General features: G+C 48.3%; 1 protein-coding gene across 1 annotated transcript; it reads right to left on the reverse strand.

The window, feature by feature from the left end:
- Positions 1-23,111: 23,111 nt before the first annotated feature.
- EFNB1 (ephrin B1) lies at positions 23,112-36,154 on the reverse strand. The gene is made up of 5 exons (XM_028522487.1): positions 35,230-36,154; positions 26,358-26,635; positions 25,473-25,565; positions 25,139-25,267; positions 23,112-24,995 (listed from the first exon to the last, which is right to left on the reverse strand). Exons 1-5 carry the CDS (start codon positions 35,355-35,357, stop codon positions 24,583-24,585), a joined length of 1,041 nt encoding a protein of 346 aa, XP_028378288.1. The 5' UTR covers positions 35,358-36,154; the 3' UTR covers positions 23,112-24,582.
- Positions 36,155-71,776: the final 35,622 nt, after the last annotated feature.

The following is a 71,776-nucleotide window of genomic DNA, read 5'->3' on the forward strand; positions in this document are numbered from 1 at the left end:
CAATGCCAGCAGCAGTTCTCCAGCTCTGACATTCACATGAGGGATGACTAGGAAGGGGGAAATGTAGTGGGGTGCTATAACCACCCTTCTGCTTTGCCCTGGGGCCTATGGGAACCTCCCCACATTGGACTCAGGTGACCAGGGAAAGTGTGACCCAAATCTGGTGTGAACTCTCTTCCTGCCTCCCTCACCAGATTTCCTCAAGACTCAGACCAGCACCTTGAAACACCAATCCCCATGCCTACCACCTTAACTCACACCCATATCTCAATGTGCAGGAGAGCTAAGACTAACCCTGAGATTGGAGACATTGTCAGAGATGCCACCATTAACCCCAGCTCGCTGGCCTCATGCTGCTCTCTAGGCCCACAGGCTCTGTGCCAGGACTTTTGTATAGATGAGCACCCATAGTTCATGCTCCCAAAGATCTTATAAGCAAGGTAGTTTTATTATGCCCTTCTTACAGTTGAGGAAACTGAGCTTAAAGGGATGTCATCAATTAGTTAAGGCTACCTGCAGTCACTGACCAAGGAAAAAAGTCCCCACGAGTTGTCAGCCCTAGATCTTAGCATGTATCCAGAGGCCATAATAGTCCGTGAAGCAGGATCCCATCTTAAGGTGTCCAGTGCTGGTACAAATGGGCAAATGGAAAACCTGGCAGGGAGTGACTTGGCCCAGGTCACACGATGAGTGGAAGTCTGGATCTGTGTCTCCTGGCTTCCTGGCCTGTCAAGCTGCCAAGGTAAATTGCCAGCACCAGGGCCGCCACCTGCCTGACAGGACTACAGAGGAAGCAGGACATGTGAAGTCGTGGGAAAAGACAGCCAATAATGCACAACATTCGGTGGTCTTAGAGGGCAGGGATATATCTGCTTGTTCGATGTCCTGCTCAAAGGGGTAGGTGGCCATTCCTGGCCTCTGCTCTGCTGAGACCCCACCAGGGATCTTGCAAGCCCTTCACTGCCTGCCCACTCCTGCTTGTGTCCCCTACTCTACCTCTCTTCTCTTCACCATCCTTCTCCTGATCCTCTCATGAAAAATGGATGGAGCTTTTATTAAACTGTTTTCTCTTCAAAGGAGCTTTCAATTTTTAATGCTTTGCTGAAGTGGGGGAGACAGAGTGGCCCAGACAGACTGTAGGGAGGGGCAGGGAAAAGGGCCGCCTACCCCTTTCCCACAGTTCTGATGGCCCCAATGCCCTCTTCTTTTCTCACTTGTTCTTAGCATGATCCACACTGGGCCTGTGGATGCTGGGAAGTAGGGCTTCTTCTTGAGGGAACCTCCAGTCTTCTCTCTGGGGAAGGCCTCAGAGGATCTGGGTTGCACTCCCTGAGAGAAAGGCAAGCACGAGTTGACCTATGGCCTGGTAGGGGGAGTCCTCCTCCACAACTGAGCAGCTTCCCAAGTTGGGCAAGAGGAGGGGAGGCTCTAGGCCTTCCTGAGGGTCAAGGAAAAAGGAAAAAAAAATTCTTGCCAAGAGAGTCCTTTGTCTTTGAGGTGAAAATTACTTTTTTGTGCAGGAAATAGCCCCTCCCTTTTCTCTCCACTCTGCACCTTGTCCAACTGGGTTGTGTTGAACATCTACTTACTGTGTGTCAGGCTAGCCATTTGATGTACAGATGCCCCACCGACTCATGGTACCAGGGCACTGATGGGAGGCAATAAAACAGAGTGATAAAGAGCAAAGGCTCTGGAGTCAGCTTCCCTGACATCAAATTCTGACCTCACTGTTTGCTTGCTCTGGAATGCTGAGCCTTAACCCCTCTGGGCCTCAGTTTTCCTGTGTGTCAAATGGGAATAAGAGTACCTGCCTTGTAGGCTTGCTACAAAGATGCAATAAGATTGTGCATGTCAAGTACACATACATTTCTGGCAGTTAGTAAGCCCTGGAAACATACTTAGAGTGATGGTGTAATCATCAGTGTCCACATCTCACAGATGAGGAGGCTGAGTCTTCAAGAGTTTAACGGTTGAGGTTCAAGGTCACAGGGCCGGTATATGGTGGAACCAGATTTTGAACTCTTTCTTTTTGGATCAAGTACCCAAGTTTATGCCCATATATCACACTGCCTATCAATGGGTAGAATTCTGCCCTCTTGAGCACCCTACACAGCTGGCACATAGTTGGCATTCACAAAACATGTACTGAATAATTGTTCCTGCTGTTTTAAATGTTGCTGTCTTATTCCAACCTAGTCTCAATTTACTATGTATCCCCTTAGACTAATGATTTCATTCCTCTGGTGATGAAGACTGAGCCCCCCACCACCTTCCCTGGTTCTCTTGGCGGATACAGCCAGTGTGAAAAGGGGAGGGGCAGGAGGAGTCCAGTCATTAGCTGAGACAGTAAGCCCCTCGTGAGACCAGACAGTCCAGGATGGATACCACCACAGTAACAGGTGCATGGTTTGGTTCTGAATTTAGAGTATGTGCTTTCATTGTGGGATTCATGTTTGCTGATTACAATAGTTATACATTGTGGTTGCAGGAAATTGAGAAAATACAGAAAAAAATTAAAAGAGGGAGAAATATACTTTGAATTCATAATGGCTATAGGGTTGATCGGATCTCAGTTGGCCCATATGCATCTCTTTTCTGAATTCTGAAGCCAGAGAATCTAGTTCAAGGTTGATATTATGGGGCAGGTGTGTGGAAAAGGATATAGGAGGTTCAGCTGCATTCTAGCCAACCATGGACCCACTGGTGCTCTACGCACCTTTATGGACAAAGAAATGACTTTTGTTCCAACTCATCTGGTCTGAGTCCAAGTGAAATGATGAAAACAAAGTTGGTTCTAAATGACAAACTAGACAAAAATTCACATCCTTGTCACTGGTTTTCCAGGTGTTGGTCATTTTGATGTAGCATGAGATGTTTTAGAAAATTTTTCAACAGCTTTAAGCAATTTCAGTGCATTATTCATGTTGCAGGGAGGAGTTTGTTTTTCATTCATGGGTTGTTTGTTATCTCTAATTCATTTAAACTCCATTCTTCCTGGTCAGCTGCACTTGGAGGCATCATTTCATTTTGGTGGAAGGGTCGATGCACACAGGGCCAGTAAAGTAACTACTCTGGGCCTGGAATCTACAGCATTGCCACCAAGGAGAGGGGCTCAAACCAATTCTTGAGGGACAGCCAGTGTAAGAAGCACCAAGGCTCGGACCACGTAGCCAACACTGAGGCAGCAGTACACAGGCTGCAATGAACCATACACCCTGATTCTTCCCAATGACTTCTGATGCCTCCCTCACCTCACACCCCACCCACTGTGCTGTGTGTGAGGACATTATGCCCACTGGCATTTTCCTCACCAATTCTTTCAAGCACCATTACATCAACAAAGCTCAGTCTAAGCCAGTCCCTATCCTGGAAACTGCATGGCACTTACATTCTGACAGCAAGCAGCATTCCTGATGGGAGCAAATGACTACCATGGCCCAGCTGAAAAGGTGCCAAGAAAAAGCTGCTTACACTGAAAGGGGTGCACACTGAAATTGGTGAGAATGTGGGCTAAAGATAAAGTCAGTATCACTGGCAAAAACATTCATGTGAAAACATAAATGCAAAGTACTTGAAAAGCACATTGTATTGCATTTAAAAGTTGTGTATTCATCCTAGGTTGTGCAAACTTGTGGAAGCTGGAACCAGCAGATGAAAACATTCCAGTTTCAACTTATGTGCTTTTGAAGGCAATTCACTTAGAACCCGAGGTAAGATTTCAAAGTTTAGGAAAACACTGCTGAACAATCAGAGTAGGAAGAATGAAATGAAAATGAATTCCCAAATTATCCTCCCCTAAAATAAAATGGAAAAAAAAAACAGAAAACAAGCAAACATGCTCCAAAGTTGCAACAAAATTTCCCCATATTGCCTGGAAATTACTATTACATGGGAAACCATTGACTGGAAATATTTATTTTTTGACCCATTTATAATTTCAACTAATTTGCAGTTGTCACCAATTTTGACACGTTTGTTTCTGACATACTTCCAAATCCTTGAAGATCTCACAGTCTGTCTTCCATGTGGCAGTTGTGGGCTACTGAGTAGACTTGCATCAGATAGAAGCAGAGAAAATAGTTCCTAGCTTTGTACCTTGTAATGTAGCTGCCCCAACCCATCTCTGAGCCACAGTTCTATCTCCTGTGAAATGGGAGGGAATGACCCCTCCAGGCTCCTTTCCAGGACTATTTCAAGGACCACATGAGACATGAGTGTTCAGGTAGTGTGCTCAGGAATCAGTGTGCCTGGGCTCTGCCACCTAGAAGCAGTTTACTGATCTTTTGCACACATCATTTTCCCTATCTCCAATATGGGGCCACACATTCTTCAATGGTATCTTGACACCTTACATGTAAAGTCCCTGGCATATAGTAAATGTTCAATAAATGTCCATTGTCATTATGGATGGACAAGTTCACTTTGGAGACTTGTGAGGCATTGCCATTTTAGCATCTGCCTTCCTGATCAGTGCAGGAGCAGGGGGAGGCAGGGGCTGTACCTCATCCATCTGTATATCTTTTACACAATTGAAACAGGTAATCACCCTGGCAGGAAGCTCTGAGTGCCCCCCCACCCCCTCAGTTCACCCTCTAACTGGCATGTGCTCCCAAACAACAGAAAGAGGACAGACAAATCTATAATGGCACACACTTCTGCCATGGCAACTACCCCTGCCCAAGCCTGATTCACAGTCCCTGTGGAATGTAACAGGAACAACTCAGAGCCAGGCTACATTAGCCCAGCCCTCTAGTCTCGGGTCTGCTTCTGACTTGCTGGAAGACTTTGAGCAAGGGCCTGGCCCTCTCCAGGCCTCTGTGTCCTCAATAGAAACATGGAGCTGGACTAGATCAGTGCTTCTTAGCCTTGGGAGGAATACACAGATATTCCCTTTCCAGCTCAAAAATCTCAGCAGGATCAGTCCCTGAAAAGATGTCTTTGGACAACTACAACCCCCCACCCCCAGATCTGCATGTCTTCCATCTTCAGAATTGAACACAGGCTATGAAAACATCTTCCAGTTGTGAATTATAACTGCTTTTATAAGCATAAGAAAAATTGTGTTCAGATTACCATCAAAATAAGAACATAAAAGTTCAATTCTCAAAGAACTTGTGACCCTTGAGAATATATCAGCAGGACACCTCCCCCACCTCCTGCAACACACACACACTCGAACAAATCCCAGGCTGAGAATGACCGGGCCAGATTTTTTGTCAACATGCTCTGGGCCTATACCAATTTTTTTTTTTTTTTTTTGGTTTCCTGGGTGTGTGTGGACCTTACTTTCATGAACCCAAACATCCCCCCTCTCCCTGTTCCTTCCTGTCACTTTCAGCCCCTCTGGCAGGCCAGATAGGTCCCTTACTTACCTTCCATAGCCCCCAGAGCAGGAGTGTGGTCGGAGTGAGAGATGGGCCTAGGCAGGTGTCAGCTGGAAGCCCCACCTTTCACCCTCCACTAGGGGAGGTGGTTCTATCTCCTGAGCCAACCCCAGTGGAGCTGCCATATCCAACAGAAAGAACATAGAAGGGACTCTAAGCCCAAGCCTTCTGCTGCCCCTGGGTCCACATCTAGGTGTCTTCTAGAATACAGCATTTGGGTCCCTGGAGCCACTTCTGCTTCCATGGACACCGCTCCCCTTCCTTGCCAGGTGAACTCACTTGAGGAAAATGAAACTTGTTCTACAAGTGCTACTGAAATGAGGGAGAAGGGGTGGGGTGAGGTGGGCAGAAAGCCTAGAACAACCATCCTGTCCATCCCCTCTCTTTCATATGAGGGGCAGCTGTTGGTATGGGAGCCCTGCAGCAGCCCAGGGACAGAGGTGGGAGGATCTGAGACAGGCATGGGATACTGGGGAGACTGAAGTGCTTGGCATCTGTGGGGGACTGGCTGCTGCATGACCTCACCTCCTTGGATGTCAGTTTACTCACCTAGGAAGTGGGCAGGATCCCCATTGTTGAGAGGATCGGAGGAGGCTGTGGGTGAGACAGCCCTTTGGAAACTCTAAGGCTCTGCGCCCTGAGCACGTGTGTACATGTATAAGGAAGCATGCACCCCAGCACGCTTTGAGCCCCTCCCGTCTGAAACTAATGCTTGCGCTTGAGTAGGCAACAGGATCACCTGGAGGGCTTGTTAAAACACAGGTTGCTGGGCCCCACCCCAGTCTGTGATTCAGTCAAACTAGGGTGGGGCCAAGGAATTTGCATTTCTGACAAGTTCCCAACTGATGCTGATGCTGCTGGTCCTAAGACCACAATTGGAGAACCATATGCAAAGGGGTTCACGTCTACCATGGTATGTGTGCATGTTCTTGCTAGGCATGTTGCTCTAGGTCACAGCTACTCTGAGCTACAGGCATTCCCCAGTTCCCTCAGGGGCCTGCCAGAAAGATCTCCTAGAGAGCTTGGCCTGTCCACCAGGGAGCCCCTATGCAGAGCAGAAGAGAACAATTGACAGTCAGGCAATGAGCCTTCCTAACACACATTGGGTCATATTTACATATACAACAATCAGGTACACACACAGTCATGCACACACATCTCATACCTAGTGGCTAAATACAGACTCATGAACAAAACGGCCCAAATCGGCAAGCTCTCCCACTTTCTAAAGTGTGACCTTGGACAAGTTGCTTCACCTCTCTGTGCTTCAGTTTCCTCACCAAAAAAACAGGAGTAATAACACTCCATAGGGTTATTGAGAGATTTGTTGAGATGATGGATGAAAATCTCTTAGAAGAATGCTACATGTTAGCTATTATTATAATTTTAGCAGTGGGCTTCAGGCCCCCAAAGGAAGCCTCAATAGGAAACACAACAAAATGCCACAGCAGTCATAACTATCAACAAATTTGCTTGGGTCAAAACAGCCTCCGGGCTCAATCATGACTCCCTTGGGAGGCTGGAGACCTGGCCCCCAGTGGCAGGTGTTTCTGACTCATTCGCTGTGTGCCTGCGGGTGAGTCTCTTGCCCTCCCTGGCCCTCAGCATCCCCATCTGTCCCATAGAGGCTGAGCTGATTTTTGGTCACGGCTTTCTTCCAGCTCTGACACATGGTGGGTTCATGCCCAGTGGTGCATGGCAGAGGCAACAACCACAATGCCACAGGACCAGCCCATGGCCCAGTTTCATTTTTATTGGAGCTCAGAGGAGCTGTCCCCCTCCCTGAGCAAGAGACTGTCAGCAACTGTCCCATGCCTGTCTCTTCTCACTCCCTGGGAGCAAAGAGCCTTGAGACTGCCAGGGGCCTGGGAAGGGGTGGAAGAGAGAAGATTGGTGCCCACCCCTTTGCCTTTGGGCCCTGCTGTCAGACTACAAAGTTTGTGGAGTCCATCTACTCACCATAGCCAGAAGGGAGACACAGGGAACACAGGAGGAAATGCAGGCTCCCAGAGGTGGCTTGCTGCCCAATGAGCCCAGACTTGAGCCCAAGACTGCCAGATTCTAAGTCCAGTGACCTGAGCTTTGAAAGCCCAGAGGATTCAGACACTGGAAAAGTCCCCATATAACTTCTGCTTTCTGTCTTCTTGTTTTGGCTTAAACCATCCCCTTCTCCACAAGGTTTTGAGCTAGCCCTACCTCACGATCCTGATTCTCCTTGTGCTCCATTTTATCTTTTTCTGAAGCTCTTACCACCTCCTGACATAAAATATATTTCCCTTATTGTTTATTGTGTGTCTCTGAGGCTGGAAGCTTTGTCCATACTGTGTATTGCGATATCTCCGGTGGCTACAGCAGCACCTGGCACTTAACAAGAACAACGCATATGCTAGGAGCTCAGAACAGGGCCATAAAAACTGCCTTTTAGCTCGTCTCCTTGCCTCCACCCTCTACACTGCTCTGACTAAGTGGATGACTTTCCAAAATGCCAACCTGACCAAGTCCCTCCCCTGTCTCCAACCATTCCAGGACTCCCCGTCAGCCGTGCGATGAACTGCAAACACCTTGGCCCTTTGCGATGTGGCCACCTTACCCCTTAGACTCCATCTCTTAGGCCACCTAACACATCCCATACCCTCTAGCCAGAACAAGATTACTTACAGCTTCTAAGTGTCCTGGTCTTCTCTGCCGTTGTGCCTTTGCTCACGTGGTTCTGTCTGCCCTCTAGCACTTTTGCCACCTAGCAAACTCTTAATCATCTTCTACCCTTTGCTCAACTCCTCCTCTTGGAAGCATTTCTCAATGGCATGATGACTTCAAGCATTTCCTGACTCTCACTAACCTCTTGCTCCCCACCCATGGCTACCTCTGTGCTTCCCAAACACCCTGAAGATGCCTGGGTTCCAGAATCTGTGCTGGGATCCCTTCTTTCTCAGTGAGTCAGGAGCCCCTGCAGGTGGCAAACCATTGTTCTTAGTTATCTCTACACCCCAGTGTCCAGCCAAATAGTAGCCGCACAATGGACACACGCCCGAATGAACAGAGCTTCACAAAGGCATTAATGAACAGCCTGCATATCTTGGTTTTCAAAAGCCCTAGGGGAGAATGAACATTTCCTTATGGTAGGATTGTTCGGGCTAAGACATCAAGTTCTTTTTGCCTTGGGCTAGAATTATATCACCTCGATGAGGCAACCCTAGTTATCTTATGGAAAAACCAATCGTATCTTTCATCTCACTGTCTGTCACCTATGCCTATTATATCTGCCTATATCTATTTATCTCATTTGTCATCTATATACACATATCCCCTACATACCTGCCTGTGTACCTACCTTTCATCTATCTGAGGCACACGGCAGAGTGAGGAGACAGCTCTGGACTCAGGTGACATGGGTTCCCTCCTAGATCTACTCAGCTGTGTGACCTGGCATGAGTAACTTTACCTTTCTGAACCCCATTTTTTATCTGTAAAAGAGAGATGATAATAACAGTCCCTTTCTCATGGGGTCATTGTGAGATTAAATAAGTGAATTTGTGGTAAGCACTGATAACAGTAAACATTCACTTGTGGCTCTTATAACAGTCATTTATACCACAAATTATTCATCAAAGGATCTGGGACAACTGAACAAATGCTATAAAATATAAGATGATAACATATGTACTTGAGAGAAATCAAGATAAAAAAATAATATTAGAAAAATAATAAAGCCAAAAGTAAGAACGACACACACATACATACAAAATGCCTTCTATAAAGCTCTATAGTCTTCCTGGAGCCTGAATTTGGCTCTTAGCTGCCCTGGTAGCCACATAAAAGAGGGAAACATCATCACTTATAAGCTCCACAGCAAGCACCTGTAACATAAAAATAAATCAAGTATGCAGAGAAACATGGCTTTCCCTAGTCAGAAACAAAATCACATCTTTGCCTTGACCCTTCACAGAGGAGCCTGGAAGAAGCCACCCTCCATTTTCCTCCCCAACATCCCTGCAGCTAGTGAGTACCAGGCAGACTTTTTCACAATATTCCCTCCAGCCACCTCCTACAAGGATCTGAGGCAATTCTCCAAGAATAACAATAAATAGTAATAGTCACCCTTTACTATGTGCCCAGCTTGGAATCCCCCCAGATAAACTCAGGAGGTATGCACTGTTATTATCCCCATTTTACAGGAGAGGAAACTGAGAGTCAGGTGAAATCACTAGCCCAAGGACACACAGGCAGAAAGTGGTAGGGCTACAGGCAAACCCAGGTCTTTCTGTTACCAGAACCAGACTCATAACTACGGTACTCTCCTGTCTCAGGAAAGGCTACAGTGATGCATTCCAATTATCCACATCTCTGATGAGCTCCCTTAAGCTAAGAATAATATAAGACTCCAGGAGGTAGGCTGGACAGTCTGTTCTGCAAATGGTCTGCCACAACTATCAGTTCTCGAAACTGAGCTACTAATAAGACTGAGGCATCGGGGCTTAGACATTGAGTTACCTGAAGGAAGATTCCAGAGTGTCTTAGTTGTGGGTCACTAATGCAGGGCAGAGACCCTGCTCAGCCTGGGAGCTAGGCAGAGAGAAAAGCTTAGATGGATCAAGAGGGCCTAGGTACAATTCTCACAAGGAGGCCTGGAGGGGTACCCACAGATGAGGGCAGTGTTCCCCTCAAAACAGTTCAGAACTCGCTCCAATGTGCTAAGTTCTCCTCCACGGAGCCAGGCCTGCAACCATTTGCCTGGAACACTTTCAAAGCAGGCGTTACCAATTGCCACTGTGGCCATTTAAAAACTTTCAATAAAACACCCCTAGAACATCTAATTTAGGCAATATAGCTTCCTGGTGAACCCTCCAAGATGAATTAGTTGCAAATTGCACCCCCAGGTAACTGAATGATTTGATGTGCTGTATTAAATTGTTGGAGAGAAACCAATTGAATGCTGGAGGCTGTCTGCCAACACTGATGATTTGGATTTTTGGGTAGTTGATCTTAAGGCCTGCTTTCTGACAATAATTGGGCATCAGGATCAATTGTCTGTTGCAGGTAGTCCTAGAGCATGACAATAAAACCACATCAACAGTGGAGAAAAAATACTGATCTTTCTATACTTACATGCAGGGGGTCCAGCCTCAGCATCCAGTCTGCCCAGAAGTCATATCGAGTCATTGAACTCAAGTTCTGAAGAAGTGAGGCACAAGGCGAAATACATAGGCCTCTCAAATGTTGTATCTGATTTTGTAGTAGACCAGCCTTCCCTATTAACCCTGCTTTATATCTTTTTAAAATGCAGAGTGTTTGCTAGACAAGGTCTTTCAAAGCCTTGGTCTTGAGGGCAGGGGAAGAGAGGAGTTGGGACAAATAATTCAAAAGGTCGATCTTACGGGCTGAAATGGTTAAGGACCACTGGCCAGGGCACCTCTCAGGCCCCACAAAGCTTCATTACAGTGGTATCGCCTGAACTGTCCCTCTAAGCCCCTCTCACAAAACCAACTCACATACACACAAAAACCCCACTGACTCAAGTGCTTACTTTGAACCCATAGGCTTTGGAAATGGGTTAAAAATAAACACCTGGAGAGGTGGGGTTTGTCTGTGTGCAGGGACTTTTTGCAGGGGGGAGGGGAGAGTATCATTCTAAGTGGAGGAAACTGCCTAAGCCGGGGCTTGGAAACAGGTAAGTACCCTTGGTGTTCTGGAAGCAGTCACTGAATTGTCAAGGTGATTTGTAGTGTGAGGAGGAGGGGGTTGGGACAGCCTTGAGTAACAGCTCAAGGAATTTAGAACTTATCCTATAGATACTGGGGTGTCATTGACTGTTTGCCTAGGGAGGCAAACTGGCAAAGTGGTTAAGAGGTCAAACCTCCGAGTCAAACTATGCGGGTTCAAATGCTCCCTCTGCCGGTTACTAACAATGTGAACTTTGGCGAGTTGCACAATAATGCTGTGCCTCAGTATGCTCATCTGGGAAATGGGAATGATAGCAGTAATACTTACCATAAAACTGTTGTAGTGATTCAATCAACTATCACATAGGAAGTATTAGAACAGTTCCTGTTGCAGACTAACCATCCACCTGGTGTCAGCCTTTTCCGTTAACAGGTGAACTCCCTCCCTTCCAGGCATAGTTCCAAGTGCTTTACCTCATACTCTCAGTTCATCCTCATGACCCCATGAGATAGGTCTGGTTTTATCCCCACTCTACAGAGGAGAAAGGTGAGACACAGAAAAGCTAAGCACCTCATCTGGATCTGGAGTTAAGAAGGCTAACCTACCCTGGCCAAGTACTCAGTTGGTTACAGCATTGTCCACTGGGATGTCAAGATTGTGGGTTTGATCCCCAGACAGGGCACATATAGCAATCAGCCAATGAAAGCATAAGTAAGTAGAACAAATCTCTCTTTCCCTCTCTCTCCCTCTCCCTCTCCCTCTCCCTCTCCCTCTTCCTCTCTCTCTCTCCCTCTCTCTCTTTCTCTCTCTCTCTCTCTCCACCCCCCTACAAATTGATAAATAAAAATTTTTAAAAGGCTAGCCTAGATTTATCATATAAAAGCTGAACTGGGGGCAACCTGAAGGTAGGCTAGGACTGGGGAGAGGCAGAGGCAGGCTTTGAGGAGAAGCTGTGGGGCCAGGGAAATGAGAGCAGTAGCAGGGAAAACACAGAGACAGGGGATGAGACTTGGGCCTCTGCCCTCCAGGCAGGGCTCAAGGTCTCACAGGCCTGTCTGGGCCTCTGCTAACCTTGACATAATTGTGTCCCAGCAGCTTCATGGCTCCCTAAAAAGCACAGTGGGTCTCAGATGTCACTAAGGGTCAGCCACAAGGACTGAGCAGCCCCATGTTTCAGCCAGGACTGTCCCAGCCAGGTAGATGGAGAGGATGGGAAGAGCCATGGGAGCCAGACATGATTGACTGAGTGAAAGTCTTAGTCAGTCTTCTGATCCGGGGCCCTCCATTTACCCAACTATGAATCAGGGAGGGTGTTTCCAAATAGCACACCCGGGGAGGGGGGAGCCAAGTGAGAGGTATAGGAAAGTGCCAGGAAAGGCAGGGAGGGGTGGGGACACACTTCACTGCCCTGCTGCTCTTCAGCAACATCAAACTGCTCTCCTGATCCTCAGGCACTGAGAAAGCCTGTGCCCCAACACTGGGAGAGAGAAGAGAGACTAAGGGAGGGTTGTACTCCTGACACCCAAATGCCTGCCCCTCTTCCTGGTTACTGAGAACCATGGTGGGAAAGGAGAGAGCAGCTGCCAGAAGGCCATGCACCCTAGGGTGGGACTGGCTGAGAGCAAATGCTTTATGGCCACCAGCATTGAGCACAACCCTTTCCCTTGCTGCTCCACCCCCACTCCAAGTAGAAACTACTTTCTGCCCAGGCTCCCTGGTGAAGAGTGAACAAACACAAGCAGCTGTACCTGTCTGGGGAGTCTGGGGTTGTGGGGGTCGGGTCAGAGGAGTGTGGCATCTGGCAGTCCCTGGCATGCAGGTGTAATGGGAAAGCTCTCTCACTTGCAGCCATCCTCATGCTGGCAAATGGATGGGGCTCCCATTTACGTCCCATATTTACATGTCACTTCCCACATGAATGTGGACAAATCTTTTCTCCTTCCTGGCCTGTGGGATTTGATTAGAAGGTCTCCATTCATTCTTACCTAAAAACCTATCCCTAGCCCAATGAAGCCCAGGGGTCTGACTCTAGGCGCTATCGGTGGATCCTATCTTAATCTGAGCATTCAGTGGGGGAGAAGCATCCTCATCAGATCAGGGTGGGGTACAGCGGGAAAAGGAGCCTTGGAAACAGAGAGCTCTGACATTGAAATCTCAGCTCTGTCATTAAAAGCCTATGTGACCCTGGGCAAGTCCTGAGGCATCTCAGAGGCACTGTGCCCCTATCAATAAACAAGGATGACACCAGGTCCTCCTTGGAGGATGATAATGAGGATTTGGTGAGATGTTATATCCAAGGCACCCCAAATCACTCTGAGATTGCCCACTTGGTTCAGTTTGCTGCACCCCAGCATAAAATACTTCCTGGCCAAAGAGCCAGCCTAGAAAAGCAGGAGCTAGTGATGGCCAGAGGACTGACCAGAACTGGAGAGGTGGCTTCCACCTCCACAGAGGGCAGAGGGCAAAGCAGAGAGCTTGGATGGGGGTGGAGAGAGACAGGCAGCGGCTGAGGGATGGGAGGTGGAAGAAAAGGGGAGCCTCTGAATGGGAAGGAAGGGAAAGGGGGGCAGGAGAAAGGAAGTTTATTATTCTTCCTGCAGACCAATCATGGGGCTCCTGGAGTGTCGAATTCCAGCTCCTGCAGCCAGATGTGACCTGTTCCTGTTATCATGGAATATTAATCAGAGGGGCCCTTGGGTAATTGGGGAGTTTTGATTAGAGAAATAGCCCTTACAATAATAAGCAGGCAGGAGCCTGGGGAAACCCACCCCCACTCCTGGTCGCCCACCTCTTAGGCTCCATCCTTCGAGGCTCAGGGTCTTCAACTGAGAGGTTGAGGAGTGTGGAGAGGGGGCTGGTAGCAAAGCTGGCCTGGGGACCAGAGTTGGACCTGGGGGTGGGGGTAGGGTGCAGGGATAGGTGGGTATGAATGGGACTAGAGACTGGCGGTTCTGAGGGCCTGATGCTGGCCTGGCTTCACTCACCTCCCCATCAATCATCACATGAGCTGTTCCTGGGGCTTCCCCCTCACCAGGCCCCCTCCCAGACAACCCTCTCCGGCACCACCGCCTCAGGCTCTGGCCCTGCTGGGACCCCAGCTCTGTTGCAGGCTGCACATGGCCCCTGGGCTCTGTATATTTAGACGGTTAATGAATCTTCCTGTTTGGCTGGGCCAGGCTAGAGCCTTAGATTGAGGGAACAAGGGCAGGAATGGGGGGGGGGTCAGCACAACTGCCCCAGCCCCAGAGACCTTCTGATCACAGGGATCCCAGACCCAAAGCAAGGAGAGAGCCAAGGTGGTTCAGCTCAAGGAATCTACAAGGTTTCCCAGAATCCCCACCCTCACTCCCAAATCCCCAAGGGCCACAATTTGAAGACAGAAGGCCTGAGTTCTAGGCCCAACTCTTGACTTGCCCTCTCCCAGGCCTCAGCCGCCTCTTCTCCATGTTGAGAGCATTGGACGACATTTCCCTTTCACTGAACACACTCAGCACCTACTGTGTTCCAAGATGTGTACAAGGCCCTAGAGATTCAGTGAGAAAAAAAATATATAGCATAGTCCTTACCCTTGAAAGAGTCATGGTCTAATGATAGAGGCAGCCATGCAACTGTCTGCCATGGAGATAGTAATCATAATACTGACATTGACTGAGTGGTTATGACATTCCAGGCCCTGTGCCAAGGACTCGACAAGTATTATCTCATGGTCTCCTCTCAACAACTCAACACCAGGGGTAGTATCAGCAACCCATATTACAGATGAAGAAACTGAGTTCCTGAGAGGTGAAGAAAGGACCTGGCCGTTGCCATCCAGCATGCTAGAGTCTAGGGACACATGCAGAGCTCAGATGGAGAACTGGGAAGGTTTCTCAAAGGAGAAGACAGTGAATATACTCTACCTCAACACATTTTCATTGTCACTGGAGTGGTGTGTGTGTTCATTGTGAAAACTCCCCAGAGCAACCGACTTTTGAAATTTCTGCAATTTTAAAATAATGATTGTGATTTAAAAAATCCCTTACACAGAACCCCCAGACTCTAGTCCCATTCATAGCCACCTATCCTGGCACCCCACCCCCACTCCCAGGTCTAACTCTGGTCCCCGGGTCAGCTTTGCTACCTGCCCCCTCTCCACACTCCTCAACCTCTCAGTATAGGACCTTGCTAGGTCAGAAGGTCTGCATCTTTTTAGGCTTTTGATATATATTATGATCTAAGTGGCCCCTGGAAATGTCTTGCTAGCTTAAACTTCACCAGCCTAACAAGAGTACAAAGGAGCCATTTAGTGTAGCATCTGTCTTTCCAACCATACCTGGAAGGTTCGATGACCCTACTGAGGATGTGAATAAAATAGTCTCCTGGTTTCAGGTTTTGGCTAATGGGCTTCTACTGAATGGGGTGACACCAGCTTTTTGAATCCCAGAAGCTCTTGAGACCACTCACTAACCAAGGTAAGGGTTCCTGCATTGGAATTGGACCTCTGGCTACTGGAACCTAGCTGGGGACAAACAGAGATTCTGAGTGAAAGAGACACTCACTTATTCATCAACTCCTTACTGAGCACCAGGTTCACTGCCCTGAAGGAACACACATTCTGATAGGAAGTGGTGGTCCTTTCCATTGACATGTGTTGTCTTACAATCGCTGCTGTTTACAAAGCAGTTTTGCTTACATCAGTCCATTCCTGACAGATGAAGAACCTCCAGCCTTGACAGAAGAGATGATTTATTCAGGTATTAGTGGCAGAGTCAAGCCTCAAGTGAAGGCCTCCTGACCCTGACTCCAACCTCCCATGGGGGCACAGTGGACTGGATGTTCGTCCCCTTGGGCCTTCAGGAGCCAAGCACAGACCAGCCAAGCTCTGGGGTTGGGGCCTGGAAGAGGTTGCAGCCTAGCATTGCTGGACTCTCCTTGGGGCTGTAGCAACTCAGGCTGAGGCTGAGGCCACCGAATCTCTGGTTGCTGAGCCTCTGATTCAAGTGGCCATGCACAGACCAAGCTGGAGTAGACTTGGCTGCCTACAGCTGGGTGACAGGAAGCAAAGGCTACCTCAGAGCTCAAAGGCTAATAAAGTACAGGACACTGCCTTCAGGACTTGCCACGTGTGCATTCACTTAATCCTCATTGTAGTCTTCTGAGATAGGTGCTACTCTCAGCCCTATCTTATGGAGGAAGAAACAGAAGTATAGAGGGGTTTCAGTAACTTGCCCAAGAATTCATAGCTGGATAGTGGGAAAGCTGGAATGGCAATCGTGGCAGCCTGACTCCAGAGCCTGGGTTCCTCAGTACCGCACAAGCTGGCTTCTGAAGCCACATAGCTGACATCAAGGGGGCGGGCACCAGGTCCAACCTCCCTCTCACCCCATGCTGGCACCACCAGCTGGATTCACAAGTGTAGCAAAGTACCTAAGCATTTGGACTCTAGATAAGGCTTCCGGTGTTCAAATGCATGCTCTACAAGTTCTTAGCTATGTGTCCTTGGACAAGGTACTTTCCCTCTCTGCGCCTCTATTTCCTCATCTGTAAGACAGAGCTGATCATGGTCCTGCCTCAGATAAGGACCCCCCTGGGACCTCATTGGGACAGGAGGTGTCAATGGAGTAATGCATGAGAAATGCTGAGCACAGTACTGGGCCCATATTAAGTACTCCATAAAAGTCTGCTGTTATTGTAGGGTAATATGATAAGATGTTAACTCTCCAGATTGGCTGGATAGTAATGTGAGCAGGTAAAGGGCAGGGGCAGAACCCTGGAATGACTGTCCCAGCCCAGCCAAGCCCTTTCAATTTGACAAACATTTCAAAGGTTTATTGACATTGCCTCTGTGCTAAGGTCTGTGCCAGCCCTACTCTAGGTGAGACACAGATAAATTAGACACAGTTCCTGCCCTCCAGCAGCTCATAGTCAGGTGGGGAAAACAGACACATGTCACATAGTGTGAGCAGAAGCACTGTGGAAGCTGAGAGAATAACTTTGCCTGGATTTGGGGGGTCAGAAGTGTCCATGCAGGATCAAAAGTAGTTTCTCAGGCCAGACACAAGGAAACTTTCTGGCTGATGGAAGTGCATACAGAAAAGCTCAGAGGCTTAAGGGTGCCTGTCCTGGTCAGTGGCCAGTAGGTAGGTTTGTGTTGTAGTGCTGTGAGTGTGGTGTGGAGGGGTAGAGGTGAGAAGCTTAAGAGAGGGACAGGGACCAGATCCCCCAGGGCCCTGACAGATAAGCTGAAGGGTTCAGGGACGACTAACAAATCTGAAAGACACATATAGATGGATAAGATCACAAGTGGATTTAGGGAAGATCACTTTGGATGCTGTTTTGCAAGAGAAGGGACAGGATGGAAGCAGAGGTACCGGTTAGGAGATTGTTGTTGTAATGTAGGTAAGAGATGAAAGGGGCTTGAACCAGGGTGGTGGTGGGGGGGGGGGGTGTCAGAAATGGGCGGACTCAAAAGCTGTTGCAGAGGCAAGACTAAAAGATAACCCACAAGTGTCTTGCTTGGGCCCATCTGTGGCAGGACCTTGGCTGAGCTGGGAGCAGACACCTGTGCTCTGCAAACTAGTCTTTTTCCCTTTCAGTGTTTATTTTCATTTCCTTGTAAAGTTCATTTCAGAAAATTCCAATCTTCTTTCAGTTGAACTGAAGGGAAGGGAGATTTTTCCATACCCCAGCTGGAACCTGGGTTCCCGGGGCCTCCCAGGGTCCGGGCTTTGCTGGTGCCAACTCTAGCTGAGTGGCGATCCATAAAGCTGGAAAGATGTGATGGGACTAGGGCCCACAAGAAGGCTTGGCATGGCTTGGCAGGCCTGTTGTGGGGGAAGGGGGGCAGAGTGGTTTGGCCAGGATCAGGGGATTGGGGTGGGGGGTGTGCACAGACAGAAGTGAGCAAATTCTGCTTGTTGTCTGTTTCAAAGGAGAATGGCCCCCTTCCCTGGGCAATGCCCCTAAGGCATGGACACCTCTGGCCTTTTCTTCCCTGGATTCCACACTCCCAGGCCCCACTGAGGGGTGCCTGGAATGAGTGTCTGTGCCGGAGGGAGGGATCCCAGAGTCCATAGTAAACAAGCGTGATATGGGGTGGGGGCAGGGGGCTTGGGAGGCTGTGATGGCTTGAAGAGGCAATGGGCTGGAAGTCAGAAAACCTGGGTGAGGGCCAGTCCCAGTGAACTCTCTATGTGACTGTGGGCAGTTCCTTCTTCCCTTCTCTGGGCCTCAGTTTTCCCATCCATCCAACCAGGGGGCTGGACTAGAAGGTCTCTAAACGCCTTAACAGCTTGAAAGATTCCATTCTCTTCTCTGAATCTGCCCAGGGGGAGGCCTTGGGGGCTGGGGCACCGGCAGGGGCTGAGAATTCCATAGCAATTTGCATGTGAAAGCATGTTACTGCCATGGCTATTAGTGTGTGCAGGGGGGCTGAAGACAGGGCAAGGACAGCTAACTGTCAGGCTGGCCAGAAAGGCCTAGATGCCTGGAAGTGGGGGGTGGAGGGCAGCCCTGAAGGTGTGCACTGGAGGCTGGACTGCCCCCTACACCAGGCTCCCAGGGAAGGAGAAATCACACTACCTCTAATGCCCCGCCCAGTCTTGAGATGCCCAATTGTGGGTCTGGTCCTCTAACCAGCGGGTCTGGCGCTTACAGAAGCCTTGAAGCTATTGTGCCTGATGATCACTCAGCTTAAGAGCTGTAGGAGGTGGCACAGGAGAGGGGACCCCAGGGAGAGGAGCAAACTGTTAGTGCATTTTCAACTGTTCTGACCAGCCCTAAACCTCCCAGGACCATGTTTTCCCCAGGGTTATAATGTATGGTTTTGGTAATTGCCTTGTGTAAACTTACAGAGTTTGTCAATATAAATACTGTGTATATATACGTTTGTTTGGTTCACTCACACACACAAACTCCTGGGGATTCTGGGAGAACAAAGCGACAGTGTAGAAGAAGGGCACACAGCTGTGGCCTCTGAGGCCTGGCTCTGCCAGCACTCCCTCTGTGTCCCTTCCTGTGTCTAGGCCTCAGTTTCCCCAGGAGGGATTTGGTCTGGAAAGGAGCTCTCAGGAAAGTCCTAGCTCTACCATTTCCTGGCCTCTAACCTCTTAGGTTCTACTGAGCAGGCATGAGCGAAGCCAGGGAGGCCACCAGCAAATCCCACAAAACAGCAATGACTCTGCATAGCAGAATCCAACCCGCATGGAGTCCCTGCTGCAGCATGGATTCCAGGATCTCCATGGCTTCTCCTGGGAGCCTGGAACGAAGGGAATCCCCCTGCCCCGCGCCCCAGAGCCTCTCCCTAGGGGCCCCAGTTAGAGAGGGGCAGGCACTCCTCTCTTAGTAGCCAGCTCCTCACCCACAGTGTCTGGGGAGGCTGGGAGAGACTAGTCCAGGGGGTCACAGTGGTAGGCAAGGACTGAGGCAACACACCTCCCTCTGGCTTTGGCTTGGGGAAGTAGTTATCATGGGTACTTTTGACCAACCTGGCGCAGGTACCTGGGCTGGGGGCTGGGGAGGCAGGCTGGGATTGGAGCCTCAGGATAACCTCCGATAAAGATATTTCAGGGAATTTTGCAAAAGGCTAGCTTTGGTCAGTGATGAGAGGAACAGCCAGGCCCTAGATCTACTCTCAAAGCAAGAAGGGTACCCAAGAAGCCTAGCTGCAGAGCCAAACTGCCCACACCACACCTCACAAGAGAAGCAACAGCTACCATTTATTGGTGCTTACCATGTGCCAGGCATTCAAATTTTTTTTTTAAAAGTTGGATGAATGAATGCATGAAAGGCTAACTTTAGAACCCAAATTTTTTATCTGTGTATCCTCCATTCTGCTTCTCACATTCCCAATGCGCATCAACACGCATGCACCTTTAAGAGCTAACCAGGCACTTAAAGGCCTTTCTAGAATGGGAGGTCCCTGAAAGCAGGAACCTTGTCTATCCTGTTCATCCTGTACCCCAGTGGCCAGAGCACTGACTGGCATAGAGTACGTATTCAGTAAATATTTGCTGAATAAATGAAGACATACATCTAGTATCATTCCTCATATGCAGACAGGGAAACTGAGGCCCAATGAGGCAGGGGCCCGCCTTCCCCTGGTCAAAAAGGTCATATCAGAGCTGGGAAAGGTCCTCAGCCCCCAGCCTCACAGCACAACAGCCTGGGGCTCTTTCCCCTCTATCAAAGGGCCCGTGGCAAGCTCTCCCGCCCTCCCATATCCCTTCACACATTCCTTATTCCCCCCACCCCCAGCTTTCCCTCTTTCCTTTCTCTTTGCCAGCTGGATAATTAACCATTGGAAACAGAACCTATAATTACTGTCTCCCCCATGCCCTTAAATTACTTTCAGTTTGGGCTCTGTGACCCCTGTCTTGGGTGGGGGCTGGTCTCTCCCTCAGCAGCCTCCCAAAGGGGGGGCCAACCTAACAAGCACCAGCTGGGGCCCCAGCCCCCACCCCCAGATCCAATGGCCAGCTGTACAGGAGGCCAGCAGCAGATGGGCAAGGAGGGTCCATAGGCAGGCTGGGGCTGACTCAGCTGGGGTGTCAGTGGGACTATGACGTGCCCGGGCAGGACAGGAGGCCAGGCAAGCAAGCGGGCGGGCCGGATTTCTGAGTGATTGATGCCAGGTGGTCACAGAGCCCTACCTAGGATGGTCCCAGTTGGGACTGGGTCTCTCCTTGCATTCTTCAGCCTACCTTCATGCCCCTGCCTAGAGGGTGCCAGGCCATCCACATCTCTAGTGCCTCATAGAGGCCTCCTGGAAGCACTAAGTGGACCAGTGCAATAAGTCACAAGAGTCCTGGCCTTCCGGCTTCACAAGGCCTGTTCCTTCAGGAAAACTGAGGCCTGGTTGCACCCACCCACCTTAGTTTTATTGGTGACCTGGACTCAGCCTGTGGAGGAAGCCAGGTAGCCCCACCCTCACCTGGGAAGCATCCTCTATTCCTGACTCACCTGGTGCTTGGGCTCAGCTGGGACAGGAAGGAGAGCCGAGGGTGGGGCGGCTCTGGAGCCCTACCACAGGAGGTTCACACCTCCTGGCTCCAGCTAAGCTTGGTCCCTCCCTGACCCACACAGATGGCAAGGGAATGAGAGGAGGGCTCTCTCCTCTCTTGTTCTTCAAGATCCCAAGTGTGCTTGGGAGCACCCTTGCTCAGGTTCACCCAACACAAGGCAAGGAGTCGGTGAGTAGGGTGAAGGAGCATCACCCTCAAAGAACCTCTGTTTGCTCAGGGTGTACTAAGAGGCCTGGCCTTGAACCCTAGTGCTCCCAGTCACCTGATGTGTGTTTGGGGGCAACTTACTGTCCCTCATGGGGTCTCAGTTGCCTCATCTCAAATATGAGGCAAATAATTCCTCCCCTTCCTCCCTCACAGGGCAGTTTGGGAAACTCAGTGACATAATGTGTGGAAAAGTATTTTTTTGAAGTGGCAGGCACTGTCCAGGAGAAGGATACCTTGCCACAGAGGTTGACTGAGCACCACTGTATGTGGCCAACACAGCACACGTGCTCAGCTCAGGCCAGTGCCAGCCATGGCACCTGGGCCAGGCCATGTGGGAACAGCCCATCACAAACCTTCTGGGCGATTGGCAAGACTATGCTGTGCTTTCCTTTGCCCTCTCCCACAGATTTTACTTCACATCCCCACAGCTACTCTCCGAGGCCCCCCAGGAACTCCAACCCCCAACCCACCAGTAGGGTGAGGGCAGCTGGTATCTTGAGCGGGGCTGAGGACCACCCAAGGACACTTAGAGAAGTGTGGGAAGGGCTCACCCAACCCGAGTCAGGCTCCACCTCAGTGAGAGTCATCAATCTGGCCTGAACCAGCCCTGGTTGGAGACCCCCGGCCCAGGCCGGGCCCCACTCTGGGCAGGCAGTCAAGCAACAGAGGCCCCATCTGATCCAGGCACTTCCTTTGGTTAATGAGAAACCAAATAAACAGCCTCTGCCCCAGCTGGCTCCCGGAGCACCCCAGCCGGGCCCAGCCCTGCTCCAGCGCAGCCTCCCTTTTCCTCCCCCTGCAGATCCCATGGCTCTGTGGCTCTGTGGCTCTTCTCCGCCTTCATTCTCCATGCACTTCCCACTTCCCTCGCAGCCCAGCCTGCTCCTTGGCTGGTTCACTGGGGCTTCCTGCTTTGGATCACGAACTAACCCTCCCCTTCCTTCCTCCTCCTCCTTTCCTCCACTGCCTTCTTACCCATTTTTAGCTGCTGGGATCTCACTTGTGTTCCTCTCCTGACATCTGTCTTAGCCATCTCCACCAGGAATCTCCCCCTTCACCACCACCACAAGAAAGACCTACAAGCTGCTCCAGGCTGGAGTGGGAAGGTTCAGGTCCTGCCAGTTGGGGTCTCTGCCTTGCAACTGAGGCCAAACTCTCTTCAGAGCCCTCAACACACTGTTGGACGTCCAGCCTGTGGGAGGTAGACCTGGCACTCAGGGCTGCCAGTCAGAAGCCCTCAAGTATGCCATGGTGAGGGTTCTGGTGTGGCCCAGCTCTGAAGACAGGAGACAGAAGATTCTTCTGGCTGATAAGTGAACTGGGCAGCCCGAAGCAATCCCAGGACCCAGTGGGCTACAGCTGACAGCCAGCTCTTGGGAAGTTATTTCTATCCACCTCCAGGAGCTCTGAGGCAGGGCAGGGCTGGGCCTGCCAGTAGGTCCCAGATCTAGTCCCAGCCAGGTGGTGGCAGTACTTGTGGACACACCCAGGTCCCCATGGGAACTACCCCTCCCCCATCCACCCTCTCCACTTGAGCCTAGTGCCCTACTGGGCAGATAACCTTAACCCTATGCCACAGAGGTGGCAGGACGGAGAGGGGGAAGTGATCAGAGGCTCCAGAAGAATAAGAGGACAGAGAAACTTGGCAGCAGAGCAGGATGCAGCATAGCACAGCTGAAACACCTTGCTCCACTAGGACAGCCACCCTCTCCCCATTTTCTGTTTTGGACACAGAAAATCTCTCAGTCTCTCAGTCTCTCTCAGTCTCTCTCTCTCTCTCTCCTTCTCTCTCATACTCACTCATACTCTCACACTTCATTCCCCAACATCACGACACCATTTTACACCCATTTCTCCATGTGGTTAATTTTTTTTTAGTTCTCATTTTTTCTAAGAAAAAAGCAACAAGAAAATAATTCAGAGTTTATACAAAACATCTTTACATTATTTTTTTTCCAAAAAAGACTAGTATTTACACAAATGGCAACAGAAACAAAAACAAAAAACCCTTCCGACTGCCACCTGGAAGGGGCTGGCTGTTCTGCTCCCTCTCTCTCCCACCTGGCACTGGAGAAGGCAGCTGGCCAGGAGGCAGTGTGGAGGTGGATGGTGTAAGGCCCAGCTCCTTCCATGGCCACTCTGGAGCGCCTGCAAGGCGCACTCAAGTGGCAGTCTGTTAGCAGCCGTGCTGGCAAGGAGCCGGGGTCAAAGTGCACGGCGTGCTGGCCCAGCCCTGGGTAGCCTCTTCCTATTTCCAGGCCCCAGCCCAAGATTGGGGAGCCAATGAGAGCTGGGTTGGGGGAGCACCCACCTGTGCTAGAGCCCAGAAAAGGAGCAGGCCACCTGGCCTTATACCCGCTTAGGTCTCTGCCCTGGGCCTCTGTCTCCCCACTGGGCCAAAGGGGCCAAAGGGGGCCAAAGGTGAGGAGAGAACAGGGCGGGAGGAAGGAGGAAAAAGGAGAACTCCCAGCTCTGCAGGGCAAATAGCCACCTGGGCACCTCACCTCCCTCCACCCCCCATGAGGTCATCTGCCTGCAGCAGCTCTCCTGTTCCCCAGGCAACAGCCAATTAAGACGTTAATTACCGTGAGAGTGAGGGAGGCAGGAGATGCCCAAGAATCCCACAAGGAAGGAATTTTTTTTTTGGTGGAAGGGTGGCAGCCACTACCCCATTGCCAAGATCAGCTTTGTAGCAGAAGGGTCGGAAGGGGAGGGTGAGACACCTTGCCCAATGGTACTGTCATCTTCGCTCAGGGGCAAGAGCAGCCCTGGCTTGTCTCTCCCGCCCCCATAACAAGGGGTTTATAAAAGAAATGCCATCCTATGCTTCCTGTCCCCGGCCCCTTATACTGGGTTGAGCCAGGCTCAGAAAGCCTGGGGAGGGGCTGCCTTTTCCATTTTTCTTCCAAAAAAAAAAAAAAAAACAGATGAAAATGAGTCGACAGCTAAAAATTGAACACAAAAACATTAAAAACAGTGATGATAGCGGACAAGCAGTCCTGGGAAGGGGAAGAGGGGGCAAGGGAGACAGGGCCAGGGGCATCCCCCTGCCTGCTGTCCATAAGCGTCCAACCCTGCCCTCCAAGAAGAGGCGCCCCCACAGAGCCCAGAGGCCTGGCCAGAGGGGGAAGGCACAAGAGCATGGGGGCTGGGGGCACAAGCACCCCCTCCGAAGCCCAGGGGCAGGGCAAAAGGAGGATTATAAAAGCCAAGAAACTACAAAACTAAATACAAAGGTGGGCACAGCTGGCAAGGGGAAGGGCGTGGGGAGAAAGGAAAGGTGCAGTCCCAGCCGACTGTCCCTCAGGGCCCGAGGCCGCGCCGGGCTCTCAGACCTTGTAGTAGATGTTCGCTGGGCTCTGGGGTGGCATCTCCTGGACGATGTAGACAGGGTGCCCGTAGTCCCCACTCACCTTCTCATAGTGGGGACAGTAGTTGTTCTCTGTAGTCCGTAAGGGGATGATGATGTCGCTGGGCTCAGTGCCCGCCGTGCCACTGCCCCCCTTGGGACTGGCCAGGGTGCTGAGCGAGAGGGCAGGCGCCCGCTGCTGCGTGTGCTTGCGGTGCCGCTTGCGCAGCTTTAGTAGCAGAACCGTCAGGAAGATGATGATGAGCAGGAAGATGACACAGCCAGCACCCACGGCCGCAAACAGTGCCACCTTGGAGTTGAAGAAGCTGTCAGGGTCCCCGCTGCTGCCTCCACTCCCCACTGAGCCACTCTTGTCCTCCTGGTTCACAGTCTCTGAGGAAGGGAAAAGAGGGGAGGAACAATCAGGAGCATGTGGCAGATTTCAGGCTGGGCCCCTTCCTACTTTTCTTCAGAGACAGGGCCTGAAAGGGCAGTGGGCAACGGATTTGCGCTCCAAAAGACCCCCGTGTACTCACCATGCTTGCCGTCAGAGTCACCCAGGGAGCTCCGACCGCCGGGGGCCTGTGTGGCCATGTTGATAGTGTTGTCTGCTCCGTTGCTGGGCCGGCTGGTAGTCAGCTGCTCAGGTGTCACAGCATTGGGGTCTGTAGGAGGGGACCGGACAGGTAAGAGGAAGGGACCCCATCAGCATCGGGGCTTCAGTCATCCCTGATGGGCCAAGTATGGCCTGCATACCAGATGTCAGCTATTCTAATTGTATTGCCCCTCCCCTACTCTCAACACACCCACGCCCAGTCAGGTACATCTGTTGCAAAGGCCTAACCAGGGACCCTCACACCAGGCACTCACCTTGCCCGACCTTCATGACGATCTTCATGGTGCGCGTGCGGCACACACCTCCCTCCCGGTTCTCCAGTCCCTCCAGGCTCCCATTGGATGTAGCTGCAGCAAGAGGCCAGCACCATCAGGGAGAAAGACAGGCATGCCAGTATTACCCAGAAACCCTAGTGCTGCCTTAGCCTCCATCAGGACAGAACTGGGAGGTAGAGGGTGGCAAGCAGCCCCCACCTACCTGTGACCCTTTCTACTTCTCTCGCCCACAGGAACTGAGCAGCCAGCCCTGCCCAGCCTTGCCAGAAACTAGCCTATCCCCAAGGGTGCTGGTCATAACCAGGCCCTGGCCATTCTCAGTGGACACTACAGTGTGTCTTCTCATTGGGCAATGTTGCTCAGACGCAAAACAATGAGAACTGGCATCTTGAGGGAGGCTTCTACAAAGACAGGAAGGAATCCCAGATTTGAGGTCAGGAGGACTGGGTTGCAGTCCCAATCCTATCCCTAACTCCCTGTGTGATCTAGAGCAAGACGTCCCTTCCCTTCCTGGGGTGGCAGTTTCCCATGAAGAGACAGGCTGAATAGCTGGCTGATCCCGAAGGGCTCTGCCAACTCTGCTATTCCTAAGATTAGATCTTAGGTGGGCAAAGAAAATAAGAGAGAGAGGGTACCACAAATTGGAGTCCTCTCCCACTTAACTCCTAGAGCCAAGGCGAGCTGGCAGTGGGCCCTTGGTGAATATTGGGCCAGAATTCCAAGGCCAGGCTGGGAGGGGCACATTCCCATCTTCAAAGCGGACCAGATCAGACAGGGCCCTAACTGTATGCAGTCTCACTGTACTACTTAGAAGCCGCCGCTGCTACAGGATAGGACAGAACCCCATGATGAGCAGAAACTCACAGGTAATGTAGTAATCATGGTGCTTCTTAAACTCCAGGCCCATGTAGTTGGGGCTGAACTCCTGGAACTTGATGGTGAAGCGGATTTCCTTCTCTGGCCGATTGCAGGTGACCAGCACATTGGGGTCAAGCACAGTGCTGCAGGCAGCCGCCTGCTCAGGCCGAACCAGGTATAGCTTGTAGTACTCATAGGGCCGCCCTGCTTCTGCTCGGGGACAGATGATGTCCAGCTTGTCTCCAATCTTTGGGTAGATCACCAGGCCCTTCCCACTCAGGAACCTGCCCAGAAGGGAAGAGGGGGTCAGCCTCAGGGTCAGGGTTTTCAGGCTATCTCCTGAACCAGGAGAGCAGACAATGTGGGCCAGGCTAGGCCTCCTGAGTGAAAACGGCAAAACAGGAATTCTACCTTTCCTCCATGCTTGGGCTGGGGGTGGGGAGAGAGAACCACACTGCCAGCAGGGTGTGGATAGGGTGGCCCATGGGCAAGGCTGCCAGGCTTTGACTGCTTGGCAGGGTGGGGCACTGCCTAGCTGGGGGAGCCCTTTGTCCTAATGTGGCATTTCCGCAGGGGGTTGACGTGGCCGATGGGCTGGGTACCAAGGTGTCAGGCCTATGCTGCCTGGAGGTGGCGGCCCAATCCTCCTCCCACTGCCATCACACTCACATTCCTTCACAGCCACTGCTAGCACCTCCTCTGCACACATATGCATATGCGCATGCACACATACACAAGCCCACACATGCCTTAGCCACTGCTCCCAGCCAATGGCCAGGGGAGCTCAACCTGCCCGAGACCCATGCCTTCTCCCCCTGCCTTGCAAATCTTGAGCATGATGAGAAGATAGAAACAGGCATCTCCTGGAGCCCAGGGGTAATGGGCACAGTCTCTGGCTGGGTGCTGCTCCATACAGATCTGCCCACTCCCCACTCACACAGCCCGGTGTCCTATCTGGACACATTTCACCCCAGCATGCAAGAGCCTGAATCCCCAAACTGAACCACTGTGACTCCTAAGAACAAAAGAAGGGGCCGAAGCAGGGACAATAGGTCACATAACATAGGGCCCCAGAAACCTCCCTCATCTGTGTTCTCACCCCCCCACACACACCTCCACACTGCCTCTGCTCCAGTTCCTGAGAGATGGGCAAATGCCATCTGATCTGGGTTTGTCTTCTACTCCAGAAAGCCAAGCACTGCGGAATAGCCAGGGGCAGGGCAGCTGCCCAGGGCCATCCATTCATTTCCCTCTATCTTTGCCTGAGCACATAGTAAAAAAGTGGTGCTCTCTTGGCCACCTCTGAGCCTGGTTGAGCTGGAGCTGGGAGCTAGGCAGTACTGTATAAGAGAAAGAAGACAGACTTTGGAAACAGACAGACAAGACCCTTACTAGTTCTGTAGCCTTGAATGCGCTGTTGATTCTCCCTGAGTTTCTGTTTCCTCCCTCATAAAGTGCAGAAGGTAAGAGCACTCCTCCCTAGGGGTGTAGAGGAGAGGTGCAATGGCACACGCAGAGCACCTAGCACACAGTAGGCCCTCAACATGTTTGACTACAAGAGGCAGGCAGCTAGAGACTGACGCCAGTCTTGTTTCTTGGGTGGGGTGGATAAGAAGAAAAGGTGTGGCCCCATCTTCAAGGACTTTACTGCCTGGTGTGGGTCAGAAAAGTAAATGGCCAACACTATAACCATAGACAGTGCCAGACTAGCTGTAGCTTATGTGTGAGGAGAGTAGTTCAAACAGCAAGGGCTGGAGGCAGAGAGTAGAAGGAACATGATGTCAGAGATGGGTCTACAGAAAGACCAGGAAGTAAAGGGGTCCTGGGTGATGAATAAGAAGACAATGCACAGCAAGACTGAACAGCATTGATTTGGAGGGAGGGTGAACTCACAATATGACATACGGATGATGTATTACTGGATTGTACCTCTGAAACTAATGTCACCCTGACACGGTCAACAAAAAATTAAAATAAACAGATGATTGATTAATTAAAAAAGAGTGAACAACACTGGCTGGGACACAAATCCCAGGTCAGTGACTGGTAGAAGAAGAGGTGGAGAAGCTCAGCGTGAGGCAGGCTCTGAGGGTCACAACGCACACTGTGGGCTTCATCTCCCTGGGGATAGACCTTCTAGCAGGAAGGACAATGAAGGGCTGGAGGCAGTAAGTACTTCATGAGAATGAAGCCGACGGTGGAAGAGCACAGTTCCACTTCCCCAGGTTATACGTTCCACAGTGGAGACCTCAAGGTACGTGGGCCAACAGGGAGCTCAGTGTCCTTACCCAAAGGAGGGAAACAACAGCCAAGGAGCAGAGTAGGGCAACTAGGCCAAGCAGATGAAGGACATGAAGAGAGGCAGCCCTCTCTTCCTGTTGAGTGAGGCTCCACCAAGCCGGGGCCTGCCATCTTGTTGTGTGGGACGGTAAGAGTCACAATGAGGTCTCCCTCTTGGTACCTAACTTTACTGCACCCCAGAGGACCAGAAAGGGAGCAGGCATGGGATGGGGGTATACATAAACATTTCAGAGGGAATGTCCCTACCCTGTGCACCATAAAGAACAAAGAAGTTTCATCAAAGCCCCTATAATTCCCAAGGTATTTTTCACTTTCCAACCCTCACACTGGTTCTATCCAGACAGCAGGATTAGACAACTTCTAGTACCTTAGAGACAAGAGGAAGCTTCGAGACCCACCGAGTCCAGGCCCCCCATGCGAAGGTATGACTGATCAGATGAATGTTTCCATGGAACGGAGGCACTCACAGACGAACCCAAGGACAAAATTCACCCAGGATGTTCACCCCTAGAGAGTCTGAGAACAGTTTGCACAGCTGCACCTCAACAAGACCCTCCCTGGAGGTCACAGCAGGAACATAGAGGGCATGCAAAGGAGTTCAGGCCAGCTCAGCTTTCTAACCACCTGGTCCTGGCTTACTCACCAGGGAGTCCTGTCTGCCCTGAGCAGTCTCCCATCCGCACTGAGGATGTGGAGCCCTGGAACTGGAAAACAAGGCTTCTGGCTACTCAGGGTTACCTGGAACCCAAGACATGGGGGGAACGAATGTCTCCGTGGTAGGTGGAGGTGAGCGGAGAAAAGAGGACTGTTGCCCCTGACACCCCTCAGACTCCCTTCAACCTCAGTGAGCAGAGTTCATAAATATTCATCAGTGCATTTGCATAGCAGCTGGCGGAGGGAAACTTACCTTCCTCTCAAGTGCAGAAGGGAGAGGAGACTTGTGTCCCCTGACTCTGACCCCCATCATCGTGCCTTATCAGCACCTTCCCCATCACTGGAAAAAATGCTTTTTGCCCTATGAGAGAAGCCCAAGAAAGGGGCAAGGGGGCCATTAGGGCTGCCTGTGTAGCCAGTGAGAGAGTGAGGCCATGAAGCCAAGCACAACACTAGCCATATTGTACAGGGGGACCCTGCAGGTCTCATCTCATACCCACCAAGTTAGGAGTAGGGGCAGAAGAGGAGGAAGAAGAGATTGTCCTCAAGTTAAACTCTCTATCCTCCACTTTTCAAAAGCTACTACTGTGCCCATTATCAAGTCAAGCTTCCCTGCCTGGGGCCACCCCCAGACAATGCCCTTTTCTGGAAACTAAGGGGATTGACATGGCCCAGCAGGAAGCCTGAAGTGGGTCGTCATGGTTACCCCTGAGGCCTTCCCCTCTTAGCATCTGATAGCCCCAGGACCCCAGCGAGCCACCCCAGGGAGTAAAAGGACTTAGGAGAGGCAGCCTGAGCAGTCCAGCTCCTGCTTTGGGGCCTGCCTTCTCCCCTGCATCCTAGTCTGAGCCTCTCCCACAGCCTTCCTACTGAGCTCAGAAAAAGGAATCCCGGAATAGAAGAAGCCTGAAGGGTCTGGGCAGTAGCCTCCAAGGCCCTGGACTGGTCAGGGGCCGACTGCCCCCTGCTTCTTTTGTCCAGCTGAGCGCCTGTTGGCCCATACAGACACAATCTCCAGTGGGGAGAGCTTACAGTGTGGGGTCGTGCCCAGAAAGCTGCCTGTGTCTGACCAGATCTACATTTCCTTTCTCCCCATCCTTACCTCAGGCTCTTAGAACCTGTGGTCAGACAGTGGTCGAAGACAGAGCCTGGTCCCAGGCCATGCTAGTCCAAGGCTGGTAGAAGACTCTAGCCACAGTCTTGACTGGGTGACCCCAGCACCACCATACCTGCATCCCGCCCCACCCCCCAGCGTGACAGAACCAGTGGAGGACAGACCCCAAGCCAGAGCTCAAGTCTGCTCTCATCCCAGCAAGGGTGGGGAGCCCCCAAATTAAAGGCTCCTCTTTCACTCCCCCAGCTCCACCCAGCCCCTGAGGCGGCTGAAGCAGGCCTGGCGTGTCCCAGCAGTGCCCGCCCAGGCGTGGGTGGGCAGGAACAGCAGCTGGGTCCTGGCACTGGCGTGCGCACGCACGCGCGCACACACACACACACACACACACACACACAGAACACTGTCGGAGGCAGGGAAGCCAGGAGAGTCCCACAGGAAGTCACCCTCCCCACCCACACTGGACTATGCCCTCCTGTCTGCCCCACCTGACCAATGCTATAGGGTCCACTAGAGACTTAGCCCTCCCTTCCTCAGTGTCTGCTTTCTGTGGGTTCCCTGAGAGGAAGATTCCTGGCCCAGAGAGGAAGCAAAGGTGCTGTTCAGAGCTCAGGAGGGAGGGTGCCACGGATCAAGTTGGCTGCCTCTGGTTCAGGTCACCAGAGCAGGCTATCTTCAGAGGTAGGCCCAGCAAAGTCAAATGAGGAAGTCAGAGCACTGCTCATCCCACGCAGGCAGGGCCTGAGTCACAAGGACAGATGCACGCACACCTGTGAGGTGAGAGGGGAACCCAGGGGCAGGGAACCCGTGCCTCTTTCTAAACTCCACCTTGAATTCCCATCTCTCCTAGAGTCCAAGGCAGCAGAATGGCGTGGACAGAATGGCACACAGCACAGTTCTACCCCTACGGGCTGAGTGACTACAGCAGACAAGTCATTTCCCTTTTCTGGGTGTATGCCTCCTCATCTGGGAAATGGGGGTGATTCCAACTTCCCAGGGCTGTTTGGAACATCCGATGAGCTCACATATGAGGACGCTTGTGAGTAGCAAGGCGCTGCCTGTCAGCACACCAAGTACAGTGCTATTTAGAAGTAAGAAGCTTACAGTGCTGGCTGCTAGCACCCCCACCCAAAAGGAGTGCCATGCCAACACACCCAGAAGGGGCTGCTGTGGGGCACAGGGGGCAAGGAACCCTAAATGTAGCTGGTGAGCATCCCCCACCTCAGATCCCCTAATAATCACAGGGTGGACCCTCCCTCCCCACAAACCTGGCATTCTCCTGGCAACCGGCAGCCTCCTGGCTGGCCCACCATTTCTGTAGTCCCAAACCCAGATAAACCACAAGGCACAGTAGTATCCAGGGCCCACCCATCATCACCCACTGAGCTGGTGAGGCAGTGGAGAGCCTGAGGGAAGAAAGGGAACCCTTGATTCAGCCCCCAGCCTCACAGGCCCTTCTGGCCCTGGCCTGGCTGCATGGGGTGGAGGCTGGGAGGGAGAGGAACAGGGAACTCAATGGGCTGCTGGGTTCCCATCGCTCTCAGGCCCCCACCTGTGGCCAATCAGCCACAGAGTAGAGGAGGTCAGGTCCCTAGCCGCCCCGGAAAGGGGCCTCATAAGCTGGCCTCCCCAGGACTGTGAGCTGGAACAGCTGTGAGGGGGCTGGGGACAACACTTTGGCTTAGTGCAGGCAAGCCTGGGTTGGGGTCTGCAGCTGCCCCCACCCATGTTAGATGGAGTCAAGGGTCCTGGACGCCAAGCTGAACCCCCACCCCCACCCCCTTGTAGAGAAGGTGTAATGTGATCTCAGGCACATTCCCACTCCCTGGAGGTGGGGGAACCTGAGTGGGGGGCAAGAAGGGGTCAGAACGGGACTGAGAGACTGAACTGCAGCAGCTGGACTTGGCTGAGGACTCAAGTGTGAGGTTTGCCGGCTGCCCCAAGCTCTCAGGGGAAGAGGCTGGGGGAGGGGGACTGCCGTGGGACCTTCCATAACAGCCCCCCACCCAAGTGCAGGCACACACTCTGGTTCTTCCTAACATCTAGTGGGACCAAACCCACCTCCCCACGCTGTGCCCATCGGACAAAGCTGACAAGAGGGGCCATTGAGGCAGAAGCTCTTGCCACCCAGGGTTTACCACACTGGGAGGCCCCAGTGCCAATGTGGGAAAGAGACTGGGAGTCTTGAGTCGGCTCTTCCCGCTCCCCTCTGCCGGTCCGGTCTCCCGTGCGCCCCGGAACCTGGAAACATACCTCTAGCCTCACCGCTTCTTTATTTTGATTTTTTTCCCAACGAGGAAGCAATTAAGCAGGTTTTATAAGTGCTGGGAGACTTTGGGGAGGGTGGTTGCCAGCTCCTGACAGGGCCGAGGAGACAGACCAAAAGCCGGGAGGAAGAGGGGAGGGAAGAGAGAAAATGAGCCTGTGAGGGAGAGCACGGGCATGTGCGAGAAACAAAAGGACTTGAGAAAAAGAGGCAGAGAGTGACTAAGAGTGAGAGGGAGTGTGAGAAAGAGGGAGAGCTGGCGAGACTGGCTAGAAAGGGGAGGTGAGCGCGGATCAGAGGGCAGAGAGGGCTGACTGACACAGACCCGAGAGAGAGAGAGAACTCGGGCCAGAGGCACAGAGGGACACGGACAGAGCAGCAGAGTGAGACTGTTTATTTGAAAGGCTGTGGCAGCCTGAAGGTTGGGCGCGGTGGCAGAGGCAGCCCCCAGAGCTCCAGGCAAGTGGAGAGCAGTGCCCCCCTCCTGTCTTCTTGCTCCCCCCAAATGATGGCTGCATTCCAGGCCCCTGAGATGGAATGGGGGGGGGCAGGGTACAGCGCTAGGGATACAGGACCAGTCCCCAACCATTCCCAGAATCTGCTCAATTACAGGATGGAATTTGTGCAGGTCCAACTGAATCCCCAGCCATCACCCCCACCCCACAGGATGCCTGCACTCGGCTTGAAGTGGGTACAGTGGTGTCCGACCTCAAAAACCTGTAAATGAGTCCAGGGCACTTAAAGGCTCAAAACACAAAAAGGAGGAAGCTCGGAGAGATCTTGTTTCTCCCAGCTCCACCCCCCCCAACTCTGCAGGAGGGCTCCCTTCCAGCTGTGGAGCCGCCTGCTATCTCTGGTTAGAGACCCGAGAGAGCAATTAGGTCACTCCCATGAGCCCCTATGATGGGCTACCCCAGGCGGCTTTCAGCTCTCCCAGCTCAAGAGAGAGCATTTCCAGCCTCCACCCTTACAGGGGAGAACTGGGCACTTCACAACCCTTCCACCCGGGCTCAGCGGCCCAGGGCCCCCCAGATCATTTTGAATCCCTACTGTTAGGAGAGCGCTGTGCCCGATTTGGCTTCGGGTAGGGGAGAAAGTCTTGCTAATCCCTTTCTTGTACCAAAACAGAGCCCTCTCCCTTGACCCTACCCCACCAACCAGTAAATAGGACCCTACCTTAACCCAAGGGGAAGAGAACTAAAGAGGCTGCCTTTTCCCACTCCAGGGCCGAGAGGGGCACGTCCCTAGGACCTAACAGGCTGAAGCAGGCAGGAGCCCGACAAGTTAGTGGGGAGCCCAGGAGAGTGGACAGGAAAAGATTTCAGATACAGGAATGGGAGAGCACAGACAGGACAGTCCAAGGCCCCCACTTTCCCATTAAGTGGACAATATCTGCACACTGAGGGGACCTCAAGAAAACAGGAAGGAAGACTGATTTTAACCCTCAGTTCCAACCTGAGTCCTGGATGCCAAAAGGGAAAGAGGTCCAGAGGTCACCACACAGCCCCATCGACTCCCCACTAACAGCCCAGAAACCAGTGAGCCACCGCCCTGAAGGGTGTGTGTTGCTGGTGGCGGGGGGAGTGATTGTGAAGTGGAAGGAGGAGGGAAAAAAGAAAGGATCTCCTCTACATAGCTGCCTCCCCAACCCCTTGGGGAAAACTACGCACAGCTTCCCAATCTGAGAGACACAGGATGAGGGCCAATGGACCGCCTGGGCAGGAATCCTTCAAACCCTTCACTCCCCACCCATCTCCTTCCCAAGCTGAGCCACACTCTCCTCCCGGGCGCCCTCGAATCTCTGCCACCGGCTCCACTGGACCCCCGACGGGCGCGCTGGATCGAACCGCCCCCCCACCCGCAAACCCCTCTTCCACTCCGCCCCTCTCCACCCGCCGCCTTTGTGAGCCTGGAAGCGGCGCCCGCCCTTCCAAGGCCCGGCAGGGAGAAAAGGGGGGCTAGAAGAGACGGCTAAAGGAAAAGCTAGGGAGGCGAACAGGGAAGAAAGAGAAATGAAAATGGGAGAAGCTGGAATGGATATAGGGGCGATGCCATCAGCCCCAAGCGCGGGGTCCCGCACCACGGTCCCTTCACAGCTAAACAAACGAGGAACCTATGTTCCGGCCTCATCCCTCGGCCAGGTCAAGCTCGCCCCTCGAGAAGCTCTGGGCGAAAACCACCACGTTCCCAGGGGCCCCAGAAGGGGCTTGCCTTCTCACCACCACCACCACCACCACCCAGCTCTCTAGTGCGCTCCCGAGCGCCGGGACTCCCAGCTCCGTCTGGCGCGATCATCTCGACTTGATCTGGGACGTGGCGAGGAGAGGGCCCACAAGCCGTGGGGTCACAACCCAGCCAAGTGCCCCCACCCCACCCCGCCGCACCCTGCCCCGCCCGCCCGCAGGAAAACACGCTCGAAAAAGGCAGAGACAAAATGGGGCGCTGCTCCTTTTCCGAACACCTCCACACTCGCATTCGGGGGTGCGCGGCCTCACCCCAAAAGAGTGCCTCCCACCCCCAGGGACCACAGCAGACAAGTTACTCACTTGGGGTTGAGGGAGCTCCAGGACACGGGCTCCAGGTTCTTGGCCAGCGGTGTGGCAAGCCGGCACAGCGCCAACACGACCATCGCCACAAGCCACTTGCCCAGCCAACGCTGCCCAGGCCGGGCCATCTTCCTGGGGGCAGGCTGCAGTTCGTGATCCCCTGGCGCCTCCTCAGCAAAGCTCGCCTCGCCTTCCCGTGCCGCGCTGCGCTCCCAGCCGCTCAGGCTCCCATCCTCCGCGACCGCTGGCCTTGAAGTGCTCCTCTCCTGCCGGCTTCGGTGTCGCTCTTCTCCGCCCGGCCGGCCAGGAGGACTCACTGGGCAGCCGCCCCCAACCCGGGCATGAGCTACGGCCTGCGAGGGCTCGCTCCCCTGACCTCTCCGCCGCACCAGGCGCGACGGGGGCTCTGCGCCCCCGGGTGCTCCCACTCGATTCCGGCCTGCTCCCCGAGACTGTTGGGGACTGAGCACCCTTTCCCAGACGAGGTCCTCCCACTGGGGACTCGGTGGCCACCCCGACGCCTCGAACGTCCCGGGATCGGCGCCCCTCGGAAGAAGTAGGAGTCTCCCTACAACTGGAGCGCGGTCCTGGGGCTCCCGCCTGGGTCGCCCTGACACGGGTTCCGTTCCTCCAGGCCACACTGGGACTCCGGGCTCCGCGCCCCCCGACAGCTTCTACTTCAGCGCGGGCCCCGCTCAGTGCACTTAGAAGAGCGGGGAGATGCGGCCGAGGGAGCCAGTCCCATCAGTTTACGCGTCTGAAGCCTCGGCAGGGTGGCCAGGCAGCCCGGTGGCGGAGTCCTAGCTCCCCGGCGATTGCGCCCGAGGGTCTGCGGCGGGTGCGAGCCTCACACACCTCCCACTGCTGTCCAGCGCGCATAGACTCCCTCCGCTGCTGCTGAGCTGTCTACTCCCTAGCTCAGGCGAACGCAAGGCCAATCCTACTGCTCTTAGCCAATAGCAAGCTCCGTTACGGGGTCCTTGCCCCGTACCACGCCCCCAGAACAGGAACGGGGAGGGGCTTCAGGGAGCTCTTAAGGACGCCGCGCTGTCGATGGCACCAATCTGAGTGTGCGGCTCATGCGGTTAGGGGTGGGTCCCGCCTAGTCCCGTTCCCAGAGCGCTCACCCCGTGGGAAGTTGGCGCTCCTGTAGAGCTGTCGGCCTCTTCTCCTCCCCAAGCGCCTGGTCAACGCTCCGACCCACTGACCTGAGCCACACAAGCCCTGTTACAAGTATCCCAGGAAAGTAGTACTTCCATTCTCTCTTTTTTTTTTTTCCACTCGCGAACCCTGCCTACTCTATGCTCAGTTCTGTGGCAAGGAGAGCCTGTTGGCTCCCGGGCCAGTCTCCCGTAAGGCTCCCGTGGCCATTCCTCCTTCCGCCCTCGCAGCCAAGTGTCCGCTTGCACTTGGACCCAGAGCCCTGAACCCATTGCAAACGGATAGCGCTGGGTGGTGGAGATTCAGAGGAGTTGAATACGGGATCCCGGGGGAAGTGGAGTTTTTCACCCCTAGGGACAAGGCCTTCGGAATTTCTGATTTGGGGGAGAGCCCTAGAAGTCCAGATTTAGAGTATTGTCCTGTCTGCACGCCCAAACAAGGCCTCGTGGTAGGCCAGAGTGGATAAGAGGGCACCTCGATTAAGAAGACACCTCGAGGGCAAAGAGGAAAGGGCGCAGGGCAGGCGCCTTTTGAAAAAGCAAAAGCGGGCGTTCCTGTCCCGAGACACTGGACTCCGGCCCCTCCCGGCCTCGCCATCTGGGTCTTTGTCTCTCAGCCCTGGCCCATTCTCCCCGCCCCTCCTCGCTTCCGTGCTTAAAACTTTGGCTCCATCCCATAGCTCAGACCCTCCCGGTCCGACCCGCTCGCCCTGGTCGGACCCTAACAGACGCACTCACGTGCTAATGTCTCCCCCTGCTGGTCTTTCATAGCACTGCGGGCGCATGGGACAACCAGTGCTCTCACTGAGCAGGAGCGTGGCACACGCAAGCCTGGCACACGCGCTTGAACACAAGGCCTGGAACAGACGTTGTGACCTTGGCAAGAACCGAGCCCCAGTATGGGGAAGAAGAGAAAGCACAGGAGAAAATTCTGGGTTTGGGGTTGGGTTTGAGCCTGCCAAGGATAAGAAGTTCCCTTCCTTTATGGAGATAACTAAGTGAGAAACCATTTGAGGCACGGAAGTGCTCTACCATATATATACAGTTTCGTGCCTTTGTGTCAGGTAAATAGGAGGCTGAGCTACTGAGTCTCTCACCGTATTCTCTGATAATCTCTCTGACTGTAGAGTGGACCCCCATTTGGCAGAAAATATAAAAGGGGAAGCTGGGTCCCTCCTACTCTCAAGGACATGGCCTCCAGAGTAAGAGAAATCTAGGTAGACAGGGAGGAAGGAGCTGTGCAGGGTCTCTCAGATCCAAGCTGGGCCCCTTACTGGCGAGTGAGCAAGGAGAGAGGAGAACGAGATGCAAGGGCACACCAAACTCCAGTTTGGAGACTAGGATCCTCCCAGGTACATGGCAGGACATCAAAACAGCCTGCCACTTCTGGGTACTGACTGTGTACCAAGAACTCTGTTAGATGCATTTCCTTTCCCAGTCCTTTGAGATGAATTCCACTAGCCCCATTTTACATAAGAGGGAAACTAAGGCTCAGGGAGGAGAAGTGACTCATCTAAGGTCACATAGCTGCTTGGTGGTGGAAACAGGATTTGAACCCAGGCTTATCTGTCTCCAGAGCCCATGCCCATTCCCCTTTACCATACTGACTTGCCACCTTTCCAGCCCCTTCTGGCTTACATGCTGACTTAATTCATTCCCGGTTAAAAGCTGGTTCGTGCCTGGAAAGCAGCAGCCTCCAGGCTGGCCAGGACCCTACTCTTCACTCACGGTTCTCCAAGAGGTTACTAGGCCTAGGAAACTTCATCTGTGTCCCTGGCCACATCCCCAAGGGCCTGGCTAAAATCCCCACTGTGAACTCCAGAACCAGCCTCAGAGTCCACTTTCCACCTTCCGAGTGCCCCTTGGGAGGGAGGGAGGTGAACCCCAGACCAGGTGTGGGATGAGGGAGATGAGGCTCTGTTGCTAGGCTGGGAAAACCAGGGAAGGCAGAAGCAATTTCCGAGGGTGCCAACGCCTAATCCTGGGTGGGGAGGGCAACAGAGGAAAGAGAAAAGAACTCTTTATGTCCAGGCCTGCTCCACACACTGCTCACCCCTGGTCATGGCACAGACTTTCTGTCTCAACCTGTCGACCCCAGCTACGGGGGCCTCAGAACCAGAGCTGGGACTACTCCCTGCCATAGCCAGGGCTGGTGACTCTGGGTTTCCATCCCTTTCCTCACCCTAGCAGGGCCTCAGATGTAGTGATTCAGGCCCAGAGGTAGGGAAAAATTACTCCCGAAAGGAACCCGAGAGGAAGTCAGGATCTGTGTGGAAGGTGGGCCTTCTCTTGTCCAAGCCCACAGTCCCATGGCTTTCAAGTTCTCCAATGTTTCCTGAGCACTGAACCTGTGCTAGCCTCTGAGCTGGGCCTGCCCTGTGACCCACAGAGGAACCCTACTGAGCCTCCCCTTGGAGGAGCTCCAAGCAGTCAGAAATCAGTACATCGGGGCCCATGAGCCCAGGGATGCAGAACAACTGGCCACCGTGGGCGGTCTCAGGCACCATGCCCTGAGCTCAGCTTCCCACACCTGTGGGATGCAGGGGGTATAGCCACAGATTTCACTTCACCCCTGTATGCTTTCGTTAACTCACTTGTAACCTGGAGTTCATGCCTCCTTCGCAGGGCTGTGGTGAGGAGTGAATGAGATAATGCACGTAAAGGGCTTAGCATCATGCCTGGCCCACCACAGCACTTACTAAATGGAAACTATTATTCCTCCACAGAGCCTCCCACAGAGACACGCTCCTTCCCAGTCACACACGTTCTCACCCGTTCACACATGCTTTGTGGGCCATGCACACATTTTTCAGGCCCTCTGATGTTCTTACACATATCCACGTTCATACATGAACTCTCCGTCTTTCTCACATACCCACTCATGCCACACCAGGTAGCAGGTCTGGTTCCTGCCATCATGGAATGCACATTTTCTTATATCACTGTCATACACACATGCATGAACATGCATGCATACCCTTGATTTCTGTGGCCCTTGGCCTTGACCTCTCATTGCCTGCCTTGCATTCTGATGAGGAGTGAACTAACTCACCTAAGATTACACAGCCAAGCACTGGGAAACTCAGGACTCAAACCTGGGCCATTTGGCTATACATCATGAGCTTTGATTCCTAGTTCTATGCTGATATCCTAGGGCCCTGGCAAGGAGTGTGTGCCAAGGGCTGGGCCCCATGCACCAAAGGGTCAGAGAGCAGAGAGCCCGCCCTGCAAGGCTAGCAGCTCTGTCTCCTAGCTACAGTCATCTCCAGCCTGCCCTAGGCCTCCTGCCTGTCCCCCTGAAGAGCCACTGCCTCTGCCTGCACCCTCCTCACAGGTACACACAGCCACTCCCTACAGGAAGAGGGAGGCTTCCATTTCTTGAACATCTACTATATACCAGCCATTGAAGCAGGTGCTATAATATCACCTTGGGTGCTCTATTGTCCTTGTTTAATTCTCACAGCAGCCCTGAGGTTGGTATTGATAGGCCTGTTGCAAAAACGGGCTCTAGATTCAATCTGGCTGCATCCCCTGGCCCGCCAACCATGGCCTGCAGTGCCCTCTTTTTCGAAGCTGGCTTATTCCCAACACTCTCTTGTCTCCTGTTCTTCCCTCTGCCCCCACCACCCCCTCAGCTCAGACTGACTGAGGTCTGTGTTGGCCCAGGCTGTTCCCCTCTTCCCCACAAATACTTGCTTTTCCCAACTCATTCTATCTCTGGGTCAGGCCCAGGGCAAGCTCAGGGTGGGGCCAGAGCCCTCCCACTCTTCCTTCTCCCCGATCCTGGCTGCGCCACACCCCAGGGCTAGGTTAGATCCAGCCCCAGGAGGATACACCCTGCAAGGCTCGTTTTACTGCAGCCAGGACGAGTCCCAGTGGCTGGGGAAGGAGGGGGTTGTCCCAAAGGCTTAAGGTTCAACCAGACTCTCAACTCCCAGTCCCTGTCTGGTCCCTGCCCCAGCTTCATGCCTGGTTTGTAGTTGTTTGCACTGAAATCACTTTGATCTTCCATGTGTCAGCCTGGCTTGGCTCAGGCTGTTTGCTGGAAGACAGCAGGGATACAAGGAGCCCCTCTCTTCCTGAAATGGGCCTGCCCCCTCCCTCTCTCTCTCTCTTTGTCCCCTCCTTTACCCTACTCTGGACTCCTCAAAATTTGTCCCAAGCCCCCCAGGCCCCATACATGCAAATGGCCTGCCATCTGGCCCTGAAATGAGCCTAGGACGGGCATCTGAGAGCAACGGCGTAGCTCAGTGGGGCATAACAGGTGGCTGGGACCCTAGGTTCCTTAGAGGCCTTATCTTCCGGCATCCAGGCCCTCCTGTATGTTACTGATCTGGGCTCATCTTCCTGTGGTGGTTCCTCCTGGCCTCTGCTCCCCAGCCCAGCACAGGGCAGCCTGCTGGGGCAAATCTTGCAGCACTCCAGCCCAGCCCACCTGTTGCCTCCGCACTCCAGTTACCTGGGGAATGTGCAAATAGGGGCTGGGCCATCCATCACTGTCAGGGGCTCAGGAATCTGGGGGAGGGGAGCAGCAGCTGTCCCCACCTGTCACTGACCCCATCCTAGTGCCCCATTTCACAGGGACAGTAGGCCCAGGGAAGGATGATGCTGGCTGGGGAAATGGCATCTTTGCCTACTCCTGCTGCTAACTCGTTACTGAACATTCTGGACATGTCAGTCCCTATAAATACAAGGAATAAATTTCCCCTAGAGAAACACCCCAAACAGGGCAAATATTTGGACAACCCAAGGAGCAGAGGGAAGGGGCAGCTGCTTCCTCATCTCTGCATCCCTGCTAGCTCTGACCCTCACTAGCCTATGAGCTAGCTCCGCCCTATCGGGAAAGCTGAAGAACCAGCCTCTGGGTTTTCTCCACTGATAAACTCCGGCCTCCTGGGAACTGGACTCAGCTGGCCAGATAACCATAGCAGATGCGTGGCACTCGGGCCCACCACCCCTCAGCTGCCCCTGAACTAACCCAGCCAGGATCACTGCTGTGGAAACCTCCCTGGGCTGCTCACCACTTAGTCCACTGTGGTTTGAAGACTCCTTCTCACCCTCCGTAAGGAAAGCTCTAGTGTCTGGGTTCTGGTACCTCCCAATGAAGGCCCAGTTTCTTTCTAAGCCTTTTCTCTAGTCTCCCCCTGAAGCTTCCCCCAATCCTATCCCCGCCAGACCGCCACCTCCCCACGGCTGCCCGAGCTAAGGTTGGGGTGAGGCTTCAATTGATAAACCACCCAGCATATTCCTCAGGAGGAAACCAGCCCCACTGGAGGAATAGAAGTCTCCTTGGCCTCACACGCTTTTCCTTCCCAGTTCCTTTCCACGACACAAAGCAGAACCGCTGACTTCCCTGGCCTCAGCCACGAGGGGTGGGGGAAGGGGTGTGGAGAGCAAGGGACTTTTCCTCCTTGGATCAGTGTCCTGGGCCAGAATGGGGAAGGCAGAAAGCTTCGAGGGCTTCTTAATTAGGGGATTAGGGCTCTAAAGGCAGGGGAGGGAGGAGGTGGGATTGCAAAGGTGAATAAACGAGGCATTGGGCAGGTCGCTGAATCAAAGGGGTAGAGTCCCCAAGGAAATCGGGCCCTCTTAGCCTCCCTATTCCTCAATCTCTGTCGACCCCTAGTGGCCAGCTCAATATTTGCATCCCAAAAGCTGGCCCAACTCTGAGCCTGAGCACCCATAATCCAATGGGAGGTGGGAGATACTGCCGGCTTTGAGTGCTAGCCTGGGCTGAGCTAAACCAGGAACACACGCCCTCCTCCTCCCCACCCTCCCTCCAAGTACTGCAAAAGCAATCTATCCAGACTATCCTGACTGTACTGCTGGTGATCGTTATTTAGATTTGTATTATTTTTGTACAAGGGGCGACTCCCCAAAATGGAATTATTTTCTGGAGGGTGGGCCCCTTGTAGTACAGACTTCCCCTACTAGGTGAGTGCTCTAGGAACCAATCTGTATCATTGTTGTGAGTGGCTATGTTTGGCCTTGGTGGATTTTTTTGAAGACTCTTTCAACACCTTTGCCCATTTCGTGATGGGTGATTTACAAGCACACCTGCCCACACTGCACTGAGTGTTCAGCAGTTTTTGACCAAAACGGCATGACCCACATGCCTCATCCTCCTTATTCACCAGACACCTCCATCCACTATGTGCCAGACACTGCCATTACCCTGGAGGGGACACAGGGATAACTATGACTCAGTCCCTGACAACATGGCATGGTGTGGGCCATAGTGAAGACTGTATGCTCCATTGCGCAGAGGGACTAGCTCTGTATCCTTCCTCCTCATCTCCATACCATTCTTCTCTAGTTTGCTCATTTGACAGAAGGACAGATTGCCCGGCCCAGATGTGCAGCAACCCCAGGTCCCATCACACAAGGAGGCAATGGCCAAGTAGGCAACTCCTACGGACAATGCACACCTGAAAAATTCAAGAATCCAGAACCACAGAGGGAGAGTCCATCAGAGATGGCTACCACTGAAATACCCAGAGTCTCCCAGGAATCAACATGGGTCAGTTCAGTTCACAAATGCTGCTGAGCCTCCCCTGGGACCCTGGCAGGTCCTGCAATCTGAAGCTCAAAGGAATGGGAGATACCTGAGTTACTTGCCCTCACTCCATCCCATGCCCAGTTAGCAAGCAGTCCCAGGCTGGCAAGTACCATTGAGTCTGAGGGCCCATCCACCTGAGCCTTACTCTTGTCTGTGGCGTCCCTGAGCCATTTTGCCTTTCTCTAGCCTGGTGGCCCTAAAAGAAACCGAGGCATCTCATTCTCCCTCTCCCCTTCCCCAAGTAAGCCACTCACCTGAGAGTCTGTCTTTCAGTCTCTCTGTTCCTAGGAGTCCTTTGTGCAGAAAAATACCTGCTGGGGCTGGAAAGGAAAAGCTTTTTGTGGGGGCTCCAGGGGGTTTCAAGGCCCCCCTTACCTGCCCCCAATGCTAGGATTCTAACAAGACCCTGCCTTGGAGTTGACAACCCCAGAAAGCAGACAGCTTATTCAGTTTCCCAGGCACATTCTGTAAGGAGCAGAGCTTACAGGTTTCAGGCTGGATTTTCCATGCGCATTTTATTAATGGCTTTTGTGGCCAAAGTGGATGACTGGTAACACCTGCTTTTAAAAATGTCCAGAGCAATGAGGGGAAATTGAGACAACTGTAATAGAACAACAATAAAAATAATAATAATTGCAAGATATTAAAACAACAAACACAAAAATAAATAAATTAATTAAAAAGACAGGGTATGTACAAGAATCAACCAATGAGTGCATAAAGGGGTAGAAACACAGATCAGTGTTTCTCTCCCTCTCTTTCTCTCTCAAATCAATAAATAAAAGCTTTGAAAAAGGAATAAGAATGGCTGAAGGTTTTCCCAGTTTCTTTACAGTTATATGGTTTCTTTGTAGCGTGGACTCTCATCTTGTGATTTCAAAACACTTTGTTACACATGAAGACTTCTCCACATTTTACATTCATAGGGTTTTCCTCTAGTGTGAGTCCTTTCATACGTTTGTGGGGAACAGGCATATCTGAAGGCTTTTTCACATTTCTTATGTTCATGGGGTTTCTCTGGATTGTGAGTTCTTTCACATCTTCGGGGACCTGAATGCTTGCCTGCATTTTTCACACTGATAGGGCTTCTCTCCTTGTGTGGGTTATTTCACATATTTGAAGTTGAAGAACTAAAGGTTTTTCCCATACACCTTACCTTTATAAAGACCATATGCAGTATGCATTATCATGTCTCTGAATGGTTTAGAGCCACATGAAGGTTTTCCTACATTCCTCACATTTATAGATTTTTCTCTCCATTGTGATTTCTTTCATCTTTTTCAAAACACTGAAGATAAACTGAAGGCTCTCCCACAAACGTTATATTTATGTGGTTTCTCTCCCTAAGCCTGATACTCAGACACCTGGTGGGTTTATTATGGGATACATGATGCATATGAATGTTCCACACACTCTGTATTCCCATGGCTTTAACTGCAGGAGGGGTTTTCTTTATCACATTGACATTTGGAACAAGGCTACAACTTTCCCCACTTTCACTACCCATTTCTCTTTCACAGAATCTCTTTCATACTGATTCTCTCGAGGCCAAATTCCTGAAGGTTTCCCGCATCACATCTCTGTCATTTCTTCTGAGGAGGATCCAGTAAAGCTCACTCCTCCAGGATGAAGTTTACAGCCACGTCCTCAAAAGCCACCGAGTCCATTTCCTGGCTTCTGGGGCCTCCCTACATCATCACAGATAGACTGATATGGCAGCAGAGACACCTGTATCATTTAGCACAGGTGAGACCCAGTCCCCTAATTTTACTTTCTTGAAGTATTCATTAAAGCACCAAATAGTCTTGATTTTAATGAAGTCCAATGTATCATTTTTTTTCTTTTGTTGCTTGTGATTTTGGTGTCACATCTAAGAAACCACTGCTTAACCCATAGTCTCAAAGATGTACTCCTGCATTACATCTCAGAGGTTTACAGTTTTAGCCCTTAAACTTATATCTTTGATCCATTTGGAGTTAATTTTAGTATATGGTATGTGGTAAGGGACCAACTTTATTTATTTATTTATTTACTTACTTACTTACTTACTTATTTGCATGTGCATATCCAGATATCCTAGCACATTTGTTGAGAGAAAAAAAAAAACTTTTCTTGCCCATTGAATTGTCTTGGCACCTTTGCTGAATATCAATTGACTATAAAGGTGAAGGTTTAATTCTGGCCTTTCAAGCACATTCTGTTGATCAATATGTTGATCCTTATGTCTGTATGATACTATGTAGATTACTATGGCTTTGTACTAAGTTTTGAAATTGGAAAATGTGAGTCCTCTAACTTCGTTTCTCTCTTTAAAGATGGTTTTCCTTATTTGGGGTTCCTTGCACTCCATATGAATTTCAGGACCTATTTGTCAAATATTCCCCCCCAAAAAGCTAGCTGGAATTTTGATGGGAATTGCACTGAATATGTAGATCAATTTGGAGATTAAATTTAAAATATTAATTATTCTATTTTGTGAATGCAGAGCATAACTTCCTATATATTTAGGTCTTCTTTCTTTAATTTCTATTAATAAATGTTTTGTAGTTTTCAGACTACAAAGCTTGCACTTTTTTTGTTAATTTTATTCCTAAATATTTTATTCTTTTTGATAGGCTCATAAATAAGATTGTCTTATTAATTTCATTTTAAATTGTTCATTGCTAGTGTGTAAAATATTATTTTTGTACATTGATCTTCTATCCCAAACTTTCATGAACTTATTTGTTAATTTTAGTAGGCTTTATTTTATTTTATTTATTTATTTTTAGAGAGAGGGGAAGGGAGGGAAAAAGAGAGGGAGAGAAACATCAATGTGTGCTTGCCTCTTATGTGGCCCCTACTGGGGACTTGGCCTGCAACCCAGGCATGTGCCCTGACTGGGAATCGAACTGGCAACCCTTTGGTTCGCAGCCCATGCTCAATCCACTGAGCTACACCAGCCAGGACAATTTTAGTAGACTTTTAATGGATTCATTAGGCTTCTCCATGCATAAGATTATGTCATCTGAAAATAGAGATATTTACTTCTTCCTTTGTCATCTCTATGTTGCTTATTTATTTTTGTTGCCATATTCCTCTGGCTAGGGCCACAAGTAAAATGCTGAATAAAAGTGGTAAGTGTGGGTATCCTTGTCTTGTTACTAAACATAGAGAAAAAAACTCAGTCTTTCATCATTAAGTAAGATCTTAGCTGTGGGGTTTTTGGTAGATCTTTTATCTGGTTGAAGAAGTTTCTCATCCTAGTTTTTTGGGGTTTGGGGGGTTTAGTTTATCATGAAAGGATGATGGATTTTTATCAAAGCTTCTTTTGTGTCTACTGAAAAAAGCACACACGTTTTGCTCTTCATTAATATTAGATGTTAAACATACATTGTATTCCATGGATAAATCCTACTTGTTCATAGTACTTAACCCTTTTTATTTACATGTTACTGAATATGGTTTGATTTGTAGTTTTATTTTCTCATGACATCTTTGTCTGGTTTTGGTATCAGAGTAATATTTACTTCATAGAGTAGGTTGAAAAGCATCCTCTCCTTGTATTAGTCAAGGCTCTCCAGAAAACCGGAACCAATAGTATACATGCAAATAGGCTTTTTGGCTTATGCCATTATGACAGCTGGCAAGTCCAAAATCTACAGAGCCAGTGTTTCAGTTCAAGTCTGGGGGTTCAGAGGCTGCTATAGAACCAGGGAGAACTGATGTCCCAGTTCAAAGACCTTCAGGCAGGAATAGTTGATGTTCTAGTCTGAAGGCTGTCAGGCTGGAAAATTCTCGCTTACTTGGGGTAAGATCAAGTAAGATTGAAGGATCAGCCTTCTATTCTATGTGGGCTTTCAACTGATTAGATAAGGCCTACCTACATTATGGAGGGCAATCTGCTTTCCTCAGTCTACAGATTTAAATGTTAATCTCATTCAAAAACACCTTCCCAGAATAATATTTGACCAGATATCTGGCACGCTATGGCCTAGTCAAATTAACTACCACAGGTCCACCCCTTTTCAACTCCCTACCCATATCTATCTCCTTAAATCATACTTCATACTCCTTAAATCATCTCCAAGTAAAGAAAATAATAAGGTCATAATTTCGCCAACACAATACAACTACCCTGTTTACAATCCAAAGCATAATGGCTCCTTCTCCAGAGGAGGGGGTAGAGTCCTTTAAGTGATGTTTATTGTTCCCCTTGATATTCCATGACTTAAATATTGTGGTATAAAGTTAACATTGCTAAAACACTGATACTCAAATCTCCCTCTGCACCTATCATATCAGAACACTTGTCATTGAATTTAGAATGCACTCAGATAATCCAGAATGATCTCCTCATCGCAAGATCATTAATTTAATTGCACCTGCAAGGATAAGTCCTTCTTCCAAATAAGGTAATATTCATAATTTCCAGGTATTATTCCAGGGCATGGACATATATTTTTGGTAGCCACCATTTAGCACAGTACAGGGGACAAAGGAGTGGAACAAATGAGACAAAGAGCAAAGTGCAGAAAAGACACTAGAAAGGGGTAGTCATGTTGTGTTTGTCTCAGGCACCATCAGCATCATCACAAATATTTATTGAGTGATAACCATGTGCCAAGCTCCATGCTAAGCCCTTTATGTACATTATCTCATTAAAGTGGCCCAACCCTCTGAGTTGTTACTATTATTACCCCCATTTGCCAATGAGGAAGCTGTGGTACAGAAAGGTTAAGCAAGTTGCCCACACTCACACAGTCAGGAAATGGTAGTGCCTGCTTACCAGCTGTCTGACTTAAAATCCAGTATTTCTAACCACAGCCTTCAGGTTTCCCCTCAAACAGGTCTGGGGATGGGGACTCCAGGTGCTGTGGTGGTGTTAGAAACATCTTGGTATGACTGTCAGGAGCCAATACTCTGAGTTGAAATAGGCTTGGGTTTCAATTCTGTCTCTGCCCTTTATTATTTGTGTGAATTCCCACAGCTTTTGTTTCCTCTATGATGAACTGGGAGGAATTATTCATTCATTCCTACTATGTGCCAAGAAAATAACACCTATGAGAGTGCTGTGCAGATTGGTTGAGCTAATGTACATAAATCCCTCAACACTTACTGCATATTTAGCATATAGTGGCTATTATCATTGTTGTGTAGTTGCAGTTTGAGAGAGAAGGGGGGGAGGGAGAGAGAGAGAGAGAAAAAAAAAGCAAGAGATGACCAGGAGGCATTACATTTGGAGTGAGACCAAATGGCCTTTGCCAAGACCTAGGCTAACTGAAATGCCAGTGAGGCAATGGCATAGGCAGACAAAGACTAGGATCCTTGATTAACCTGTGCAGAAAGGAGACTCTACCAGAAGGGCCATAGGCAGTAATGACTTGAGGCGAACACATGAGGGCGTGTGCCCCTCACAATAGGCTCAGAGACTCCCAAAGAAGCCCCAGGCCCCTGCTTTCTGGTTTCCACCTCTAGGGTAGCAAGCCCAAGCCCTGTGACTCAGAAGGAGACTGAAGGAGGGAGGAGGCATAGGAGATTAACAGGGTCCTTTTTGGGCATGGTAGAAGATACCTTGTGTCGACCCACCGAAGAAAGTAAAAGGGGCAGTAGAATAGGTTCAACAGATTTGGAGACTGAGGCAGGAGGGAAGAGCTCACAATACAGGGGATTGAAACAATCTCTTGGCCTGCTGACCAGACAAGTAAACAGCATCAGCCTATTCCCCTCACACGCGCACGTGCGTGCGCTCACACACACACACACACACACACACACTAACACATACACACATACCTACACACACAGAGAAATTATGAGGGAGGCCCATATTTGGAGAAGGGAGCCTGTATGGGGCTTCAGAATGTGCAACCAGGGGTGTCTGGGGTCACAGAAGAGCTCAGTCTTCATGTTATGATTATGAAAAATAAAGACAGCTAAACTTCATGTCTCTATAGGGTCAGTGTGTGGAAAAGGCTAAATTGATACGTGCAGTGAGAAAGGTCCAGTGGAATCAAGCCAGTCCCGAGCTTAAGAATCTCCAACCCTGAACAGGATGTTTTAAACTTCAGAATTAAAGGAGCAAGGGATGGTAGCAAGGCGCACCAGCTTTGGAGTCAGACACATTTACTACACATTTGCTGGCAGTGTGGTCTTGGGCAAGTCACATAAATTCTGAATTTCCCTCATCTTTCAAATGGGAATAATAATAATAATAGCACCACTGGGTAAGCGTTAAGTAAGACACTAGGTATGAAAGTGTCTGGCACACTACAGCTGCCCAGAAAACACTGGTTTTGCAGCTAACTTTCAGGTAACCCATTTCTGTGACAAACTGTAGGAACCTTGTGGCACATTGTCCTACTTGGGGGCAGTAGCCTATTTCCAGGAAAGGAAACCTCTGTAGGATTGGATCTGGACTAGGTCCTTCCTACAAAACCTTCCACCCCCGAGACTCCATGGTCAGTCAGTCAGCAAATACATATGATATGTAAGGCATTGCGGGAGAGACCGACAGCTATTCATATCTCATTAGTCAGGTCTCAGCTCATTTGTCAGCTCTTCAGAGAACCTTCTCCAACCATCCAGACTAAATTAGTGTCATTTCCCCCAACTATAGCCATTCTCTAGACCATTGCCTTGTTTTATTTTCTTCATAACAGTTATCACAGCGTAAAATGACCATTTTCATTATGTGTTTACTTTGTGGCATGCATGCACACACAAAAAAGCTCAGTAAAATGTGTTATTGCCATGTGTAAGAAATGGACATCAAAGAACTTATGAGACAGGTGTGGGAGTAGTTGAAGCCTTCTGTGTCAAGGTCAGGAGCACACTTCCAGTGACGAGGAAGAGTTCTAGGAATTGCTGGGTCTTCAGCAGGAGTTTGAAGGATTAATTGTGTTTGAAAAAGTAGAGATAGTGAGAGGAGAGGAGCTCATGAATGACAATAGCAGCCCAGTTCTCATTGTCTGAATGCTACCATGTTACCAGACATGGTTTTCAGTCCTGTGGTAGAGCAGTGAATAAGCCAGAGGAGGCCCTGGCTCTGGAAATCTACGTGCATCTCAGTGAGAGGAGCCAGGGCACTTTCAGGCACTATCAATACTATGGAGAGGATACTGTGGATTACTGTAATGGAAACAGGTAGAATACAGGTGGCTGAGATTCTCTTAGATGTGGGTATCAGGGTCCTTTGAAGAGTCCAGGTCTGAGCTGAGATCAAAATGATAAAAGAAGCCAGGCACCTGAAGTCCAGTCCACCCTTCTCCACACAAGGTTAAACCTCCATTCAGCATTTACTATCTCTTTCTCTGTGGTTCTCTGACCTTTCCCCAGAGCATTTTTTTGCTATCTCTGGTCACTCTTTTCTCATTTTACTGTAAATCAGTCTAGCATTTTACTGTAAATCAGTCTAGCCTTTCAAGGCCTCTTTCAGTTTTCCTTCAGTTATCAACAGATCAATAAACCAAAAGTCCCCAAATTAACCAGAAAACCCAGGAAGCTCCTTAGAAGGAGGAAAAAAATAGGGAAAGATGGAATCCTCATGTCTCATTGTTTCCCTGTCACATTCATGAAATTGAAATAAAATAGCAACCTTACAGCAATGCTGTGGGGATTAGCCTACCCGTTACTTCATAGGTACTCAAAATATGTTAATTCTCCCCTCTCCCATCCTCCTTGATATTTTAAAGCATGAAGTGTCTGTTTTTAATAACAGTTGTTTATCACAGAATACATGGAAGTCACTTTGCAGTACAAAAAAAGAATAAAATCACCCTCACAAAATCCCACATTTTAAAGTTTACAACCACTCGTCAACCTTTTGGCACATTTCTTTCCAGGATTGATTTCTTTCTTTTGTTTAAACAGCTTTATTGAGATACAATTGAACTACCAAAAACTTCACCCCTTTAAAGTGTGCTATATGTTTTTAAGCATATCTCCAAAGTTGTGTGACTGTCATTGCTCTCTAATTTTAGAACATGTTATCACCCTCAAAAGAAACTATGTAGCCAGTAGCAGTTACTCCCATTGACCTCCCCCACCTTACCTCCAGCCCTAAGTAACCATTAATCTCTTCTCTGGCTCTATAGATTTGCCCATTCTGAGCATTTCATAAAAATGAAGTCACACAGTAGCTGGCCTTTTATGTCTGGCTCCACTTAGCATGATTTCAAGGTTCATCCATGTTGTAGCATGTATCAGTATTTCATTCTTTTTATGGCAAATAATATCTCATTGTATGGATATACCACATTTTGTTTATCCATTCTTCACTTGACAGACACTTGGGTTATTTCCATTTTTGGCTATTATGCATAATGAGGCTATGAACATTCATGTACTGGTTTTTGTGTGGACATATATTTTCACTTCTCTTGGGTATGTACCTAGGAGAGGACCTTATGGGTCATAATGGTAACTCTGTGTTTAGCATTTTGAGTAACTACCAAACTACTAACAGTGCTTTCTCCATAGATATGGCGATGCTATAATACAATCACCTGCACTTGCTTTCTGAGACTTTGTTTTTCCCTAGTTTCTCAGTAAAATTTACTTTTTTAAACATCTTCAAAAATGCAGTTGATTCAATAATCAGTACAAACATGAATAAAAGCAGGTACAAACATGAATAAACATGAATAAAAGCAGGTCACTGCCATCAAGGAGCATACTCTCTCTGCCGGAGCATACTTACGTTGAGGTAAACCCCATGTAATCTGTGCCATAGCAGAGAGAGGTACAGACTGCTGAGGGAGCACAGAGGAAAGAGGGAAGCTCTTCCTGTGGGGTAGCAGGGAAGGCTTCTTGGGAGAGGTGATGTTCTCAGAGTGCAAAGATGACTGTGGGTTCATCAGGGCAAAAAGGATGAGGAAGAGGAGAATGCTAAGCAGAGGCAGCAAAATGTGCAAAAGCAGAGAAGCATGAAAAAAAATTATCCCAGAGGTTCCTAAGCCTCTCATTTTTTTGAATTCTTGTTTCTTCATTCTGTTCCATTCAGATGTTTATTTCTTCCTTTTGTTCCAAATCATTCATCTGAGTTCCCATTTCCTTCCCTTCACTGTTGGTTCCCTGTATATTTTTCCCTTATTTCACTTTGTGTAGCCTTCATTTCTTCCTTCCTTCTGCAACCAAGCTCAGTCAATTCTGTGAGCATCCTGATTACCAGTGTTTTGAACTTTGTATCAGATAGGTTGTCTGTCTCCTCATCACTTAGTTCTTTTTCTGGAGTTTTGTTCTGTTCTTTCATTTGGGCCATATTTCTTTATCTCAGCATACCTGTTAAGTGGTAAGGGGGTGCACCTGTTACATCGTAAGAGGTGGAGCCTTAGGTATTCACCAGGGTGGGGCAACCCTTTTTGCTGCACTGTGGCACTGTCTGTGGGGAGGGGTAAGAGAGGGAATAATGCCACTTGCTCGGCTCCTGTCCCACTTTCTGTCACTTGCCTCACTTCCCACAAGTGGATTGAGCCCTTTCAGGTGCTGATTCCCGGGTGGGTGGGCTTGTGTGCATTCCAGGACCCTGTGGATCTCTCCAATGAATTCTCCTGTGAGGCTGGAAGTTTTCTCCACCACCGCAACCCCCACAGATTTTTTTACAGCCAGGGGTTTTGAGTCTTTAGTTCCCTGCACTGAAACCCTGGGTTTCCCAGACTGTTTCACTCCCCCATTGTTCCTCCTGGCTTATCTGCATGTAAGTGTGGGATTGCCCATTTGCCTTGCCTTGTCATGTGTCCTCACCACCCCCACTCCCCCTCTCCACTCCTCCTCTCAGTGTGGATAAATGTTTCTTTAACTTCTTGGTTGTTGGACTTCCATGCAAATGATTTTCTGGCAGTTCTGGTTGTTCTTTGTTTTTAAATTGGTTGTTATCCTTCTTTTCATTGTGTAAGGAAGTGAAGTGTTTGTGCCTTACAACTCCATCTTGGCCCCCAAAACCATTTCTTGAAGGCTATTCCTCCTTCATTGAATTGTCTTGACACCCTTGTCAAAAATTGATTGACCATAGATACATGGGTTTATTTCCAGAATTTCAATTCTATTCCATCCATCTATATGTCTATACTTATGCCAGTACCACTTTGTTTTGATTACTATAGCTTTGTAGTAACTTTTAAAATCCTCTACCATTCAATGTGACATTAGCTGATTTTTTAAATATATTTATGTTTTAAATTTTTGTCTAATATTGTTAAATATATTTTATTGATTATGCTATTACAGTTGTTCCATTTTTTTCCCCTTTCTTCCCCTCCACCCTGTACCCTGCCTCCCACCAACATTCCCCTCCACTTAGTTCATGTCCACAGGTCATACACATAAGTTCTTTGGCTTCTCCTTTTCCCATACTATTCTTAACCTCCCCCTGTCTAGTGTGTACCTACCGTTTAGGCTTCTTAGTCCCTATACCTTTTCTCCCATTCCGCCCACCCCCCTCCCCACTGACAACCCTCCATGTGATCTCCATTTCTGTGTTTCTGTTCCTGTTTGCTTTTATTTATTTATTTTTTAGGTTCAGCTGTTGACAGTTGTGAGTTGTATTTTTTTTAAATCAATGCTCTTTATCATGTTGAGGAAGCTCCTTTCTATTCCTAGTTTCTTGAAGTGTTGTTTAATTATTAAAAGGGGTTGGACTTTTGTCAAATTATTTTTCAGCATCAATTGAGATGATCATGTGGATTTTTCTCATTCCATTAATATGATATATTACATTGATTGATTTTTATATGTTGAAAGATCCTTGAATTCCTTGGATAAATCACCCTTGATCTTGGCATATAATTCTTTTAATATGCTGATGAATTTGGCTTTCTTGTATTGTGTTGAGAATTTTTGCGTTTATACTTAGAAGTGATATTGACCTCTGGTTTTCTTTTAATGCAATTTATTTGTTTATCTTTAATCTTAGGATAATGCTGGCCTCACATAATGAGTGAGGAAGTGTTCTCTATCTTCTTTGGGAAGATTATAAGAAGAATTGATGTTAATTTATTTTCAGATGCTTAGCAGAATTAATCCATTAAACTATTTGGTCTTGAGCTTTTTTTCCTTGACTACTGATTCAATCTCCTATTATTGTTCTATTATCAGATTTCAGATAATATATAACAATTATGAACATACTCTTGTATATGCACCCAACAACATATCCCCAAATACATGAAACAGGAATTAATGATTAAACCAAGGAATAAATAATTCTACAATAATAGTTAGAGACCGCAATGTCCCACTTTTAATAATGAATAGAACAACCAGACATGTACATGTACAAAATCCTCTACCCAACAATAGCAGAATGCACATATTTTTCAAGTGTAGCATTCTCCACAATAGACCATATATTAGGCCATAAAGCAAGTTTCAATAAATTTAAAAATATTGAAATACTGCAAAGGATATTTTCTGAACACAATGAAATGAAACTAAAAATCAATAACAGAAGGAGAACTGGAAAATTCCAAATATTTGGAATATAAACAACACACTTTAAGCAAGTAATTAGTGAAAGAAAAATCACAAGGAGAATTAGAAAATACTTTGAGACAAGTGAAAATGAAAACACAGCATACCAAAAACTCATGAATGAAATGAAGCAGTGCTCAGAGGGAATTTTATAGTTGTGAATGCTTACATTAAAAAAAATGAAAGATCTCAAACAAACAACTTTACACCTTAAGGAAGTAGAAAAAAGAGCAAATTAAACCCTAGCTATCAGAAAGAAAGAAATAGTAAAGCTTACAACTGAGATAAACAAAGTAGAGAATAAAAACATAATAGAAGCATCCAATAAAATCAAAAGTTAGTTTTTTGAAAAGGTCTACAAATCTGACAAAACTTTAGTTAGACACAAAAAAGAACCAAATTTCCAAAATCAGAAATGAAAGGGTAACATTACTACTTGACCTTATACAAATAAAAAAAAGATTATAAGAATAAACTATGAAAGTTGTACACCAACAAATTAGATAACTTAGATGAAAGAAACAAATATCTAGATACACATAAACTACCAAAATTGATTCAAGAAGAAATAGAATTACCATCTTAAATTTATACCAATCTAGTTTGAGTAAATACCAACTTGGCTTTATTAGTGTACACAAACTTTGTATGTATACAGCTTCATCCTACCCTCCTTAAGTTGTTATTTTTACAGATCGTATCTTTATACATTGTATACTTATTAACATAGATTTTTAGTTATTCTTTTATGTTTCTCTTTTAAATTATATAGAAAAAGGAGGAGTTATAAGCTAGAAGTACACTAATATTGGCTTTTCCATGTATCTGTGTAACTACTTTTACCTTTGTTCTTTATTTCTTTGTACAGCTTTGACTTACTATCTAGTGTCCTGTTATTTCAGCCTGAAGGAATGCCTTTTGCATTTCTTGTAGGATAAGCCTACCAATAACAAATTCCTTCACTTTTGGAGAACATTTTTGTCGGGTATAGAATTCTTGTTTGACATTATTTTTCTTTGAGCAGTTTAAATGTCATTCCACTGATTTATATCTTCCATGTTTTATTTGTAAGAATATACATTCTTCTCAAGTACAAATAGAGCAATTTCCAAAATAGATATGTTAAGCCATAAAAAAACCTTAATAAAATGATAAAATAAATTATGTTCTCTTACTACAGTGAAATAAATTTGGAAAGCAAAAGTAGAAAGAAATTTGGGAAACCCGCAAATATATGGAAATTAAACCACACACTCTTTAAAAAAACAATCAATCAAATAAAAATCAAAAGAGAAATGAGAAAATTCTTTGAGATCAATAAAAATGAAAGCAAAGCGTACCAAAACTTATATGAGAGGTGGCCAAAGCAGTGTTTAGAGAGGAATTTATAACTTTAAATGCTTATGTTAAAAAGAGGAAAGACTTCAAGTCAATAACTTTATTTTTTACTTTAAGACATTGGAAAAAGGAGAAAATTAAATGCAAAGCAAACAGAAGGAAAGAAATAAGACTAGAATAGAAATCAATGAAATAGAAGTAGAAAATAGTAGAGGAAATTAATGAAGCTAAAGTCTGACTCTTTTTTTTCTGTACTTCTGGTTTTTTTATTGTTGTTCAAGTACAATTGTCTCCATTGTCCCCCACTGCTCTCTCCCACCCCACTGACACCCACCTCCCACCCTCAATCCAACCCCCTTTGATTTGTCCATGGGTCCTTCATACATGTTCCTTGATGACCCTTCCCCTTCTTTCCCCCGTTATTCCCATCCCCTTCCCTCTGGTCACTGTCAGATTGTTCTTACTTTCAGTGTCTCTGGTTATACTTTGCTTGATTGTTTGTTTTGTTGATTAGGTTCCACTTATAGGGGAGATCATATGGTATTTGTGCCTCACTGCCCGGCTTATTTCGCTTAGCATAATGCTCTCCAGTTCCATCCATGCTGTTGCAAAGGGTGGGAGCTCCTTTTTTCTTTCTAAAACATTAACAGAATTGACAAACTTATAGATATATTAACCAAAAAATAGACAACTCAAGTTACTAAATCATAAATGAAAGAGAGGACATTAGTACAGATCTTACAGAAATAAAAAGAATTATAAATGAATACTATGAACAATTATGTGTCAATAAATGAGACAATTTTGATGAAGTGGAAAAATTGCCAGAAAGACACAAATTGCCAAAACTAATTAAACAAGAAATAGACAATAAAAGTGGGTGTATAACAAGTAAAGAGATTGTTTTAGTAATTGAAAAAAAACTACAAAAAGTCTTAGCACAGATGGATTCACTGAATTGTACCAAACATTTCAAAAAGAAAGAATTAATACCAATTCTTACAAACTCTTCCCCCCCAAAAATAGAAGAGGCAATAGTTAACCCATTCATTTTCTGAAGCCACTCTTTCCCTGATATCAAAAACAGACAAGGATATCACAGGAAAGTACAGCCTAACATCTCATATGAATACAAATGCAAAACTCCACACAACGCTAGAAAACAGACATCTATAGAACATTCCACCCAACAACAGAATATACATTCTTTCTGAGTGCATATGGAACGTTGTCCAGGGTAGATCACTTGCTAGGCCATGAAACCAAACACTAGCAAACCAAATTTAACAACACGTAAATGACTTATACACCTTGAGTAAGTGAAATTTATCTTACAAAACCAATGCCCTGGCCCACGTGGCTCAGTTTGTTAGAGCATCATTCTGTAACCAAAAGGTTGTGGATTTGATCTGTGGTTAGGGCACATACCAGGCTGCAGATTCAATCCCTGGAATGGGTGCACTTGGGAGGCAACCAATCGATGTTTCTCTCCTGCATTGATGTCTCTCTCTCTTCCTTCCTCTCCCTCTAAAAAGCAATGGGGAAAAATGCCCTCTGGTGAGGATTAAAACAACAAAAAAAGAAGAAAAGCAAGGATGGCTTAACATCTGAAAATCGTCAATACAAACATATCATCAGAAAAAATTTAAAAACACAGGCCCCTCAGTAGACACAGAAAAAAGCACTGACAAAATCCAACACCCTTTCTTGATATAAGCTCTCAACAAAACATGAATAGAAAGGAACTTTCTCAGCTGTACAACAGTTATCTAAGAAATATCCAAACCAAAATCCATAAAATCAAGAACAAGACAAGGATGTGTGTTCTTGTCACTTCTATGCAACATGGTACTAAGGTTACAGCTTTGGCAATTAGGCAGAAAGCAACAAAAGGCATCCAAATTGGAAAGAAAGAATAAAACCATCTTTATTTACAGATCACAAGATCTTGTACATAGAAAATCTTAAGGAATCCACTAAATACCTATTAGAACTAAGAAAAATTCAGTAATGTTGCACAATACAAGATCAATATACAAAAGCACATTGTATTTATATGCACTTGCCACGAACAATCTAAAAATAAAAATGATTGTATTTATAATAGCATTAAAAAGAATAAAATATTTAGGATTACATTTAACAAAAAAGTATAAAACTTACACATATGGTAAAAATTTTAAAACCTTGTTGAAAAAATTAAGGGAAATCTAAATACATGTAAAAACACCTTGTGTTCATGGATTAGAAGAGTTAATATTGTTAAGATGGCAGTACTCCCCAGATTGATGTACAGATTTAACACAATCCCTGTCAAAATCCCTGCTGCTTTGTTTGCATAAATTGGTGAGCTAATCCTAACATTCAACTGGAAATACAAAGGTCCCAGCGTAGCAGAAATAATCTTGTAAAAGAACAAAGTTAAAAGACTCACACTCTCTGATTTTAAAACTTACTACAAAGCTACAGTAATCAAGACCATGTAGTACTGTCAGAAGAACAGACATGTGGATCAATGTAATATAACTGAGAGTCCAGGTATGGACCCATATTTTCTATGGTCAACTGTCTTTCAACAAAAGTGCCAAGACCATTTAATGGGGAAAAATAGTATTTTCAACAAATAATACCATGACAACTGGATAACTATGTGCCCCCACCCAAAAAAAAGAAAAAGAAATTCAACATTTGTACCATATACAAAAATTAACTGAAAATGGACCAAAGACCTAAATGTAAGAACTAAAGCTATAAAACTTTTAGAAGACAAGACGAGGGATAAAATTGCATGACCTCAAATTTAGCAATAGATTTTCATATATGACAACAAAACACAAGAAACACAATTAAAAATAGATAAATTTGATTCCATGGAAGTGAAAAACACTTTTATGCTTTAAAGGACACCTATCAAAACAGTGGTAAAACAACCCCCAGTATGGGAAAAATATCTTCAAACCACAGGGGCCTTGTATCTAGTACATATAAACAACTCTTAAAACTTAATAATAAAGATACAACCTAGACTTCTGGCCAAGATGGAGGAGTACGTAGACACACTGTGCCTCCTTGCACAACCAAAATAAGGTCAGCAACAAGTTAGAAACAAAAAACAACCAGATCTGACAGAAAATTGAACTGTATGGAAGTTGAACAACCAAGAGTTAAAATAGACACATTCATCCAGACTGGTAGGAGGGGCGGAGTCGGGCAGCCGGGCGGAGAGGGGTCATGACACAAAAGCGGTGGCACCGAACGCGTAAAGCCTGCCGGGCATGTAAGGCATCCTGAGCACAAGACCAAAACGAGTGGGTCCTGGGCATGCAGGCAGCTGGAAGACCCAGCGAGGCACTGTGTGCAAGGCACCTGGCTGTCCAGGTGATCCCACATTGGTGCACAGATAAACCAGGGGAAATTGGGCAGTGAGACAGACCACGCAACCCAGGGTCCCAGCACCGGGAAATAGAATCCTGGGACACTGATTGAAAACACCTGTGGGGGTTGTGGGGGTTGAGGCACAGGGAGAGACTCCCAGCCTCACAGGAAAGTGCTTTGGAGAGACCCACAGGGTCCTAGAATGTGCACAAGCCCACCCACAAGGGAATCAGTACCAGAAAGGCCCAGTTAGCTTGGGGGAAGCAGCGGTAGGGACTAAAATCTGATGGAGAAAGGAGCAAGCGCCATTATTCCCTTTCAGACCCTGCCCCCACATACAGCGTCACAACACAGTGACTGGGTTGCCCTGCCCTGGTGAGCAACTAAGGCTCCGCCCCTCTACGTAATAGGTGCGACAAGGAAAAAAAAAATGCAGAACGGAAGAGCAGATCACAGCTCCCCAGCAAATACAACTAAGCAACCGAGAGATAGCCAACCTATCAGATGCACAGTTCAAAGCACTGGTGATCAGGATGCTCACAGAATTGGTTGAATTTGGTCACAAATTAGATGAAAAAATGAAGGTTATGCTAAGTGAAATGAAGGAAAATGCACCGGGAACCAATAGTGATGGGAAGGAAACTGGGACTCAAATCAATAGAGTGGACCAGAAGGAAGAAATAAACAACCAAACAGAAAAGAATGGAGAAATAAGAATTCAAAAAAATAAGGAGAAGCTTAGGAACCTCCAGGACATCTTTAAACGTTCCAACATCCGAATTATAGGGGTACCAGAAGGGAAAGAGGTAGAGCAACAGACTGAAAATGTATTTGAACAAATAATAAAGGGGAACTTCCCCAATCTGGCAAAGGAAATAGACCTCCAGGAAGTCGAAGAAGCTCAGAGTCCCAAAGAACTTGGACCCAAGGAGGAACACACCAAGGCACATCATAATTACATTAGCCAAGGTAAAAATGAAGGAGAGAATCCTAGAAGCAGCAACAAATAAGGGGACAGTCACCTACAAAGGAGTTCCTATCAGACTGTCAGCTGATTTCTCAAAAGAGACCTTGCAGGCAAGAAGGGGCTGGAAAGAAGTATTCCAAGTCATGAAAGGCAAGGCCCTACATCCAAGATTGCTCTAACCAGCAAAGCTTTCATTTAGAATGGAAGGGCAGATAAAGGGCTTCTCAGATAAGGTCAAGTGAAAGGAGTTCATCATCACCAAGCCCTTATTACATGAAATGTTAAAGGAACTTATCTAAGAAAAAAGAAGATAAAAAACATGTATAGTAAAATGACAGCAAACTCACAATTATTAACAACCACACCTAAAACAAACAAACAAAAAACTAAGCAATCAACTAGAACAGGAACAGAACCACAGAAATGGAGATCACATGGAGGGTTAGCAACAGAGGAGTGGGAGGAGGAGAGAGGGGAAAAAGGTACAGAGAATAAGTAGCATAGACAGTAGGGAGAAAATAGACAGGGGGAGGGTAAGAATAGTATGGGAAATGTAGAAGCTAAAGAACTTATGACACATGGACATGAACTAAAGGGGGGAATGTGGGTGGGAGAGGGTGTGCAGGGTGGAGGGGAGTGAAGGGGGGAAATGGGACAACTGTAATAGCATAATCAATAAAATATATATATTTTTAAAAAAGAACCAGAAAAAAAAGAAATAAAAGCATATGCCCACAAAAAAGATACAACCTAATTTTTAAAATGGACAAAGTAATAGACATTTCTCTAAAGAAGATATACAAATGGCCAATAAGCACATGAAAAGGCTCTCAAAATCATTAGACAATGGGGGAATGCATATCAAAACTACAGTGAGCCCTGGTCAGTGTGGCCCACTTTGTTGGAGTGTTGTCTGTAAACCAAAAGGTTCGATTCCTGGTCAGGGCACATGCCTGGGTTTTGGATTTGGTGCTGGCTGGGGCGCATTCAAGAGGCAACCCGTGTTTCTCTCTTACATCAATGTTTCTTTCCCTCTCTCTCCCCCTCCCTTTCCCTCTCCCTAAAATCGATAACATGTCCTCAGGTAACAATTTAAAAAAATGAGATACCACTTAACATTCACTGGAATGCTATAATAAAAAGGTCAGATAATAACAAGCATTGAGGAGGTAGGTAGTAGAGAAATAGAACCTACATACACTGCTGGAGGAAATGTAAAATGGTGCAGCACTTTGGAAAACAGTTCAGCAGTTCTCCACATTGTTAAACATACCATATGACTCAGCACCACTTCTAGGTAAATGCCGAAAAGATGAAACCCTACGTTCACATAAAAAAACTAGTTTATGGATGTTTATAGCAGCATTATTCATAATAGCGGAATGATGGAAACTACCCAAATATCTAGCAGTTGATGAATCCATACAGTGAAAATTTATTCCACAATACCAAGAAATGAAGTGCTTACACATACAACATGGATGCACCTTGAAAACATTACATGAAGTGAAAGAAGCCAGTCACACAAGACCACATATCGTATAGTCCCAATTATATGAAATATCCATAATAGGCAAATCCACAGACACAGAAAATTGATTAGTGGTTACCAGAAGTTGGAGAGAGGAGGGAAGGGGTGGTGATTGCTAATATAGGTACAGCATTTCTTTTTGAGGTGATGAAAATGTTGTGAAGTTGACTGTGATAATGGTTGCACATATACTAAAAACCACTGAGTTGCATACTTTAAATGGATGAGCTGAATGGCAATGTGAATTACATCTCCCAAAGCAGTTCTTTAAAAACAATGCTTCACTTAGGCCATTTTTAAAAAGCAGCTGTGATCCATTCAGGCCAGCTCAAATAATGGAAGTTTCATGTACAGAGCAATATGAAATGAAATATGGCACTTGAAGAAAGAGAGCCTTAGGATGATCTGGTCTCATAGAGGATGGGACTGGATCCTAAGCTACTGTGGAGGCCTCAGCAGCAGGAGTTTCAATACTCACTCTTACCCCTCTTTTCATTCTTTCAGACTCAACTTCCAGTGCCAGCTGCTTGATTTTCTCTAGTTTCCAAATCAGAATCTTTTTTACGTGGAATTTCCTGCCAGATCACCTGTAAGGCACTACCAAGTGGACTGCTCTTTGGTCAGACAGCCAACTTGATCCAACTAGCCATGCCCATGCCTACCCCACCTCAAGGTATTTAGTTACTTTCTCTTTTCTCCCTTGTTCTTACAGCACTCTGAACCTTTCTCTGTTATAGCCCTGAATATGTTGGATTCTGGCCAGTAAGTATACATTTCTCCTCCAGTAACCTGACCTAATTTTTGTCTGCTTCCCCCAGGGCATCTGGCACAGCCAGGCACAATATAGGTACTAAGTGAAAATACATTTGACAATAGTGATAATAGCATTTATCAAGTGTTTACAATGTGACAGCCACTGAGCCCTTTTTATGCGTTAGGTCATTTAATCCTCACATGAACCCAACAGGGTAAATATTATTATTATCCACTATTATTATCCCCATAACACTGATGAGGAAACTGTAGCTTTAAAGAAGTTAAGTAGTTTGCCCAAGATCACACAGCTAGTAAGCAGCAGAGCTAGTAATTAAACAAAAGCAGCCTGGCTCTCAAGAATTTACAAGTAGCATGTCACCAGAGACCTAGCAGATACTTAGGATGACAGTGAATTGCACTTCAGAGAGTATTTCTATAGGCTGAAATGATAAGCTGAAAGGGTCAAGGTAAAATGGTATAGCCCCAAATGTAACGCGTAGCTCATACCACCCCTCACTCACAACCCAGTTGCACAAGTCTAGGAAGAGGAAAGATGGGGCTTAGCAGCATCAAATTTGAAAGCCTCTTTGAACTTTCCCCTCATACCCTTTAATCAGCCATTTGACAAATGTAGTTACAGTTGTTTCCACAATATTTTTTCCCACCCATGCCCTCCTCTCTCTTTTCACTGACCCTGCCATAGTCTAAGGTGCTACCATCCCTTCCCTAGAGCGCGGCAAAGGATCCTAGATGATCTTGTCTCCACCCACCTCTTTTTCCACACCTAGGGTGATTTTAAAACTGTACTTGGCCACTTCCATTTTCAAGACTTCCTATCTTTCTCCATGTGCTTAATACAGTATCTGGTATGATGAATGCTTGTTAAATGTTCAAGGTCTACCTAAGAGAGCAGATTTCAATTTCTTCACTGAGGATTGTAAGTAAGTGAGGAGAAAGGCCTGCACCTCCCCATGTCCTCATGCCCCTAGCCTACCATGACCGGGGGCACCTCTGTGTTTCCAGCTGATGTGGCCGTATCCTTTTCCCTCCTTGCCTGGGGTCACCAGAAGCTTGATCTCAGGTTGAGTGAAAGGACCCAGATGTTTTTCCAAGGGCAGACACATGGGGATGGCTAGTAGAGCTAGGTAATTTTGACCTCTCAGAAAAAGCTATAGTAGAGTGGCATTCACCAAGGGCCTTTATATACCACCTTAAGTTTTATACATCATTTTCATCCTTGAGTATCCTGTAAAGGAGGTAGAGCAGGAGCTGCACATTTCTTTTTTAAAAGATTTTGCTTATTTTTTTTAGAGAGGGGGGAGGGAGAGAGAAAGAGAGGGAGAGAAACATCAGTGTGTGGTTGCCTCTCACACGCCCCCACTGGGGACCTGGCCCACAACCCAGGCATGTGCCCTGACTGGGAATCCAACCAGCGACCCTTTGGTTCACAGGTCAGCACTCAATCCACTGAGCCACATGAGCCAGGGCTTGTATTTCAAAAGGGGAAAGTAAGGCTTAGAGAGGGAACACTAACTGCCCAGAGTCAGCAAGGCTGCACGTGGAATCCCAACTCCAACATGCACACACAGTCCCTAGGGCACATTGTGCATACATCAGTGGCAGTGCTCCACTCACGCTCATTCTTGCCACCCTGAGAGATGCAGGGACCTGAAATAGCAGCTATGGTCTGCATTGGTTAAACAAACTTCTTAGTCCCATTGTCAAAGATTGCCAATTGCAGCCGAAAGGAAGTAAGGCACAACCTGACTCATTACTCTCCAAGATGCAGTTCTGGACTTCGAGCTGATGTGCTATTACTACGCGTATGTGTGCCAAGGGCAGAAGCTGGAGTAGGAAATGGGAAGAGATGAGGCTGCAGGCATGATGAAATTCCAGGCTCCAGCCAATCTGTAGGGTGCCAGTTAGGTCATGGGCTCTTCATTGTAGTTCCCACTTGCAGGCCTGCTGGGGAGCTCACCACTCCTTGGCCCTGCCCTTGATGTCTACAATACTCCCACAGGACAGGATTCTCACCTTCTGCAGGCCCGTGACCTCCCTACTTATAATTGAAGCATGTAACCCTCTGGCAACTTCTTAGCTTCCTTCTCACCTTAATTTTTTTCTCCATAGATTTATAACTGCCTAACATTCTGTAAATTTTATTTATTTCATTTATTGTCTGTCTCCCCTTGTTAGAATGTGAAAGGATTTTGGTATGTTACTGTCTCACTGCTGTTCCCCTCAGTGTCTAGAACAGTGCCTGGCACATCATGAGTGCTTAATATTTACAGAATTGATGGGGTCTCACAGCCCAAATCACCCCTTGCTAGCCATCTGAACTACAAACACTACCATGTGCACAAGCAGTCACCAGCCCACAGAGTATGGACTGGGCAGTGCGGTTATAGAAAACTGCCTAGTCCCCTAGAAGGGCTAAAGCTGATATCTTTCCTTCAGGTCTTCATGTCATGACATGTACCTCACCACACCAACTCCTGCAGCACAGACAAGCTTTCCCTTCTCTCAGCTCAACTGGTTCTTCCTCGCAGAAACTTCAGGTTCCAGCCAACACTCCACTCCACCACCTCAAACCCTTTCCCAATCCTACCCAGTTTCCTTGACAGCCCCACCTACTGGCTCTTTCCTGGATAGTAATTTAATCTGAGAAACATTGACTTATTGTGCACAAGGTACCAGAGTGTTCATTGAACACGTGATTGTTAAGCACCTACAAGATGCCATGCAAGGATTAAAAAACAAACAAACAAACAAACAAACAAAACAACCCTGCCCTCAAGGAGCTCCCATTGAGTGAGGGAGTCTAGAATGTAACCAGATAATAACTCAGTGTGATCAATTCTGTGACAAAGAGAAGCCCAGGGTTTGTGGGAGTCCGTAAGAGGAACCCCCAAATCAGACTGGCTCCCAGAAGGAGAGAAGGTGCAAGATGAGGCTCAAAGGATGAGATGGAGTTTTCTGTGTGATGAAATAGGAAGAATAAAGATGTTTCAGGCAAAGGAAGCAGTGTGTGCCAAAGTCTGGAGATGAGCACATGTCGCATGTAAAATAGGACTTGCCATCTATGCAGGGAGTGTAAGAGATGAGGCTGTGGAAAAAGATAGGCACCAGAATCACAGGGCCTTTGGGGCTGTGGTGAGAAATTTGGAATTTATCTGAAGAACAATGGGGAGCCACTGAAGAGTATGTCATGGTGTGGAACATGAGTTGAAGTGCCAAAAGTGAAGTCTGGAAAACGGGGTACTCTGGTATTCCAGGTTAGTGGTGGGACATGGTGATGGCCTTGTGGTGGCAGTGTGAATATGGAGAAGGGGACAAACTCAGACTTGAGAGCCAGGGAGTAGAGAAAAACCACTGGAATGGAGTTAGGAACTGGTTGGCTGAGGGGTCTGGTTCAGGAAGGGAAAAATGCTGACATGGGGTGTGGCCATGTTGGCTTTAAGTTGCTGGTGGGACATCCCAGGGGAGACTCAAGAGTACCAACATTTCCCTCATCTTTGTATTTGCCCTTTTTTCATCATTTTCACCCTTTTGCCCTGCCATTTCTATCAGATCTGTTTGTTCATACATCTCTTCCCTCGTCTGAGGCCGTGAGTTTGTCTGCCTACATCTTTCCCACCTGCCTGCCTCCTTCCTTCCCATTATGTTATTTTCTGTCCCATCCCATCTACCTGGCAGAGAGAGGGGGCCTGGGCCAGACCAGTGGGGAACTGTAAAGAGAAGGGACATAGGAATGAGTGGTCCTCAAGCTGAAATGAGGTATTGGTACAGACAACTCCTCAGGTCAGGCCTTCTAAACAGACCACCTCTACAGGGTGGGGGATTTGCATTCTCTCCTCATTTGGGCCAGGCCTAGTAAGGTTGTATGGGGAGGGGACCTCTTCTTGCCAGAGCTCAAAAGTCTTCACACAAGACCCTTCCACAGCCTGTCTCTGTCTGCCCACAGGTCAAACTGACTGTGCAGCTGGAGAGGCAAATGCCTAAAGACAAAGACATTCCCAGGGCCCTGGCAGGGGCATGCAGAGCAGCACCTCATATGTGCCCTGTCACCCCTGTTGCAGAGCTGACCATGTATGTGACTCAGTCTGGGAATAGGGCTACAGAGGGTGGTGAGTGGCTGGGCCCGAGCCCAGGTGTCCAGCGCTCCTTGAGCTCCACCTCCTGTCAGACAAGTGGTTCATCCAGTGCCCATGTTTTTAGGGCTGTAAGTGCCCATGTGTCCCTGCTCTTGACCTGTGACTGGCGTTATCATCACACAGCCTGGTGCCAGCAGAGGCTCAGTCACCTGGACACCCCATGGCCCAGGGTTGCATAACCAGTAAGTGAGATGGGAAAGGATGCATGTCAGAGGCTACCATGTGTTTGTGCATGCATGTGTGAGTCTTTGTGCCCAGGCTTGATTTTCTGTGTCACTGTGAGGACATGTGTCCTGGGTCTCCATGCATGATCATAGTCAGCACATCTTAACACAGAACATTTTGAGGACCATTGTGCTGGAGCCATTGAACACACTATGCCCAGATGGCTGTGTTACACATAAAATCACCACAGTTTTGGTATCAGACATTGGGCTCCTCTGACATCCTGGAGCCTCCCTTACTCCTGAATTCCACCACCAGCCTCCATAAGATCTGGAACACCAAGAGAGTGAGATAGAGTGGTGAGATGAGGATGTCCTTTTCAAACAGCACTCAATAGTCTTTTTTTAAAAAACCTGAAAGTTTAATGGTCTATTGTCAGGCCCTGTAAAAATATCTTTATGTCTAATGCACCCCATTAAAGCAAGCAGAACAAAATGTTCCTGATGTCCAAATGGATGCATTATAGCAGCCAGATCAAAATGTCATGGAGCCATGTTTGTATGTGTGTGCATGCTTGCATGCCTGTGAGTACTCGAGGATCGCTGGCTCTGCTCCCTTTTATATACATTTGGGCCAGCTCAGGTACTTTGCTGTACACAGTGTGTGTCCACGTGGGCAAGGTGCCCATTAGCATTGCCTACAGAAATAGCCTGTCAGGATGTTTCCACCTGTGACTTTGACTCCATACTTGGCCAGGATGAGGAAGTGAGGCTGATCCATGGGGAGAAAAGTGGCTACTTGCACCTCCTTCCTCAGTTTGTTTTATTGCTGCCATCAGTCCAGCCCACCCAAGCTGCAAATCCCATTTAGGAGAAATGAAATTGAGGACCTGTGCCTTGTGGGACCTTCGCCTTTCAAGGTTTTAAGATGGAGAGGGACCGGGAACCCAGCTTTCTGGAGTGCCAGCCCCCTGACATCCTGGGTAGTCTGGAGGAGCTGCACTGCTAGGGTGGAAGAGGGCTGAATGGAGAGACTGTAGACAGACCTAGGGTTAGACTGCTCAGACTGCAAGGTGCATGGACCTGGCCCAATTCAGAAATGAGATGGGCTCCCATGCCACCCATCCTCCCTACTGCACCCTTCCCATGGGTGGGACTCAATTATCTTGCCTGGATGATTGCAGCAGGCTCTTTGCTGCTCTCCATGCGGCTCTTGTCTCCCTCTCCAGTCCATGACGCATGCAGCATCCAGAGTGAACCTTCCAAAACATGGTCCCCACCTCATCACTCCCAGCCTACAGTCCCCTGCTGTCTATGGCAGCATTTCCCAAACTATGTGGTGGTGACAAAAGAGGTTGCAAGGAGGGCACATAAATGAGGAGACTGCCTCGCTCAACAAAGAAAACAAGTGTCCTTATTACAGAACAAATTGGCATCTGTACTGTGCTAATGTACACCTCTCTACCTGATCTTCCTCATGGGACATAGTATTCATCAGAACCCAGTTTGGGAAATGCTGGGTCAGCATACCATATGCGACTCCCTGGGACCTGGTACCTGCATGCACCTCCAGCCCTCTTCTCTTTACTCATGCTGTTTCCTTAACTGGAATGCTTTTCTTGGTCCTCTCCATCATCTACCTAAATTCCATTGACCTTTCACGACTTTTAGACTGTGCCTCCTTCAGGAAGCCTACCCTGGTTCCCTTACCCCACTGCCCATCCCTCATACTTCAGACTGTGCCTGTTTCTGACTTGTCACTTATTGTTTATTGAAACAATTGCCATATTTGCTGCCTTCATGGGATTTTGAGCTCATTGTAGGCCAGTTCTGGGCCTTATTCAACTCTGGACCCAGACCCCAGCACAGGACCTGCCAGTTCACAGTGAATGGTGGACGGACAGATGGGACAGAAAGAACAGCAGGGGGGAAAAAAGGAGTTTAAGAAAGAAGGATAGATGGACTTCCGGCCAAGATGGAGGCATAGGTGGATACACTGTACCTCCACACACAACCAAGATTGGAACAACAATGATTTAGAGACAGAATAACACCCAGAACTGACAGAAAATTTATCTGAATGGAAGTCGGACAGCCAAGAAGTTGAAATAGACCCGTTCATCCAGACCAGTAGGAGGGGTGGAGACAAGCAGGTGGGTGCAGGTTGCACGGAGAGCAGGGAGAGTTGGGCACCTAAGGCAACTGGGAGCGTGCAGGATTGCAGCGGGTGGACCCTGAGTATGCAAACGGCAGCTGGCAGACCCAGTGAGGCGGCGATTGTGGAGCAGGGCAGAATGCACAACCCAGGATCCCAGGGAAAGGACTGAGGTCCCACGGAGAATGGAGCTACCACCATTGTTCCCTCTCGACCCCACCCTCACATACAATGTCACAATCTAGCAACTGGGATGCCCAGCTCTGGTGAACACCTAAGACTCTGCCCCTCACTGTAACAGGAGCCACCAGACCAAAAAGAGAGAGAGAGAGAGAGAGAGAGAGAGAGAGAGAGAGAGAGAGAGAGAGGGCTCAAGCAGAAGAACAAATCAGTGCCCCAGAACTCATCCTTTTGAGCTACCAAGAGATAGCTAACCTATCAGATGCACAGTTCAAAGCACTGGTGATAAGGAAGCTCATAGAATTGGTTGATTTGGTTGCAAATTAGATGAAAAAATGCAGGGTGCCATAAAAGAAATGAAGGAAAATGCACAGGGAACCAATAGTGATGGGAAGGAAACTGGGACTCAAAACAATAGAGTGGACCAGAAGGAAGAAATAAACAACCAAACAGGAAAGAATGTAGAAATAAGAATTCAAAAAAATGAGGAGAAGCTTAGGAACCTCCAGGACATCCTTAAACGTTCCAACATCCGAATTATAGGGGTACCAGAAGGAAAGAGGTAGAGCAACAGATTGAACACGTATTTGAACAAATAATAAAGGAGAACTTCCCCATTTTGGCAAAGGTAATAGACTTCCAGGAAGTCCAGGAAGCTCAGAGAGTCCCAAAGAAGTTGGACCCAAGAAGAAACACACCAAGGCACATCATAATTACATTAGCCAAGGTAAAAATGAAGGAGAGAATCCTAGAAGCAGCAACAAATAAGGGGACAGTCACCTACAAAGGAGTTCCCATCAGACTGTCAGTTGATTTCTCAAAAGAGACCTTGCAGGCAAGAAGGGGCTGGAAAGAAGTATTCCAAGTCATGAAAGGCAAGGCCCTACATCCAAGATTGCTCTAACCAGCAAAGCTTTCATTTAGAATGGAAGGGCAGATAAAGGGCTTCTCAGATAAGGTCAAGTGAAAGGAGTTCATCATCACCAAGCCCTTATTACATGAAATGTTAAAGGGACTTATCTAAGAAAAAAGAAGATAAAAAACATGTATAGTAAAATGACAGCAAACTCACAATTATTAACAACCACACCTAAAGCAAAACCAAAACAAACTAAGCAAACAACAAGAACAGGAACAGAGCCACAGAAATGGAGATCACATGGAGGAATAGCAACAGGGGAGTGGGAGGAGGAGAGAGGGGGAAAAGGTACAGAGAATAAGTAGCATAGACGGTAGGGAGAAAATAGACAGGGGGAGGACAAGAATAGTATGGGAAATGTAGAAGCTAAAGAACTTATGACACATGGACATGAACTAAATGGGGGGGATGTGGGTGGGAGAGTGTGTGCAGGGGGGAGGGGAGTGAAGGGGGGAATGGGACAACTGTAATAGCATAATCAATAAAATATATTAAAAAAAGAAAGAAGGATAAATAGAGACAGACTCATAAATAGAGAGCAGGCTGACAGCTTATGAGGTAGGGAATTGCAGAGGGTGGAGGGATTGACCAAAAAAGGGAAAATAAGCAAAAGAACTCAAGGACATGACAACAGTATGCTGATTGTGAGAGGCAGGAGGTGGGTGAAGCTGGAAGAGGATATGGGAGAAAAAGTGCTAATGGAGCCCTGACTGGTATGGCTCAGTGGGTTGAGTGCCGGCCTGCAAACCAAAGGGTCACCAGTTTGATTCCCAGTCAGGACACATGCCTGAGTTTTGGGCCAGGTCCCTGGTTGGGGGTCTGCTATGGGCAACCACAGATTAATATTCCTCTCTCTCTCTCTCTCCTTTCCTTCTCCTCTCTCTAAAAATAAATAAATAAAATATTTTTTAAAATGCTGATGGGAAAAATTAAATGCAAAAAAAGAGAGAAAGAGTAAAAGCAATAATAAGAACATGGAGGCTTTTGTCAAGAAACCTTCAGAATGCACAGGTTCTATTTGTCAAGCTAATGGACTCCATTTTCAGGTCCCCTTGCTTTGCTGAGCTTATCCCATTGGGTCTAATGCCCACCACCCTGTCCAACACCAGACTTTCTTTGGTCTTTAGAGTGTGACAGACCAAGCTCCAAATTCAGGCTCCCTCATTTGCTAACTCTGTGCCCTCAGAGAGGTCCCTTCCTCTCCCTGGGTTTCAGTTGTTCTCATCAGTAAAACAAGGCCATTTGTCACAGGATTGTTGCAGAAAGTGCCTGACATGACAGGGGCACACAGAGCATTAGAGGAGGAAAGGCGTGTGAAGTGTGTAAGTAGTGCTTGGCATATAGTTGGCACTAAATATGTGTTAGCTACTATCATGCTGATACCCACCCCAGGGTCTTTTGGAGCAAACCAAGTGTATTTTACTGGAGGTGGTGCAGAGACATGGAAAAGCAGGAGAAAAGGTCCTGTTGCCTTACTCATCCCCTCACTTCTCAGGCGCCACCACACTGACTGATCTCCCATCCTCCCAAGAGTGAGTCACCCGGGTCAAATTTGTTCAAATCTAGCCCCTCCACTAACCAGCTGAATGTAACAGTGGCCAAGTACCTCCCTTTACCTCTCCAAGCCTGAGCTTCTGCACCTCTAAAATGGGAATAAAACTTATATCTGCCTTTGGGGTTTTGTGAGTATCCTGTGAGAAAGCAGGTGGGTGAGCTGTGTCAACCATGCCAGAGAGGGATTGGTTTTCATTTCTGTGGTTCCTCCTCCTTTCCCTGGATTCTGGGCACTTCCTCTCTTTTTAGTACCATGCCCCTCTGCCCGCCCCCCGCCCCGCCCCGCC

This window comes from Phyllostomus discolor, chromosome X (assembly GCF_004126475.2).
Source record: "Phyllostomus discolor isolate MPI-MPIP mPhyDis1 chromosome X, mPhyDis1.pri.v3, whole genome shotgun sequence".
NCBI lineage: Eukaryota > Metazoa > Chordata > Mammalia > Chiroptera > Phyllostomidae > Phyllostomus > Phyllostomus discolor.

Coding starts and splice junctions, on each gene's coding strand:
- EFNB1 (XM_028522487.1), bottom strand. CDS start 35,357: ATGGCCCGGCCTGGGCAGCGTTGGCTGGGCAAGTGGCTTGTGGCGATG. Junction 26,636..35,229: donor TGGAGCTCCCTCAACCCCAA/GTGAGTAACTTG, acceptor CCTTCTGGGCAG/GTTCCTGAGTGGGAAGGGCC. Junction 25,566..26,357: donor CCATGATTACTACATTACCT/GTGAGTTTCTGC, acceptor CTCTTGCTGCAG/CTACATCCAATGGGAGCCTG.